The sequence below is a fragment of the Apium graveolens genome, chromosome 7, assembly GCF_009905375.1.
Source record: "Apium graveolens cultivar Ventura chromosome 7, ASM990537v1, whole genome shotgun sequence".
NCBI classification, from domain to species: Eukaryota; Viridiplantae; Streptophyta; class Magnoliopsida; order Apiales; family Apiaceae; genus Apium; species Apium graveolens.
The window spans coordinates 183,400,884-183,472,972 of record NC_133653.1 but is presented as its reverse complement, the minus strand read 5'-3'; the positions used below and the strand labels follow the sequence as shown (position 1 = coordinate 183,472,972).

At 34.9% G+C, this 72,089-nt stretch overlaps 2 protein-coding genes and 1 non-coding gene across 3 annotated transcripts; 2 read left to right on the top strand and 1 right to left on the bottom strand.

The window, feature by feature from the left end:
- Positions 1-39,974: 39,974 nt before the first annotated feature.
- Positions 39,975-40,081, top strand: LOC141676357 (small nucleolar RNA R71). Its single transcript, XR_012556952.1, has one exon. It is a non-coding gene; the product is annotated as a small nucleolar RNA R71 (small nucleolar RNA).
- A 2,872-nt stretch (positions 40,082-42,953) lies between these two features.
- Positions 42,954-44,642, top strand: LOC141670822 (dof zinc finger protein DOF5.7-like). Its single transcript, XM_074476844.1, has one exon. The coding sequence runs from the start codon at positions 43,375-43,377 to the stop codon at positions 44,419-44,421; it is 1,047 nt and encodes a 348-aa protein (XP_074332945.1). The 5' UTR covers positions 42,954-43,374; the 3' UTR covers positions 44,422-44,642.
- Positions 44,643-52,514: 7,872 nt separating this feature from the next.
- LOC141671969 (kinesin-like protein KIN-14R) lies at positions 52,515-58,604 on the bottom strand. The gene is made up of 19 exons (XM_074478438.1): positions 58,213-58,604; positions 57,349-57,644; positions 57,075-57,246; positions 56,911-56,981; positions 56,643-56,826; positions 56,258-56,367; positions 56,074-56,173; positions 55,909-55,995; positions 55,660-55,836; positions 55,287-55,560; positions 55,023-55,184; positions 54,666-54,881; positions 54,537-54,574; positions 54,246-54,409; positions 53,906-54,157; positions 53,754-53,825; positions 53,575-53,649; positions 53,424-53,495; positions 52,515-53,230 (listed from the first exon to the last, which is right to left on the bottom strand). The coding sequence occupies exons 1-19, from the start codon at positions 58,424-58,426 to the stop codon at positions 52,709-52,711; spliced, it is 3,258 nt and encodes a 1,085-aa protein (XP_074334539.1). The 5' UTR covers positions 58,427-58,604; the 3' UTR covers positions 52,515-52,708.
- Positions 58,605-72,089: the final 13,485 nt, after the last annotated feature.

The following is a 72,089-nucleotide window of genomic DNA, read 5'->3' as shown; positions in this document are numbered from 1 at the left end:
CGATTTCCCCACCCTTAAAAATGCCTTTATTTTTTCTAAATCGGGACCACGGCGTGGCCGCGCGCTAGGACAGCGCGGTCGCGCGCTAGGACAACGCGGCCGCGCGCTAGGACAGCGCGACCGCGTGCTACTTCTGCCAAACCGGCACGGCCGCGCGCTGGAACAGCGCGGGCGCACCGTGTTTCTGTGTTTTCAGTGCGGCCGTGCGCTAGGACAGCGCGGGCTCGCCAGACTTCTGTAGTCAGTCCTGAATTTTTTTTCTTTTTTTTTGTTTTTCTCCTTTCTTCTTGCTTCCTCTACCTACTAATGTACAACAAACTTGGGTTGCCTCCCAAGAAGCGCTTATTTTATGTCGCTAGCTCGACGTAGAACCTTGAGCTCAAATGGACAATAGAACGAGACTAACCACCTCGCGGTTTGTCGTGTCACCATAGTAATGCTTCAACCTCTGACAATTTACCTAGAATGCTTGGCCCGGATCATTCTCAAAAATTTCCACCGCTCCATGTGGAAACACAGTTTTGACAATAAACGACCCTGACCATCTTGACTTCAACTTCCCAGGAAAAAGATGGAGACGAGAGTTGAACAAAAGAAATTGTTGCCCCGACACAAATGATTTGAGCACTAGACCCCGATCGTGCCACCTCTTGACTTTCTCCTTGTACATTTTGTTGTTCTCATAAGCTTGAAGTCGAAATTCATCGAGCTCATTCAATTGAAGCATCCTCTTCTTCCAGCCGCATCCAAGTCAAGATTCAATTTTTTCAAAGCCCAATATGCCTTATGCTCGAGCTCCACAGGCAAATGACACCTCTTACCATAAACCAACTGAAATGGCGACATTCCCAATGGAGTCTTAAATGCTGTTCTATATGCCCAAACAACTTCATCAAGCTTCAAAGACCAATCTTTCCTCGATGGACACACAACTTTCTCTAAAATGCGCTTGATCTCTCTGTTAGATACCTCGACTTGACCATTCGTCTGAGGATGATAAGCCGTAGCAATGCGATGATTCACATTGTTGTGTATATGTTGTGTACTTGATAATTTCATGAACAGAACGCCTTAGTAGATTTTACTTAGTGAAATAATGTAGCACTCGACGGATAAGATTTATAGTCCCGACGGATGACTCATTATAGTCCCGACAGATGATGACTTATTATCCATCGAGTGAGTAGCTTATGTAACAATAAGTCTGTAGCACATTTATGCATTCACCATTGTATAGATTCTGTAAGTAGTATTCAAGTCATGTTGACTTTAATTAGATATGCAGAATAGGTTGATTAATTGTACATAGATGATGTCTTGTAATTCTGCATAAATGAAATAAAGTCAAGTGCCAGTTTGTTACCCGACGGATAACCTAAAATGAAGTCGACGGAGGATCAAATAGACAACCCGAAGGATGATCAATAACTCGATGGATGATCATGAACCCGACGGATAAAGAATTTAAATATCAGTTGACAGTGACAACACAGTCACATGCGTCGAGTGGATGCAAATATAATGTGGTAACCTATTCAACTGGGTTTTCGAGAACAAAGAAGCATTACCATTTCCATGCTATTATGAAGATATTCAAAGATGCTGGAATAGAGTAATGAAGTAGCATTGTAATAGATTAGATAGTTTTTGTTTTATTATCTTGTCTTATTACTTTGTAATCTTGGTGATATATAAACCAAGAAGTAGAAACTAAGATACTATCGATCTAAGCAAGAAAGCAGAGAAACATTTTGTAAGCAGGATTCTTAGTATTTCTCTGTAGCCTTAGAAGTTCAATTGTTGTAAGCAGCTGTGAGCATTTCTGCAGGCAGAGTTCTCTCGATATATAATATATATCTCTGGTGGAATTATTCAAATCCACCAGAAAGTTTTTAAAGACTTTTTTTTTAATTACTTGTATTTTGATTCACTTAAGTTTTTATTCCGCATTGTGCTAATCAATACACTTATATTTATATTTGAGTTTGAACATTTTATTTCAGGAAAAAGTTTCAAGAATTCCATTCAACCCCCCTTCTGTAATTCTTGTCATATTGTCAAGGGACTAACAATTGGTATCAGAGCAAGCTCTTAACTTACAAGAGTTTAAAGATCAAAACAATACAGCAAGATGAACAAGAAGGATGTTGGAGTCAAGATCCCTATTCTGGATAAAGATAATTACCATTATTGGAAGGTAAAGATGTATCTTCATTTTCTTTCTCAATATGAGGCCTATGTAACGAGCCATCAGTCCCCAAGCCAAGGCATGAATGGTCTGATCCTGACATTGAACAAGTCAGGAAGGATAAAAAGGCCATGAACATCCTGTTCAATGGAGTTGATGGGGATATGTTTGACAACATTATCAACTGTAAAACTGCCAAGGATGTTTGGGATACAATACAGATAATCTATGATGGCACTGAGCAAGTCAGAGAAAACAAGATGCAGCTCTTGATTCAGCAATATGAGCATTTTCACAATGAAGAAAGTGAGTCTCTCACTGACATTTCTAGTAGGTTTCAAAAACTACTAAATGCTCTAAAGTTGCATGGAAGGGTCTATCAGATAAAAGACTCCAATCTAAAATTCCTTAGATCTCTTCCAAAGGAATGGAAACCAATGACAGTCTCATTAAGAAACTCACAGGATTATAAGGAGTTTACTTTGGAGAGACTGTATGGCATCCTGAAAACCTATGAGCTTGAAATATAGCAGGATGAAAGGATGGAGAGAGGAAAGAAGAAAGGAGGATCCATTGCACTAGTTACTGAGTTGGAAAAGGAGAAGGAAGTGAAGATGGAAGCTGTTGAATCAACTTCAAGGGTCTGTGAGAACAAGGGCAAGGGGCTTGCAGTAGAAAGTGAAGATTCTTTGAGCCAAGATGTCATGGAAGACATTGATGAACACCTAGCATTTCTTTCCAGGAGATTTGCCAAGCTCAAGTTCAAAAAGAACTTTGGAGTAGCCAAGCAAAATAGAAACATGGTGGATAAATCAAAATTCAAATGTTTCAAATGTGGCTGCGCAGGGCATTTTGCTAGTGAGTGTAGGAAGTTAGATTCCAATAAGAAAAAGTTTGAGCTAGTGGATTATAAGCAGAAATACTTTGAGCTTCTCAAACAAAAGGAAAGGGCTTTCATAACATAAGAAAATGACTGGGCAGCAGATGGTCTGGATGAAGATGAAGATGTCAGCTATGTCAATTTAGCCCTAATGGCCAAGTCTGATGAGACAGAAACAAGTTCTTCAAGTAATCAGGTAATTACTATAAACCTTGCACATTTATCTAAAGCTGAGTGTAATGATGCCATAAATGACATGTCTACAGAGCTATATCATTTGCATGTTACACTTAAGTCTCTTACTAAAGAAAATGCTAAAATCAAAGAAAATAATTTGTTTTTGAGTGAGAGAAATAATGTGCTTGAGTCTCAGTTCATTGATTTTGAAAAATTAAGAATTGAGTGTAAAATTGCCAAGGAGGAATTAACTGAGTCCTTGAAGAAAGAGAAAATTTTAAAGAAGCAGCTCGACCGTGAATAAGAGGTGATTAAAGCATGGAAAACATCTAGGGATGTCCATGCTCAAATCACCAAAGTTCAAGGAATTGAGTCTTTCTGTGATGCAGCCTGGAAAAAGAATAAAGAGAAACTAGAACCAAATTTGGTAGATGGAGTGCTTACAGATGTAGACTCGACGGATGATGAGGATCATCCGTCGGATAACAAAAAGTGTTATCCGTCGAATGATGAGAATCCTCATCCGTGGGCTGTAAGCAAGCCTATCAGTAAAGCCAAACTTGTTAAGCTGAATGAGAAGTATGGGTCTTTTCCAAGAACTTTGTTTCAGGAGAATCGAGTCAGGTTAAGAAAGGGAAAAAGGCTAATGTTGGTCACATGACTGTCAAACAGTTAAGTGACAAACTTGAAAAGATTGAGGTAAAAACAGAGACTAAAAAGAAAAGCAATAGGAATGGTAAAGTAGGGATTAACAAACACAATAACTACACACCTGATAAATATGCTCCTAGAAAAATCTGTGTCAAGTGTGGTAGTGTACATCATTTGTCTGTTAATTGCAAATCTGCCATGCCTACTTCCATGTCTGTGCATCCTCAATTTCCTAACATGAATGTCATGCCTCCCATGCCTATTAATGCTATATCTACACAGAACATGAATGCACAGTTTGCTAATATGCCATTTGCACCTAATCTTTATTATGCTGCATATAGTATGCCACAAATGCCATTTAGCTTGCCTTACTGGAATAACATGTTTACATATAGCATGCCATTTCCTGTTAGTCATAATATGCATGATAATTATGTTGGAATGAATGATTTCAAAGGCCCAACTCAAATGACTAAGGATGAATCTGAGATTCCTAAGTCAAATAAGATAAAGCCTAATAAATAGAAAAAGAAAGCTAACAAGGCAGGACCCAAGGAAACTTGGGTACCAAAATCAACTTGATTTGATTTTTATGTGTGCAGGGAAACAGAAAGAATCTTTGGTACTTGGATAGTGGTTGTTCAAGACACATGACTGGTGATTCTACCCTGCTCACAGAGTTTATGGAGAGAGCTGGCCCAAGTATTACATTTACAGATGACAGCAAGGGTTATACTGTGGGATATGGCTTGATTTCAAAGGACAATGTCATCATTGAGGAGGTTGCCTTAGTGGATGGTCTCAAACACAACTTGTTGAGTATCAGCCAGCTTTGTGATAAAGGCCACTCAGTAACCTTCAACTCAGAAGTCTGTGTTGTGACTAATAAAAGAAGCAACAAAGTGGTTCTCACTGGTGTGAGAAATGGAAATGTGTACCTAGCTGATTTCAAGTCATCTAATACAGAATCTGTAACTTGTCTTCTCAGTAAAGTAAGTCAGGATGAAAGTTGGCTATGGCACAAGAAGCTGTCCCATTTAAACTTCAAGACCATGAATGAGCTAGTAAAGAAAGAACTGGTTAGAGGCATTCCTCTAGTGGAGTTTTCTAAGGATGGACTGTGTGATGCCTGCCAAAAAAGGAAGCAGATTAAAGCATCATTCAGGAAGAAACTTGATTCAACAATTGAAGAGCCTTTGCAACTGCTTCACATGGATTTGTTTGGACCAGTCAATGTATTGTCTATCTCAAGGAAAAAATTTTGCCTAGTAATTGTAGATGATTTCTCAAAGTTCTCTTGGACATATTTCCTAAAGTCTAAAGATGGGGCTAGTGAAATCATCATCAATCATATAAGGCAAGTCAATAATCATCCTGATTTCAAGGTTAGAAGAATCAGGAGTGACAATGGAACTGAGTTCAAGAATTCAGTCATGAGAGCATTTTGTGAGGAAAATGGGATTCTGCATGAGTTTTCAGCAGCAAGGACTCCACAACAGAATGGAGTAGTGGAAAGGAAGAACAGGTCACTTATTGAAGCTGCAAGGACAATGCTTGAAGAATCAAAACTGCCAACATATTTCTGGGCTGAAGTTGTAAATACTGCAAGCTACACTCAGAATATTTTTCTGGTTAATCAAGCAAGATGCATGACTCCCTATCAATTGTTCAAGAACAAGAAGCCAGCTCTAAATTTTCTTCATGTCTTTGGCTACAAGTGCTATATTCTGAGAAATCAAACTGATCAAAATGGAAAGTTTGATGCTAAAGCAGATGAAGGAATTTTTGTTGGATATGCTGTTGGTAAAGCATATACAGTCTACAATCTAAGAACCAACATTGTTGTGGAATCAATACATGTTGTGTTTGATGATAAAAAGATTGAAGGACTGAAAGATGGAGATTATCATGTGAGCCTCAAATTCGACAATGTGGAGATGGTTAGTGATGACAGTGATGATGAGAGTGATCAAGAAACAGTATCTAAGGATAATGCAGATAAATTTACTACCAATGAAGCACAAAACTCAACATCTGTAGAGTTGCATAATGCTTCATCCGTCGAAAGGCAATCTGCGTTATCCGTCGGGAGACAACAAGCTTCATCCGTAGATACTCAAAATTCACCATCCGTCGGGTTATCAAAAGGAGCAGGAAGTCAAGATAGATCACCTATAGAAAGTTCCCTTTTCTCAAATCAAAGATCCACAAACTCAGGGGGGTTTCTAACAATCAAAACTTAATCACACATCAAGACAACAATGAGGTTTCTTCATCAAGAGCTAATCTACCTCAACAAAAGAAATGGACAAAAGATCACCCCTTTGAGCTTATCATTGGTGATGTTTCTTCTAGAGTTCAAACAAGAAGAGCAACTCAGGAAGAATGTCTATACAACAGCTTTCTTTCCAAGGAAGAACCAAAGAAGGTAGAAGAAGCTTTGTTGGATCCTGATTGGATTTTAGCTATGCAGGAAGAGCTAAACCAATTTGAAAGGAATAATGTATGGAAGCCGGTGCCCAAGCCTATAGGAAAGAATCCAATTGATACCAAATGGGTATTCAGAAACAAGATGGATGAAAATGGCATAGTAGTCAGGAACAAAGCTAGATTGGTTGCTAAAGGCTATTGTCAGCAAGAAGGAATAGATTTTGATGAAATATTTGCTCCTGTTGCAATACTTGAAGCCATCAGAATCTTCTTAGCCTATGCAGCCCATGCCAACTTTAAGGTCTATCAAATGGATGTCAAAAGTGCCTTTCTGAATGGAGATTTGGAGGAAGAAGTCTATGTCAGTCAACCTCCTGGCTTTAAAGATCCAAATTTTTCAGAACATGTATATTATCTCTTGAAAGCACTTTATGGACTGAAGCAAGCACTTAGAGCTTGGTATGACACTTTATCAAAGTTCCTTTTGGAAAATCACTTCACAAGAGGTACTGTAGATAAAACTTTATTTTTCAGAAATGTTAATGGCTCTAGTATACTTGTTCAAATTTATGTAGATGATATTATTTTTGGCTCTACATATGAGAAACTTTGCAAAAAGTTTGCCAAATTGATGCAAAGTAAGTATTAAATAAGTATGATGGGAGAACTAACTTACTTTCTTGGCTTACAAGTTAAGCAAGTTAGTGATGGAATATTCATTAGTCAAACTAAATATATTTTTGATCTCTTAAAGAAGTTTGATATAATGGATTGCACATCTGCAAAAACTCCCATAGCCACTGCAACTAAGCTTGAATTAAACACTACTGAAAAGTCTGTGGATATTTCAAGTTATAGGGGCATGGTTGGCTCACTTCTGTACTTAACAGCTAGTAGACCAGACATAATGTTTGCTACATGTTTATGTACTAGATTTTAGGCCGATCCTAGAGAATCTCACTTAATAGCTATTAAGAGAATTTTCAGATATCTCAAGGGTACACCAAATATTGGCATTTGGTACCCTAGAGATTCTGGTTTTGATCTAACTGGTTATTCGAATGCAGATTATGCAGATTGTAGAATTGATAGAAAAAGTACAACAGGAACCTGTCAATTTCTAGAAAACAAGCTTGTGTCGTGGTTCAGTAAAAACCAAAATTCAGTTTCTACTTCTACAGCTGAAGCTGAATATATTGTTGTTGGTAGTTGATGTGCACAGATCTTATGGATGAAAAATCAATTGCTAGACTATGGTTTGCAAGTTGAAAGAATTCCTATTTTCTGTGATAACACAAGTGCAATTGTCATCACTGAAAATCCAGTACAAAATTCAAGAACAAAGCACATAGATATCAAGTACCATTTCATAAGGGAACATATAATGAATGGTACTGTGGAACTACATTTTGTTCTAAGTGAGAAGCAGCTTGCAGATATCTTTACCAAGCCCCTGGATGAATCTACCTTTTCAAGGTTGGTAAGTGAGTTAGGTATGCTTAATTACTCTTAAATATATCTGAGTTAATTTGCAAGTTGAAATGAATCCAAAAACTTAATTAATTTTTCAGTCTTGGATGAAATTTTGGCTAAGTCAAAATTTACATCTCGACGGATGATCGTTATCCATCGAGTTTGATCATCCGTCGATATATTATTTGCTAACAAAAATCAATTATGTTTCTGGATTATTTTATGTCTCGACGGATAACAGTTTATCCTCATCCGTCGAATTATCTTAATCTTAGTCGTTAATTCCCTATACATTATCCATCGAGTATACTTACAGTTTATAAGTATAACACGACGGATAATGGGTGGAATTTTTACAGTTTATTTTTTAAACGGCTATTTTAGGCAATTTCTATTGGTTACTTTATTTTACTTTATTATTTTTATCAGTTATTTTTGAGATAGTATAAAAGCTTATTTCATTGCAATTGTTTTTCTTTTATCATTCTCAATTCAACTACTCTAATTTCATCCTCTCTCAAAGCACTTACTCTCTTTCTCTTCAAGCTTTTATTCTCTAACAATGGCACCTGTTGTAAAGATTATGTCTCAAACTGGGTACATTTATGAGAAGAACAATTTCACCGCATTATTGAATAAGGGTATTCAGCAATCTGGATACTATCACAAGATGATGGACTTTGTGAGGAATTGCAAGCTCAACTATACCATGCTAGAATCACCCACAATCTTCTGTGAAGTTGTTGAAGAGATGTGGACCACTGCTACCTACAACTCTACAGATAAGACCACAGATAAGACCATCACTCTAACCATTAAAGGTAAAGAATTCTGTATCAATAGTGATGTGATAAAAGCATGTTTCAAAATTCCAGATAATAATGTGACTTCACCACACACTGACACTGATATAATCAATATGCTTAATTTCATGCACTATGCACTTCCTACTTCTAAACTGAGTGATATTAGAAGAATGGGTCTTAGAAAAGAGTGGAGTTTCTTGTGTGATGTAGTTACAAAAGTTTTCTCAGGAAAGGTCAGTAATTTTGATTTAGTGAATATTTCCATGTTTAACATGCTCTACATGCTAGTTACAGATAAATTCTACAATTTCAGTGACATTGTCTTGTTTGAGTTAGGTTTTAAATTAGGAGAGTTAAATAAAAGAGGTAAGAATGTGTATTATGCTAGATTTCTTATGTTATTAGCTAACCACATCTGTGAAGAAATTGTGCTTGAGAACCTTAACAACAAACTAGATTGTTGGGTTCAAGAGAGAAGACTCATTGCAGATTTGAATAGGGCCAATCATCACAAGGATGTGCCAATGTTCTACTTTCCTGTAATGCAAGCACCTCAGGTAAGTGAGGTAAGTTCACTAATCCCTACAACTATTCCAACCTCCACAATTTCTTTGAGTTCAAGTGCAGCTATGGAAACTGTGTCAATGACCAAACAGTTGCCTACCAAAGCTGCCAAACCTATAATTATTTCAAAATCCAAGTCAAAGAAAGCCCCCTCTGGTATCTCCCAAAAGATGCCAGTTGAAAAATCCACTAAAGCCAAAAAGGGGAGTGTGAAGGAGGGTAAGTTAGGTGAGGGAAGGGGTGAACATAAAAGAAACCCCAAGAATAAGGTTGGAGAGTTGAGTGAATCCCAGCCTAGCCACACTGCAGTTTTCCAACAAACTGCAGTGCTTGAAAAGGACAAAAGCTCATTTCTAGCTGCATCATCCCAAAAGGATGTAGCTATTGAACAAAGCTCTCAACCAAGAGCACAGGCCAAGAGGGTTAGGGACACAAGCTCACCCCAAACTTATACCAGAAAGAAGAAATCAAAAACCTTTGGGGACGCACAGGGTACACACACTGTGCAAACTGGTGCTAAAGACACAGTCACTGCACCTTCACAAATTCAGTTTGATGTGGCTCCAATAAATGTGGAGTCACAGCCAAAATCTCTATTTATAGAAGCACCTCAAACACCAAACTCACCAATAAATTCTCTGGATGTGGATATGATAAACACATCAATTCCTGATTCCCCTTCTTTAACTCTGTTGGGAAGCCAAAATCCAGTGCAAGTAAGCATCATCTTTTAGATGATTTGTTGGCTCACTTGCCAATTCTTTCAGGAACTGTTGTCATCTGTGCCTAAAATATCTTCAATCAGCACAGAGTCAATAATAGTTTCTATTCCCAGCTCATTCATTTCTACTCTCTCGACGGATATTGCTCATCCATCGAGTAGTGATTATATCCCGACGGATAAGCCTAAAAGCAGTTATCCGTCGGATAGCAAAACCACTCACTCGATGGATATCACTCATCCGTCGAGTATCTCTGCACAATTTCAAACTTCAATTATTTCAAGTGCAGAAGATTTGGTGGTTGTACAGTCACTCTTAGGATTGAGAGAGAAGAGTATTTTGAATGAGAGTCTGGGTTGCTCCCAGGAAAAAGGAGAGGATATGGGTGAAAATCTGTAATCCATTTCTTCAGGATTGGCAAAAAAGAGTGAGAGGAGTCCCACCTTAGTAGGTGAAGGTGAAGGTGTGAGGGTGGGGAGCTAGGGTGAGACCCTGATGCAACAAAAGAGAGAACATGAGAGAAATGCAGGTACTGGAGCAATAAGGATGGATGTCATTGCCAGTGAGTCAATGAATGTCCAGGATGCAGACAGGGAAGGACTATCTCAGCATCCTAAAGTTGTTATAGATTCCACTTCCCTTGATGCTGAGGCATTTACTCACCCTGTTCCAGCTTATCAACTTCAGCCGAACAGGGCAATGAAAATGCAGAAAGGATGCTGAATTTGGTGCATACCACACAGTCCCTAATGAGAGCTAAGGATGCCATCACATCTTTGCCTTCTACAGCTGGTGATGTGGACTATGAGACTGGTGGTTCAGCTGATTTCTTTGGAGATGGGAGTGGGGATAGTGAAGATGAAGCAATGGACATAGGGGGGGAAGTAGGCTCAAGTTCAAGGTCAGGTATGCCATCATGGGCATTCTCAAAACACTGTGATGAGCATTACTTCAAGACAACCCTGATCCAGTTAATCAATCAGACAAATACTGCTCTTCAAACCACTACCAATGCCAGCACCAAGAAGCTCCTTCAGGCACATCTAGCCTCCCTGCAACTTCAACAAATCCAGGGCTTCCAGCATGCTAGAGATGTGAATTCTATGAAGAATGATATTGAGGGGATGAAAAAGGCTATTTCAGACATGATAGACTCTTTAACTTCCAGAAGCTACAATGCTTGACATCAAGAGGCAATTAAGGAAAAATTCTGATATGTCAACCAAGATAGATGCCTTGGACACAAGAATGTCAGCCATGGAAGCATCTTTAACTGCCATTCATCTCCATCAAGCTCAACAGACTGATCTACTTCAAAAACTGGTGGTTGCTCAAACCCCCTCTTCTGCTTAACTTGATGATAACAAAAAGGGGGAGAAAGGATCAAGTGGGGGGGAGAGGCTTCAAATTCAAATCACTAAAATAATTGTACCTTCAATTACTATCTCAAATCCGTCAGTTACAGATAGCATAGATCTGATCAATACAGCAGCAGCCAACTTAAGAGCAGCTGATAAGGAAAAGTTGAGTTTAGTCAACTGGGAGAAGATTGATAAGGAAATACAGAAAAAGTTTGAACCTGTCAAGGAAATAGTTAAGTCGGCCATCCATCACTCTCAAGTCAAGCAAATTTGTGTGAATGAGATGAGCATGAATTATCTGGAAAGAGGACAACATTCCTGCATCAAATCTCCAAAGGCTGAAACAATTCTGAAACCAAGGGTAAACTACTCAAAATCATCACTGAAGAACCCTTTGGACACTGTGTATGAGACATCCAAGCCTGATGAGAAGAAGCTTCTGTCAAGGTCAATTGCTTTGTACAAAGATCCAGCTGATTCAGCTTCCAAAAGGAGAATTGCCAAGATTTTCAAAAATAGGAAAGAAATTTGTGTGGTGGCTGGACATCCTCAATTTGCTCAAGCAAAGAGAGAAGAAAAAGCTAGATTAAAGCAGGAGAAGAAGCAAGTTGCTCTGGATGCTAAAAAGACTAAACAAAAGAAAGAGCAGATCGCTATCTTGGCCAAGCTACATGCTGTAAATACATCACAACAAATTCCTTCTCAACCATCTGAAGCTATTGAATCAAAGAAGCAAGTTGAACAACAGAAGAATTCTCCAAGAAAGAAGGAATTGGCTAAAAGAACTAAAAGGAAACTGGATATTGTTGACAAGGAATTGGAAGATCAATTTCCTAAGGAATCCACACCATCTACAACTCAAGCATCAATGCCCTCTGTGGTATTTGAAGATATCAGGGTGGTGGATCCCTACAGGAATATTCATGGTGAACCTATTGTGCCCAAGGATGAGCCAATAGAATGGGAGAACATACCAATTCCTGACTTCAATCTACCAATCCTTAGCAAGCCAAAAAGAACAAAGTCAAGAGCAGTCAAGAAAGTGAAGCTGTCACCTCTCAAATCCAAGTCACAAGTCAAAGCTCAATCTAAAGTTAGTAAGGGAGACTATCAGTACTTGTGTGACATCAAAGAATTTTCTGATCTAAACCTCTATATGGATGAACTAGATGAAGTGAGAGGAATTGATGCATACAGAAACCTACTTGAAAGGTTAGTGTTCAAGTACAAAGGAGGAAAGGAGACTCAGTGGCCTCTTCACAGGATCCTTCAAGAAAGCCAAGCTGTACTGATTAAAGTTTATTCATCCTTCAAAAAGAACTTTGGGTTCAACATTACTACAAGAAGATTGGTATTGAAGAAGATTGAAGAACTAAGGAGTGTTAGAGCTAAAGATGCACTCCCAAAGACTCTAATTATCCCTTACAAGGGGAGAAGAGTGCATCTAAGGCCCTACTGGCTGATGGAGTTCATAGATGACAAAGGTGTGAGAAGATTCTTCAGATTAGAAGACCAATTGACCATCTCTAGCAATGAGACTCTTTTGGAAATGCAAAGAAAGCTAAACCTCTCAGAATCTGATGAACTGGAATTCCATAGGAAGCTCCAAAATCAGATTGAGGAAAACAACAGAAAGCTTGGAAAGAGATCCAGACCTTCAAGAAACTAGACAAATCTGCTCAGGCTAGAGGAGCATCTTGAAAAATGACTGTGAGCAAAACTTTGTATTTTTTTTTGTTTGAAGCATTTTTCAGTAATATCTATTTTCTCTTAAAGTCATATTTTTAGGGTGTTTTGTTATCATCAAGTATCTCTTAATTTATGACTACAATTCCAGTAGACATAAATTGGGGGAGATTGTTGTGTATATGTTGTGTACTTGATAATTTCATGAACAAAACACCTTAGTAGATTTTACTTAGTGAAATAATATAGCACTCGACGGATAAGATTTATAGTCCCGACGGATGACTCATTATAGTCCCGACGGATGATGACTTATTATCCATCGAGTGAGTAGCTTATGTAACAATAAGTCTGTAGCACATTTCTGCATTTACCATTGTATAGATTCTGTAAGTAGTATTCAAGTCATGTAGACTTTAATTAGATATGCAGAATAGGTTGATTAATTAATTGTACATAGATGATGTCTTGTAATTCTCCATAAATGAAATAAAGTCAAGTACCAGTTTGCTACCCGACGAATAACCTACAATGAAGTCGACGGAGGATCAAATAGACAACCCGACGGATGATCAATAACTCGACGGATGATCATGAACCCGACGGATAAAGAATTCAAATATCAGTTGACAGTGACAACACAGTCACATGCATCAAGTGGATGCAAATGGAATGTGGTAGCCTATTCAACTGGGTTTTCGAGAACAAAGAAGCATTACCATTTCCATGCTATTATGAAGATATTCAAAGATGCTGGAATAGAGTAATGAAGTAGCATTGTAATAGATTAGATAGTTTTTGTTTTATTATCTTGTCTTATTACTTTGTAATCTTGGTGATATATAAACCAAGAAGTAGCAACTAAGACACTATCGATCTAAGCAAGAAAGCAGAGAAACATTTTGTAAGCAGGATTCTTAGCATTTCTCTGTAGCCTTAGAAGTTCAATTGTTGTAAGCAGCTGTGAGCATTTCTGCACACAGAGTTCTCTCGATATATAATATATATCTCTGGTGGAATCATTCAAATCCACCAGAAAGTTTTTAAAGACTTTTGTTTTTAATTACTTGTATTTTGATTAACTTAAGTTTTTATTCCGCATTGTGCTAATCAATACACTTATATTTATATTTGAGTTTGAACATTTTATTTCAAGAAAAAGTTTCAAGAATTCCATTCAACCCCCCTTCTGTAATTCTTGTCATATTGTTAAGGGACTAACACACATTATACCTTTGCATCATAGCAGTGAACTTACAGTTGCAAAAATGCGACCCCTCATCACTGATTATGACTCTTGGAGTTCCAAACCTTGTGAATATCTGCTTGTGAAGAAAACTAAGCACCACTTTCACATTATTTGTTGGAAATGCCTTAACGTCAACCCATTTTGACACATAATCAACCGCCAACAAGATATACTGATTGTTACAAGATGGGACAAATGGCCCCATAAAGTCAATTCCCCAAATATCGAAGACCTCAACCTCTAGAAGCACATTAAGAGGCATCTCATCCCTCTTAGACATATTACCCATACGTTGACATCGATCACATTTCAAAATGAACTGGTGAGCATCTTTAAACAAGGTCGGCCAAAAAAACATGCTTAAAGAATACGAGCTGCTGTCTTTTCTCCACCATAGTGTCCTCCATAAGCTGTTGAGTGAAAATCTCACAATTTTCCCCCCGTTTCGCTGTAAGGAATATATCGCCTGATGATTTGGTCAGCTCCTTGTCAAAAAAGAAAAGGCTCATCCCAAATATACCATTTCACCTCATATAGAAACTTCTTCCTTTGAGCATAAGATAAGTCGGGAGGCATGATATTAATCACAAGGTAGTTTACAATGTCTGCAAACTACGGTTCTTCTTCTTGCACTCCAAACAGCTGCTCATCGGGAAAAGACTCGTTTATCAATGTCTTATCCAATGAAGTAGCATTAGGGTTCTTTAAATATGAGAGATAATCAGCGACTTAATTTTCAGTCCCCTTTCTGTCCTTGATCTCTAGTTCAAATTCTTGAAGCAAAAGAACCCATCTAATCAATCTAGGCTTCGAGTCTTTCTTTGAGACGAGATAACGAATTACAGCGTGATCAGTGAAAACTGTCACCTTAGTCCCTAGTAGATAAGATCGAAATTTCTAAAAACCATAGACAATAGCCAAAAGTTCTTTCTCCGTAGTAGTGTAATTCAGTTGAGCACCATTTAAAGTCTTGCTAGCATAGTATGTTAGATATATTTGATAATGTCATGACTAATATGATTTGTGTTTAGTTTTCAAATCTTACTTAAACAAGACAAATCAGTACTTAACTGAAATCAGCACTTATACTGAAGTCAGAACTTAAGTTATCAGTACTTAAGGTTCAGGAGATGTTTATCAGAAGATAATATCAGGACTTAAAGGAAACTTTCAGATAAGGAAGGCGGTTGATTGAAAGGAAAGAAGATCAAGACAAATGTAAGAAGAGATATGCATGAAGAAGGAATTCTGTGAAGAATGGAATACTTGGAAGAAAAGATAACTGATTGATATATTTTAGGGTTTACACTATATGTTTTATCATTATCGAGAATATTATTTATTGTAACCCTAGCAGCTCTCATGATATTTTGCTCATCACTGAGAGAGGACAGTTCTACATTATAACAGAGTTTAATAAAGTTTGTTTTCTGTTACCTGTGTTCTTTGAATTCGATTTGATTATGATATACACTGTATTCAACCCCCTTCTACGGTGTGTGTGACCTAACAAGTGGTATCAGAGCCTATCTGTTAACACACAAACAGTTTAAGATCCAAAAACAATCATGTTTGAAGCAGAAACTCCAACCAAGCCCACCAAAACTGAAGAACCCCCAAAGACTCAAATCCATAGTCGATATAAGGCTATTAGAGTTCCCATACTGAAACCATCTGAATATCCCATATGGAAGGTGAGGATGACTATATTTCTGGAAGCTACAGATCCAGAATATCTTGACAGAATCCATGAAGGACCTCACAAGCCAACAAAACTCGATGTTGTAGTTGCAGGTGAAGCAGCAAAGTCTGTACCAAAGGAGAAGAGTGATTACACTGCTGAAGATATTGCATCAATTGCTAAGGATGCTAAGCACGACACTTGCTGCATAGTTCCATTGATAATGTAATATCAAACAGGGTAATTAACTGCAAGACAGCAAAGGAGATATGGGATGCCTTGGAGACAAGGTGCCAGGGAATTGATTTGATTAAGAAGAACAGGAAGACAATACTCACTCAAGAGTATGAACACATTGACTCAAAGCCTAATGAGTCATTGACTGATTTATATGACAGATTTGTCAAACTCTTGAATGATTTGTCACTAGTTGATAAGGAGCATGATCTTGAAGATTCAAACCTTAAATTCCTGTTAGCTCTTCCTAAAAGTTGGGATTTGAAGGCAACAATTATAAGAGACAACTATAATATTGAAGAAACAACTCTTGCTGGAATTTATGGGATGCTCAAGACTCATGAACTTGAGATGGAAGAAAGAAGCAAGAGGAAAGGAGAAAAGTCAAGAACAGTTGCTCTTAAGGCTGAGGAAGAATCCCCCAAGGCACCTACCACAAGGAAAGGCAAGGGAAAAGCGCTCATCACAAAGTCTGATACTGAGTCATCAAGTTCTGATAGTGATGATAACTCAGAAATTGAAAGCTTGCCTGAGATGGATGCTGATGAAGAGATGATGAAGCTGTGTGCTCTTATGGTGAAAGGAATCACAAGGATTGCATACAGAAAGTTCAGGAAGGGAAAAAAGTTTTCCAGGAAAGGTGCAAGTTCTGATAAGAAGAGTTTCAGAAAATCTGAAGGCAAAGGAGGGAAGTCTGACAGAGGAGATTACACAAATGTCAAATGCTACAACTGTGGTGAGAAAGGCCACATATCTCCTGATTGCAAGAAAGTGAAGAATGACAAAGGCAAGGCTCTTGTCATAAAGAAAAAAAGCTGGACAGACTCTTCAGATTCTGAAAGTGAGGAGAACTATGCCTTGATGGCAAATGCTGATATGGCAAATGTTGATAGCAGTTCTGAAGCTACTGAGTTAAAGGTACCTCAAACTACTTATGCCTTTCATACTTATGATATTAATGAGTTGAGAAGATATCTTAAAACCATGTTTATTAGTTATAGAGATCAAACTTTAACATGTGAAAGATTAACTTCTGAAAATCTTGCTTGTAAAAAGAGGAATGATTATTTAGAAAAGGAGTTAGTCATGTCCCATCAAACTTAGAAAGATAGAGATGATGCTTTCTATGTTAGGGATGAAGTACTTAAAATGAATGAATCTCTAAAAACTGAGTTAGAAAAGGAAAGAGAGACTATCAGGAATTGGACCAACTCTGGCAGAACAACTCAGAATTTGTTAAGTAGTGGAAACTGGAAAGAGGGCTTAGGTTATGGAGATGATAAGAATGATAAAGGAACTGTAGAAATCAAGCCTATATTTGTTAAACAAAAGCTAAAGTTAAAACCTGTTAAGTTTGTAGCTGTAACTGAGAAATCAGAAGTTAAAGAGGAATTAATTTCTGACAAACTAAAACAGGAAAAGACAACTGAAGTTAACGTAGGATTAATGACAAAGAAGCAGCTTAAGCATAAGCTCAAAGATGTTAAGAATGTAAACAAGGTAAAGTCACCTAGGAAAAATAGGAATGGAAAGGAAGGTGTGAATAAAAGCAATGATAATAAGCCTGTTCCTAATGCTCCTAGAAAAATATGTCATAACTGTGGAAGTTCTAACCATCTGGCTTCTTTTTGCAGGAAGAATAAGAACATAAACTCCTTTCCTTCAAAGTCAGGAGTTAAGAGTCAGTCTATTAGATATAGGCCATAAAATCCTTGTTTTCATTGTGGTAGTTTATGGAATTCCATTTATACTTTTAAGGAATATCATAGTTTGTACTATGATTATTATCAAATAAAACCTTCTTTAAAGAAAGTTAGCATTGTTCCTTCTAGTGTAAGTTCTGATACAAAGTCTGATAGTGTAAATGCTGATAAGAAAAATGTTAAAATAAACTCTGATGCTAAATCCGCTACAAATGTTAACAAACTTAATAAGGCCAAAGGATCCAAGCAAGTCTGGGTCCTTAAAACTAATCATTAGTGGTCTTTGTGATTGCAGGGCAACAGGAAAAACATCCTAGTTCTGGACAGTGGATGCTCAGGACATATGACTGGAAATAAAGCCCTGCTATCAGACTTTATGGAGAAAGCTGGCCCAAGTGTTTCTTATGGAGATGGCAACATTGGAAAAACACTGGGATATGGCAACATCAATCTTGGGAATGTCATCATTAAAGAAGTAGCTTTGGTCTCAGGACTTAAACATAATCTGCTGAATCAAATCTGTGACAGAGGTTATCATGTGGATTTCTTTGAAGAACATTGTGAAGTTGTAAGCAAATCTACAGACAAAGTTGTTCTGAAAGGATACAGGCATGGTAACATTTATGAAGCCAAGCTTTCAACAAGTACTGATGGATCTGCAATCTGTCTGTTGAGTAGAGCATCAATTGAAGAAAGCTGAAATTGGCACAAGAAACTCTCTCATTTAAATTTCCACAACATAAATGAATTAGTCAAGAAAGATCTTGTAAGAGGACTGCCAAAATCAGTATTTGCTCCTGATGGCCTTTGTGATTCATGTCAGAAGGCAAAATAAAGAAAATCTTCATTCAAGAGCAAGACCGAATCATCAATTCTTGAGCCTTATCACTTACTACATGTAGATCTATTTGGTCCAGTGAATGTCATGTCTATTGTAAAGAAGAAATATGCTATGGTCATAGTAGATGAGTTCACCAGATACACTTGGGTGTATTTCTTGCACACAAAAAGTGAAACTGCATCTATCTTGATTGATCATGTCAAGCAACTGGATAAATTGGTCAAAAATTCTGTGAAGATCATAAGAAGTGATAATGGCACTGAGTTCAAGAATTTGATCATGGAAGAGTTCTGCAAAGACCATAGAATCAAGCAGGAATTTTCTGCTCCTGGAACTCCACAGCAAAATGGAGTTGTTGAAAGAAAGATTAGAACTCTTATTGAAGCTGCACGAACTATGCTTGATGAAGCAAAGCTACCAACCTATTTTTGGGCTGAAGCGATGCAGACTGCTTGTTTTACTCGGAATGCAACACTCATTAACAAGCATGAAAAGACACCATATGAGATGGTGAAGAAAAAGAAGCCAAATCTGAAGTATTTTCATGTATTTGGATGCAAGTGTTTTGTTCTTAAGACTCGTCCTGAACAGCTATCTAAATTTGATTTAAAAACTGGTGAAGGAATTTTTGTTGGATATCCACTTTCCAAAAAAGCCTTCAGAGTCTACAATTTAAGAACAAGGGTTGTCATAGAATCTATCAATGTCTCCTTTGATGATAAGAAGATTACTGGACTTGAAGATTTCAATAATTATGATTAGCTGAGATTTGAAAATGAAGACTTAAATTCTGATACTGAAAATCCTGACAGTCTAAATCCTGATACTGCAAACTCTGATTGATTAAACTCTGATATTATTGAAACTGTGGTGACTATGCCAAAGGAAGATGCACCTGTGCAGGGGGAGCATACTGAAGATACAACCACATCTCAAGAAGCATCAGAACATTCAACTGGCTCTTCAATTTCTGATTCATCAAATTCTGATAAGCCAAGTTCTGATACAACTGAAAACTCAATTAATGAAGGATCCAACTCAGAGAGCATAGTTTCAGGGGGGAGCATCAGAAAATGTTGATGAAGATAGCATGGATCATGGGGGAGCATCCAGTTCTAGAGAAAACCTTCCATCTGCAAGGAAGTGGACTAAATCACATACACCTGACTTAATTATTGGAAATCCTGATGCAGGTGTCAGACTTAGAACAACTACTTCAAGTGAATGTCTTTATAATTCTTTTCTTTCTCATACTGAACCAAAGAAAGTGGAAGAAGCTCTTCAAGATGCTGATTGGGTGCAAGCAATGCAGGAAAAGTTAAATGAATTTGAAAGAAACAAAGTCTGGACCCTAGTGCCAAGACCAAAGAACAGATCTGTTGTTAGTACAAAGTGGGTGTTCAGAAACAAAACTGATAGTGATGGAATAATTACAAGGAATAAAGCAAGGCTGGTTGCAAAAGGTTATTCTCAACTAGAGGGAATTGATTATGATGAAACATTTGCACCAGTTGCTAGATTGGAAGCCATAAGGATATTTTTAGCTTATGCTGCTCACAAAAAGTTTACTGTCTTTCAAATGGATGTAAAAAGTGATTTTCTCAATGGAGAATTGGAAGAGGAAGTATATGTTGAACAACCTCCAGGCTTTGTAGATTCCAAATTTCCAAATCATGTCTACAGGCTTGATAAAGCACTTTATGGCCTTAAGCAAGCTCCAAGAGCATGGTATGAGACTTTAGCTCAGTTTCTTCTGGAAAGTGGATTTAACAGAGGAACTATTGACAAAACTCTGTTCTACCTCAACCATGGAAAGGACTTACTTTTGGTTCAGATATATGTTGATGATATCATCTTTGGTTCTACAAATGACAGACTTTGTAAGAAGTTTGCCAAACTGATGCAGTCAAGATATCAAATGAGTATGATGGGGGAACTTAGCTATTTTTTGGGCCTTCAAGTCAAGCATAATGAAGAAGGCACTTTTATTTGTCAAAGCAAGTACACCAGAAATTTGCTGAAGAAATTTGGAATGCAAGATTATTCAAGTGCATCCACTCCCATGGCCACTGCAACAAAATTGGATAAGGATACTGGTAAATCAGTAGATATTACTGATTACAGAGGTATGATTGGCTCTCTACTCTATCTAACTACTAGTAGACCTGATATCATGTATGATACCTGTCTTTGTGCAAGATTTCAAGCAGATCCAAGAGAACCTCAATTAACGGCTGTGAAAAGAATTTTCAAGTATCTTAAGGGAACAGTTGATCTGGGATTGTGGTATCCTAGAGAATCAGACTTTAAGCTAATAGGTTACTCAGATGCAGATTTTGTAGGTTGCAAAATTGACAGGAAAAGCACAAGTGGAAGCTGCCAATTTTCTGGGAGGCAGATTGGTTTCTTGGTTCAGTAAGAAACAAAAGTCAATTTCCACATCAACTGCAGAAGCAGAGTACATTGCTGTATGAAGCTGTTGTGTACAGATTCTTTGGATGAAGAATCAGTTACTGGATTATGGGTTAACATATTTTAAAATCCCTATTTACTGTGATAATCAAAGTGCTATTGCTATGACAAGTAATCCAGTTCAACACTCAATGACAAAGTACATCAGCATAAGGTACCACTTCATAAGGGAACATGTGGATGAAGGGACAGTGGAATTGCACTTTGTTCCAACAGATCAACAACTAGAAGATATCTTCACAAAACCACTGTGTGAAGCTACTTTTACAAGATTGGTAAATGAACTTAGAATGGTTTCAGGTTCTTTCTCTAAATCTGCTAAGTTTTTATTCTGATGCATCAGACTTTATGATCAGTATTTACAAATATTATTATCTTTGTGTATTCTGTGCTTAATTGAAAATTGCTTAAGTACTGATTGTTGTGTGATGTGAATTTCTAAACTCTGATAGTGATATGAATGTTTCTGTGATTATTCAATCCAATGAGGATAAATATGCTAGATGCTGACCTAGTAGTCTTTAATATACTAACAAATCTCATGTTTGAACTAATTGTTTATGTGGAAATCTGTTGACACAAGCAAATTCTGATATTGAGCTTAGTTAAGTTTACTTTGTCTATCTTATTACTAAGTCAAAAACTAGAATAATGCTTCTCATCTGCTAAGTTCTGATGTTAGTAAATCTGGTGAATGTACTAAGTGCTGATAAGCCTCACTTATCAAAAAAAAAGGAAAAGAAAAAGAAATAAAAGTCAGGTACTCCTTTGAGATCTAGAGTAAAAACTGTGGAAGGGAAGACCCAAATGCATTGCAGGTATTAAGTAATATGCATCAGAAAAGCAAAAATAAATATTTTTCTTGGTGACTTTTCACACTCTATGATTACTGGAGAAATACTCTGATAATAGCATAAATTTTGATAAGCAGTCGTGACTCACTTACACTGAGAAGCCACTGTAAAATGGAATTTCAAAAGATGCATAAAATAAGCACAAAACAGTTGAGGTGGACTCATGCATGAACTCATTCTAAAGTAGACTTCAGAATCATGACAGATTTTGAGCAAAGTTCTTAGTTATGCCTTATTTCTAAGATGTACTGAAGTGAATCAGACTTTAATCTTTATCTGATATTTAGCTTACTGCACACACATACACTCCATATGAATGATGAAAATTACTGTGGTGATAAATGTTGTTTTAGATGAACGTTTAAGTGTCAGTTACATAAATTCTGAGGACAAGTTATGATGGAAGTTGTGATGATTAAGTTCTGAAGAAAAGAAATTAGAATTTGTGTGAAGAATTACAGATATAGGCATTCACTTTTCGAGTTAAGAAATCATGTTCTGATGACTGTTAAATTCTGATATAAGTCTAAGTTCTGATATTAAACTCTGATTCTTTACTTGACTTATTTGTGGTTAAAATCTGAAATAGTCTTATTTAAAATCAGAATATGTTTGGGTGAGATATTAACAGTCAATATAATTTGGGTTAGTGGTACACGTCTATGCACAGTAATTTTTACTTGTTTCATGTGCGCATTAAATCCTGTTTTACACTTCCAATGGCTGTTTTTATTCTCATCAGTCTAGGGAGACGAGGTAGAATTATTTCTACCTATAACCATTCAATTTTCCTTGCGTCTCTTGGCATTCTATTGGCTATATAAACCAACACCTCATTTCAGCCAACACATCTCTCATTTTCTCTCAAACTCTCCAACTCATTTCTTTTTCACTTATCACAACCATGGTTCATTACAACTTAGTTCTGAACTATGACACCTTCACTATCAATATGAGGTGTACAGAATGGCAGCAGGATTGGCATGTCACTGCCATTCCTGATGAAATTTGGGACTCAGTTCCCCAAGAGGTCCTCACAGACCTCTTGTTCTTCTACATGGACTACCATCGCCATCTTGAGCGACTGGAAGAGGAATGGCCGGAAGCTCTCCGACAGCAGGAGCGTATTATTCGTCTTGCTGTTCTTTTTGTTGAGAGTAGGAAGAAGAAATAATTTTTGCTCCCTGTTTCTCTTCACCGTCAGCTTTATCTGGCTTCTTAGCTTAGGACAAAAGCTGTTGATGTTAGGATTTATAGCTTAGGACAATCTTGTACTCTTAAGAATGTAATTTAAATTTCATGAAATGTATTTGCTCAATATATTAATGAAATTTTATATTTATGCAAGATTTTGTCTCTGAGTCATTTGATATTCTGATAACATTTTAAATCCTGATATTAACCATATTCTGATGACCTTTTTAGCTCTATTACAAATCAAGTTCTGATTCTGATGTGGAAGTTTTTGTTTACTTGGTTTATTAATGGCCATTCTCTCATTGGTCATATTTTTACAGAATATTGGTCACACAGTGATAAAAAAATTTAAGTGGGAACAGTTTTAAATTTTAAAATAAAACTGAACTACCTTGATTAATGGGATTACTTGGTAAGTGGAACGGTTTTTTTCCTAGAAAAACTGCAAGTGATAAGTAATGATTACTGAATACCCGTGCCCATTAAATATCTTTTACTGCTGCATGTCTGACAGGTGTCCCAACGGTTACTTTTTCTACCGTGTATAAGTAAAAGAGATAAAAGATCGTAAAATCTTTTATTTACTTTCATATTTTATCTCACTCTCTTTACTTCTATTATCTCTCATCTACTGACGATTTTTCATACAGACATTTTCTCAAACACCTTACAGGCAATTTTCTTTCTCACGAATTTTCATGGCACCCAAGGACATAATCTTCGATGGAGCAACGGTTGTTCCTAATAACTTTTCTGCTATACTTAGCAAGTCAGAAGCACCCTCTGAACTTCACTTCATTCAGGACTTTCTTGCTAGTTCTGATATTGGGTATGCTCTGACTGAACCCGAAGCAGTTTCTGGTACTCAAGTACTGGAGTTCTGGAGAAGTGGTGTGTCTGATGATGGTGGTGCTCAAGGGTCCCCAAACATTATTTTTTCATCTGGGGAGTGAAGGGTTTTTAGCACATAAACGTAACGAAAACGTAAATTTAAATCTTAAAAAAAACCGAAACCCTCCGCAGGATCCATGCGAAAAATAATATTTAATTCTTAGTTCAGTATGTTTACCTTAAGAAGCTTTACATTAATGGAAAGATGGAGGTCTTTAATAGTGATCCAAGAACAATGAACGGAGATCCCTAGCAGCTGCTCCTCAATTGTGAAGCACTCCACCGGTATCCACCAAGGGATCAAAATAATGGAGGGAGGAAGAGGTTGAGAGAATTAGTTGCCTCCCTCTCTTTTCTACTTTAGAATTAGGGTTTTTTTATTTGGATTGAGGCAAATAGGGTTTATAATAGTATATTTATAGGCAAAATTTTCAGCTGAAAATTTTCCATAAAATATTATTATTATTAACCCTTTAATTGATTATTCTTATTAACCAATTAACTAATAATTAAAACAGCTTTTAATCATTAATCCCTTTTTTAAACACTTAAAAAAATAATTCTCTCACTTGATTTAATTTCCATAATTAAATTCTTAATTAATAATATTAAGAATTAATTAAATCTCATTTAATCAATTATTAAATCTGCTAATTAATTATTTATTTCATAAATAAATAATTACCAGCCATTATTAATTAATTCCTCCACCATTAAATCATTCTCTTTTATGGTGTGACCCTGTAGGTTCAATATTAAGCCGGTAGTAGAAATAAATAATAATAAAACTATTTTATCATTATTTATATAAATTCTCTAATTCATTAAATATGATTAATTAATAAATTAATCATATTTATTCTACATCGTGAGGGATACTTCTCAGCATATCGCGACTATCCGGATAATACGAATTCACTGCTTAGAATACCAAGAACCTATTCAGTGAGTAGTTACCGTACAATCAATTCCTTCTACCCTGCAATGTCACGATTAAATACAAGGCATGGAACTTGTGTCAAGCCTATCTTATTTAATCATTTGCTTTCCCATTCACTATGCTTAGTTCTATTTAATGTAAATTAGAAACTCCTTTCTAATTTCATTCACTCTGGCCAGAGATTCCTGAACTAGCATAAGTGGATTAACATTGAACATTCTCTTCCTTCACTGGAAGGGGTAGATCTTTTATTGATCATACACTATCTTCGTGTACAAATTCTTATACCCAGTAGAGCCCTTATAATTGTCCCTGGAGACTAAGAACTAAACCAAAGCATAGTTCAGTGTACACAAGATGACTACGATGACCTCAAGTCTAAGGATACTTGTACAACTATCACTATGTGAACATCTGCTGACACGTGAGTGAACTCATCAGTTGTTCATCTGTGTGAGTCATGTTCAGTGAACTTATTCTATAATAAGCACCTACATACTAGCTATAGTGTCACCACACAAATGTCTATGAGAACAGACATCCTTCATAATGAAGCAAGCATAGTATGTACCGATCTTTGCGGATTACTAATTACCAGTTAGTAATCCTACGACCAGGAAATATTTAAGTTCAGAGTTATCATCTTTTTAGGTCTCATTATTATGATCTCATCATAATCCATAAAAAGCTTTACTCTAAACTATGGTATATCTTATTTAAACACTTAAATAGATAAAGGCCGCAATAAAACCAAAACAAGTCTTTTATTAATATCAATGAAATCAAAACAGATTATATAAAAGTTATTCCTAAATCATCATACATGATTGGACTTAGGACACATCTCTTTTAATCTCCCACTTGTACTAAAGCCAATCACTCTGGTATCTAATACCCATCTTGTCTTTATGACGATCAAAGTGACTTTGAGAAAGTGGCTTTGTTAAAGGGTCTGCTATGTTGTTATGTGTGTGAACTCTCTTGACGTAACCTCTTTCAATACAATACAAGAAATATTACCGCGCTCCCACTAACCTTTTTGTAGACACATGGTTCATCTATGTTTTTGATAAAACCAAACTCTTTGATTGTCTCATCAAAACGGATGTTCCATCTACGAGAAGCTTGCTTTAAACCATATATGGTTCGCAGCAGCTTACACACTAGGTGTTCATTTCCCTTAAAAAGAAAACCCTCTGGCTGTGTCATATACACTTCCTCTTCAAGTTTCCCATTGAAGAAGGTCGTTTTCACGTCCATTTGCCAGATCTCATAGTCGTAGTAAGCAGCAATCGCAAGCAAAATCCGAATTGATTTTAACAGGGCTACAGGCAAAAAGGTTTCATCAAAGTCAATCCCTTGCTTTTGTCTGAATCCTTTTACCACGAGCCTGGCCTTATAGGTCTCCACCTGCCCATCTGCTCCAATCTTTCTTTTGTATACCCATTTGCACCCAATAGGCTTAACACCTTCAGGCGCCTCAACCAGAGTCCATACTTGGTTGGTATACATAGATTCCATTTCGGATTTCATGGCACTATGCCATTCTCTGAGTCAACACTACTCATAGCCTCATTATAGGTCACAGGGTCGTCATCATCAATGATTGACAACTCATTGTCATTCTCAATGACAAGGCCATAATACCTCTCAGGTTGGCGAGACACTCTCCCTGACCTACGAATGGGCTGTTCCACAGAAGGTTGTTTAGTCTGAACAGGTGTTTCCACTTGATCCGTAGTAGTTTGTGCTTCTTGAACTTCATCAAGTTTAATTTTGCTCCCACTGTTTCCTTCAAGGATAAAATGCTTTTCCAAGAAGGTAGCATGTCTGGAGACAAACACCCGATGATCGGTGTAAAAGTAATACCTTAAAGTCTCTTTAGGATATCCCACAAAATTACATTTTACGGATCGAGATTCCAGCTTATCTGGGTCAACTTTCTTGATATAAGCTGGACATCCCCAAATCTTAACGTGTTTAAGACTCGGTTTCCTTTCTTTCCATATCTCATATGGAGTTTGAGGAAGAGATTTGGAAGGCACCTTATTCAGTAAATATGCTGAGGTTTCCAATGCATAACCCCACAGGAATACTGGAAGATTCGCATAGCTCATCATGGACCGAACCATGTCTAACAAAGTTCGATTTCTCCTTTCAGATACCCCATTCAACTGTGGAGTATATGGAGGAGTCCACTGGGAGACTATACTATTTTTTTTGAGATAAGCTAGAAACTCTCCATTCAAGTATTCACCACCTCGATCTGATCGAAGAGTTATAATACTATGTTTGGTTTGTTTCTCCACTTCATACTTATATTCTTTGAACTTTTCAAAGGCTTCAGACTTGTGTTTCATCAAATACACATATCTGAATCTAGATCGATCATCTATGAAAGCAATGAAGTATGAAAATCCACCCATGGCTTACGTAGAGATTCGTCCATATACATCTGTGTGTACCAATCCTAGCATATCTGCAGCCCTCTCTCCATGTCCACTAAATGGATATTTAGTCATTTTACCCAATAGACAAGACTCGCATGTAGGATATGATTCAAAATCAAAGGGGTCAAGTAACCCTTCCTTATGCAATGTCCGCAGTCTATTTTTACTGATATGACCAAGTCTGCAGTGCCACAAGAAAGTGAGATTTTCATCATCCCTTTTTCTTTTATTAGTATGTTCAATTTGTAGTAAATTATGCTCTACGTCACATACATATAGACCATTATTTAAAATACCACTTCCATAAAGAACGTTATCTCTAAGAATTGAACATTTATTATTCTGAATAACAAACGAAAATCCAGCCAAGTCCAACATGGGAATAGAAATAATATTCCTCACAATCGAGGGAACAAAATAACAATTATTTAAAACAATAGTCTTGCCCGTAGGCATATGTAAATGAAATGATCCTACAGCTTCAGCAGCAACTCTTGCTCTATTTCCCATCCATAGAATCACCTCCTCTTCTTCAAGAGTCCTACTTCTCCTTAGTCCCTGCAATGAATTGCAAATATGAGAACCACAGGCGGTATCTAATACCCAAGTAGAAATTTGATTTAATGACATATTCAATTCAATCATGAACATACCTGAAACAGAAGCGGTAGTCTCACTACCCTTCTTCTTCTTCAATTCTGCAAGGTAAACCTTGCAGTTCCTCTTCCAGTGCCCCACTTTGTTACAGTGAAAGCAAACAGCATTGCTCTTGGGGTCTTCAGCTTTTGGTGGAATCGGCTTTTTCTCACCTACTTTCTTCTTCTTGGAAGGGTTCTTCTTCCTTTTCTTAGGATTGGAACCTTCACCAATTAGAAGAACAGAACTCTTCGTAGGGGGAAATTCGATTCTGCAGTCTTCAACATGTTGTGGAGTTCAGGCAGGCTGACATCCAACTTATTCATAAAGTTCACAACAAACTGCGAGAATGAACTCGGAAGTGATTGCAAGACCAAGTCTTGGCTCAGCTCCCCATCCATGGAAAAACCAAGTTGTCCAAGACGTTTAATCAAATTCATCATCTTAAGTACATGGTCATTCACAGATGATCCCTCAGACATCCTACAACTGAACAGTTCCTTCGATATCTCATATCGAGCTGTCCTCCCTACCACATCATACAACTCTTGTAGATGCACAAGGATAGTGTGAGCATCCATATGCTCATGTTGCTTCTGTAGCTCAATGTTCATGGAAGCTAGCATGATGCATTGAGCAACATTTGCATCATCTATCCACTTACGATACATAACATGTTCATCATTATGTGCATCGCTAGCAGGTTCAGTAGGGTTAGGTGTGTCAAGCACATATTCCAGCTTCCCAACCCTGAGAACAATTCTCAAGTTTCGAAGCCAGTCAGCAAAATTAGGACCAGTCAACTTGTGAGCATCTAGTATACTCCGGAGTGATAGTGCAGAAGACATAACGAATATAGCAAATCTGTAAATGACGAACACATAACAACACTTAGAAAATATTCAATTTCATTTCAAGACACTATATGAATCGGGTCTTTATTCATAAGTGGCTCACACTAGTTTATCTAATTTATACAACCCCTTAGTGAAAATTAAGCATTCATAATGCTAGTGGGAATAGGGATCCTACATTCCATCACACAACCTCGGCTGTAGCACAAAACGTCATGTGATGTTCAATAGGCAGACAACTCTTGTCAATTACATCTTATGTTATTCCCTAATAAAACTTTAGCCTCTTGAATAATTGAGTCACGGCTGTAGCACGACAAACTCAATATTCTAAGTCAAGTCTAACCCAATATTTCGTACAATTGAATCAGTCTCCAACGGCCCACGGTTGTAGCACGTAACGACCTTTAGATTCTAATTCAATGTACACATATCTATGTAATAGACAAGTATTTCTTATTTTGAAATCAAAGCCCTCGGTTGTAGCACGAAACGACAATGATTTAAAAATAAGAACCACTTTCTACCATGTTGGAAGGCTATGACCGACACTAGCCCGTTGTGTCATTGGCCAATTACTACTTGATATTATTTAATTTTAGAGGGATTATATTATGTTATAATCATAATCATATTATAAAGAGATTCTTCCTTTTAAATTAAATATTTCAAATCAATAATCGATAATCAGATGATTCCCAGATCGGGGGGAGCATTGTCAAAAGGCGTCACTTAATACCCCTTTCTTACAAATAGAAATCTGCTTTTGACAGAATCATCCTTTCTCTCAATATTGAAAATTCATATTTAATTACGTGTTTCATAAACACAAGAATCTCATGATTGTATTCATAATATTATTGTTAAGGCAAGAAACGATTCCTATTCTAGATTTTCTAGAGCACGCCTTATATTGATTTAAGTTCACCTAAATCTATCATCGCATGGTAAATATAGGCATATATCTCATATATAAAATTAAATAAACAAGTAAATGTAAAGTGCAATAAAGTAAATATGTTTGGTTATGGCCCCATCCTATGTGATCTTTATCAAGCTCATGATAAAGATCAAGGTCAATCTAATATGGTGATGGAAATAAATACAACTACTTATTACATAAGTCATCTTCTTTGTTTAGACTTCTTGTATGCCTCATCTTCTTCTTTGTATCACCTCCATTGGATAGCCTTCTTGAGTCTTCAATTACATTACATAGATTGCAAGTAAAACTAATCTAATGAACTTACAAGAATAACTCGAGTTACATTCAAGATTTATGATTACAAAGATTGACGACATGCAAGCCGTATTTAAAACCAAAACCAAAACCATTACACTAAGGTCGAAAGGCCATAACCATCCACCATGCTCATACAACACATAAAAGCATGTTAAAACACATAATCTGATCTTAACATATCATATTATCCATGATCTAATCATAAAAAAAATATGACAAAAATCAGAAAAATCAGAATCAAATCAGAAAAATAAGAATCACTGTTTACGGGCAGTAAACGACGTCAAATGCCTTACAGACGAGTCGTTGATAGCTCTAGCTATCTTTTTTGTTCAGACGCTCGTTTACCTATGGAATAGGGTATTCGTTTGCGTAAATCGGACACCAGGCCCAGATTTCAGCAAATCTGCAGCAGCCAATTCAGAATCTGTATCTAATATGATTCTCATAATTAGAACAAACATAAATCATGTATATATCAGTATATATACAGATTACATAATCATCTTATGATTATACAACTCACATGAATATCATATATTCAAAACCATACATATATAAGCATATTATATCAACATCAAATCATGGCGAATCACGTACATGCTCATATATCGAAAACAGTTAAACACATAAACGAATTATAAACTTTTCCCAAGTAGCTCTGATGCCATTGAAGGGTTTTTAGCACATAAACGCAACGAAAACGTAAATTTAAATCTTAAAAAAAAATCGAAACTCTCCGTAGGATCCATGCGAAAAATAACATTTAATTCGTAGTTCAGTATGTTTACCTTAAGAAGTTTTACGTTAATGGAAAGATGGAGGTCTTTAATAGCGATCCAAGAACGATGAACGGAGATCCCTAGCAGCTGCTCCTCAATTGTGAAGCACTCCACCGGTATCCACCAAGGGATCAAAATAATGGAGGGAGGAAGAGGTTGAGAGAATTAGTTGCCTCCCTCTCTTTTCTACTTTAGAATTAGGGTTTTTTTATTTGGGTTGAGGCAAATAGGGTTTATAATAGTATATTTATAGGCAAAATTTTCAGCTGAAAATTTTCCATAAAATATTATTATTATTAATCCTTTAATTGATTATTCTTATTAACCAATTAACTAATAATTAAAATACCTTTTAATCATTAATCCCTTTTCTAAACACTTTAAAAAAATAATTCTCTCACTTGATTTAATTTCCAAAATTAAATTCTTAATTAATAATATTAAGAATTAATTAAATCTCATTTAATCAATTATTAAATTTGCTAATTAATTATTTATTTCATAAATAAATAATTACCAGCCATTATTAATTAATTTCTACACCATTAAATCATTCTCTTTTATGGTGTGACCCTGTAGGTTCAATATTAAGCCGGTAGTAGAAATAAATAATAATAAAACTATTTTATCATTATTTATATAAATTCTCTAATTCATTAAATATGATTAATTAATAAATTAATCATATTTATTCTACATCGTGAGGGATACTTCTCAGCATATCGCGACTATCCGGATAATACGAATTCACTGCTTAGAATACCAAGAACCTATTCAGTGAGTAGTTACCGTACAATCAATTCCTTCTACCCTGCAATGTCACGATAAAATACAAGGCATGGAACTTGTGTCAAGCCTATCTTATTTAATCATTTGCTTTCCCATTCACTATGCTTAGTTCTTTTTAATGTAAATTAGAAACTCATTTCTAATTTCATTCACTCTGGCCAGAGATTCCTGAACTAGCATAAGTGGATCAACATTGAACATTCTCTTCCTTCACTGGAAAGGGTAGATCCTTTATTGATCATACACTATCTTCGTGTACAAATTCCTATACCCAGTAGAGCCCTTATAATTGTCCCTGGAGAGTAAGAACTAAACCAAAGCATAGTTCAGTGTACACAAGATGACTGTGATGACCTCAAGTCTAAGAATACTTGTACAACTATCACTATGTGAACAACTGCTGACACGTGAGTGAACTCCATCAGTTGTTCAGCTGTGCGAGTCATGTTCAGTGAACTTATTCTATAATAAGCACCTACATACTAGCTATAGTGTCACCACACAAATGTCTATGAGAACAGACATCCTTCATAATGAAGCAAGCATAGTATGTACCGATCTTTGCGGATTACTAATTACCAGTTAGTAATCCTACGACCAGGAAATATTTAAGTTTAGAGTTATCATCTTTTTAGGTCTCATTATTATGATCTCATCATAATCCATAAAAAGCTTTACTCTAAACTATGATATATCTTATTTAAACACTTAAATAGATAAAGCCCATAATAAAACCAAAAAAAGTCTTTTATTAATATCAATGAAATCAAAACAGATTACATAAAAGTTATTCCTAAATCATCATACATGATTGGACTTAGGACACATCTCTTTCAGGGAGGATGAGTATGTTGTGATGTTGTCTACGGTTCGACAAGCATTGCAGCTACCTGAGAACTGTGTTTATTCAACTGTTGACGAACCAGTTCTTCAAAATATGATGGCCAGTCTGGGATATGAAAGAGCATTGGCAAAGCTGGGCCAGTTGAAGAGATCTTTCATAAGGAGGGAATGGAGTTTCTTCTTTGATTGCATAACTAAAGCTTTTGCAAACAAATGTTCCAATTTTGATGCAATTCCCATATTCATCCAACAAATCGGGTATGCTCTTATAAATCAAACTGATTTTGATTATGCACGTGCTATTTTAGGTTTTATTGGGGACAGAATGAATGAAGATAGATCTACTGTTAATTTTGCTAGATTCTGTCAGCTTATTTATAGTTTCTGTTGTGATAATAAGCCCCAAGGTTATGGTGAATTAATTTCATCATTCAGAATAGCTAAAAGAGCTTTTACTGACTTATTATCTACTGATAATAAGAAGGATGTGTTAAGACCCCTCTTAATTCCTTTATCTGTCAAACAAGCCTTAATAACCTATGATCCTGTTAAGTACACTGCATTATATCCTGATGTTCAACCATCTGAACCTCATCCATCAGCACCTACCACCTCTACTCAACCACCACAACCTTCTCAACATCAACCATCAGAACCTACAATGCAGCCTTCATCTTCCAAACCTAAGAGGACTAAGAAAGTACCTCAGACACAACAGAAGAGAAGGAGATTCATTCTGTGAGATGAATCAGATGCTGAGGAATAGGTTCCTAACTCAGAACCTGTTAAAGAAGCTGAGAAGGTCTCTTCTCAGAAGGATGATGATATTGGGAGTTCTGGGCCTCTAAAAAGACTTAGAAAGCATAATACCGATGATACAGCTCCTAAAGTCACCTTTAAAGCTAAAAGATTCAAAATATTGGCAAAAAGACCTGAAGATTCTGGTAAAGGAATGGAAGCAGCAGCTAAGGAAGGGGATCGGGAATCTCTGATCTCACAAGACCATGTTGAAGCTCACAATTCTCCTAGTGTTGATTCAGACCCTCATGCCACTCATCACTCACCACTACATGAGCCAGAATCTACTCACATTCCTACACCTCCAGTATCTCCAGTAAATGTTGATACCCAGGGGCCAAGTGATGAAATTGACATTTATAACTTGGAAGTGCCTCAAGTTTTGCATCTAGAAGCTCCAACAACACAAGTCACTCCACCAGCAGCACCAATTCCTGATGCTGATTTTAATCCAGGATTGCCTACAACACCTTCTCTGTATCTGGATACCGAAGATCAGATTTTAGGTGAGCATCATAATATGGATGTTGATCAGAACTTAGTTGGAGATCAGTCCTTAGAGGATGATGTTGAAGCATCCATAGCTTCTCATACTGTTCTTGTATCAGAAGATGCTGAAGCTGTTGACTCTGTAAGTTCTGATGCTGCTAATGATGAAGTTACTGGTGAAGCTGCTACTACAAATGTAGATGCTGATGCAGCTGGTCCATCAGGACATGCACCTCAACAAACTATTCATAAAGCTGAGATAGTCAAGAAGTTTGTTACAGGGGAAGCACCAGTACCTTGGAGTGAAACTCCTAGAGGACAGGAGTGGACTAAGGAGTGGAACACAGTTACCTTTGTTCCTTCTGAAAAGATTCTTGCTGAGCATCTTGCAAAAGCTGATGAAATGCTGATCAATGATGATTTCAAGACACAGCTGAGAGTTATTGCATTGAGTACAAGGCACCTTCAAGGTCAACACTCAATAACTCATGACAAGGTGAATAAAATTCAAGAAAACTTGATCCATCAAGATATGAATCTGAAACTTGAAAAGAAAAGGTTTTTCCAACCTACCTTTGACAGAATTGCCTACATTGAGAAAACCCAAGAGAAGCAACAGTCTCAGATTGATGAAATTTTGAAGAATCAAGCTTCTCATCAAAATCAACTCAATGAGATCCAATCCTCGGTGGAATTGTTTGTCTCTCTTCTTTTACCTGCTGATGCCAAAAAAGGGGAGAAAGTAATTAAGTCTAAATGCAAACCACCAGTTAAGACACTGAAGAAAAAGGATGATGGTAATGACCCGGGAAACTCTGGAATGGGTGGAGGTCATGGTCAAGGTAAATATCATTCATCAATTAAAGCTGGAACTACAAGTCATAGGACAAGTTCTGATACTGGGAGAAGAATAACTTCTGATACTGGTAAAAGGATAAGTTCTGATGAATTTTTAGAACTTGATGAAGAAATTTCAAAACAGTTAATTCTGAAGGAAAATCCAGGAATGGACTTTGAGAGTTTAATGGAAGAAGAGCTAGACTTAAGTTAGAAAAGGTCAACTTCAAATCTGAAGCTTCTGTTGTTAAAAAGAAACTTCCTACGACTAAAGGCATTGTGATAAAAGAAAGGACAAATCATATGGTAACCAAGGCCAAATCACAATTGCAGATAGATCCAAGGTCTAAGGGCAAAGAAAAAGTTGGTGAACCTGTAAAGGTTTATGTGCCTCCTATGGATGAAGAAATTTCTGTTGAAGATGCTGATCTTACTCTGACTTCAAGGAAGATTTCTAAAACAACCTCTGACATGGCTCAGGTTGTTCAGAGTCAAGATATAGTTAGTTCTGATATAACAATGAAGCAAGCAACCTCTGACATAGCTCAAGTTGACTTGATATCAGAAGATAAGTCAAAGGAAACCTCTAAAATTGCTCTCATCTTAAATCCTCAAAGTTACTCCTACCAGGATTCACTAAAGCCAAACAGACTCAATCTTTGAAGACTGCAGCAAGTGGTTTTGAAGCAAGAGTGGTTACTGGAAAGGAAGCAAGAGATAAATCTGGATTGGGTAGTGCTGATGAAAGAAGAGTGCAAAACACAACCAATGATCCAACTTCCTTAAGTGAACCAGGTGTTGGAGCAACTCCTGAAAGATTGAATCAACTAGAATCTGTACAGATGGTCTACCATACCTTCTTGAAAGAACACATCTTGTTATATTTCATGACAGATGGAAGGGTTTACTATATAAGGGAAAATGCTATACCACTGAAGTATTTTGAGGAACTAGACCATGTTTTATTCTTACTTCAAGTGAATGATAGAATAACAGAAAGTTCTGCAAGTTATTTGAAGACTCAAATTCAAAGACAGAAAAGGCTTTATTCTGTAAAGTCTGACAGCACATATTGTCCCAAGTACAGAGATCACAAGGGTGATATTGTTGATATGAAGCCTAATACTGCAAAGATCAGAACATATCTTGGTATTAAGGGACTTGAATTCAATCTAGAGTCTGACAAAGCCTATGTCATAACACTAGATCAGGAGTTGAGAAAAGCAAAAATTAATGATCTCAGATATGCTATCTTCCAAACTGGTGAAGATACTGCAGAACTCAAAGATGCTAAAAGGAGGATGATTGATGAACTCAGATATGCTGAGAGATGTTTGTTAAAGAACTGACATCGAAGAGATCGGAAAGTGAAGCCAAGTCAAGATCTACAACTGCTCAAATTCTGATGTGTATACAGACTGAAGTTGTTATCAGAAGTTAAAGTTGGTAAAGCTTTAAGGACTGTAAGTTGTAGTTATCTAGTCAAATTCTCATGTATTTGTACTTAATGTTTTTGACATCATCAAATATTTGTTAAACTTGTATATTATGCTAATTTACAAGTTGGGGGAGATTGTTAGATATATTTGATAATGTCATGACTAATATGATTTGTGTTTAGTTTTCAGATCTTACTTAAACAGGACAAATCAGTATTTAACTGAAATCAGCACTTATACTGAAGTCAGAAGTTAAGTTATCAGTACTTAAGGTTCAGGAGATGTTTATCAGAAGATAATATCAGGACTTAAAGGAAACTTTCAGATAAGGAAGGCGGTTGATTGAAAGGAAAGAAGATCAAGACAAACGTAAGAAGAGATATGCATAAAGAAGTAATTCTGTGAAGAATGGAATACTTGGAAGAAAAGATAACTAATTGATATATTTTAGGAAGCAGAATTATATTCCATATCAATTAGCGATTATCTTGTAACTGTGTAGTATATAAACACAGACATAGGGTTTACACTATATGTGTTATCATTATCGAGAATATTATTTATTGTAACCCTAGCAGCTCTCGTGATATTTGTTCATCACTGAGAGAGGACAGTTCTACATTGTAACAGAGTTTAATAAAGTTTGTTTTTTGTTACTTGTGTTCTTTGAATTTGATTTGATTGTGCTATACACTGTATTCAACCCCCTTCTACAGTGTGTGTGACCTAACATAGTAGACCACATGAAATATGTTGTTCTTTCTCTGCCCAAGAACTGCTCCAACTGCATAGTCACTTGCATCAAACATCATCTCAAAAGGTTCATTTCAATCAGGTGCAGTTATGACAGGTGCCGTGATTAAACTCTTCTTCAATATTTCAAAAGCTACAAGGCACTCATCATTAAACTTGAAAGGGACATCTTTCTTTTGAAAACTGCACAATGGCTTCGAAATATTAGAGAAGTCCTTGATGAAACGCCTATAGAAACCCGCATGACCAAGAAAACTATGAATTCCCTTAACAGATTAGGTGGAGGAAGATTCTCAATGACCCTCACCTTGGCTTTGTCCACCTCAAGACCCTTACTAGAAATTTTATGCCCGAGAATAATGCCCTGATGCACCATAAAGTGACATTTTTCCCAATTAAGAACCAGATTGGTCTCAACACACCTCTTGAGAACGTGTCCAAGATTTTGCAAGCATTCATCAAAAGAATCGCCGAATACAGAGAAGTCGTCCATGAACACCTCCACATTCTAGCCAATCAGATCCGAAAAGATGGCCATCATCCATCTCTGAAATGTGGCTGGCGCACCACACAGACCAAAAAAAACTCGTTTGAAGGCGAAAGTACCAAATGGACAAGTGAATGTAGTCTTCTCCTGATCTTCTGGAGCGATACAAATCTGATTGTAACCCGAATAGCCGTCAAGAAGATAGTAGTACTCATGACCAGCCAATCTGTTAAGCATCTGGTCAATGAAGGGCAAAGGAAAATGATCCTTTCTAGTGGCCTTGTTCAGCTTTCTATAGTCCATGCAAACTCTCCACCCCGTGACTCTTCTTGTAGGAATAAGCTCATTCTTCTCATTTGCTACCACAGTAATTCCACTTTTCTTTGGCACACATTGAACTGGGCTTACCCATAAACTGTCAGAAATAGAATATATGATCCATGCATCTAGCCACTTAAGAATTTCCTTCTTCACTACTTCCTTCATGATTGGATTAAGTCGTCTTTGCTGCTCGACCGTAGGCTTGCTACCTTCCTCTAGCAGAATTTTATGCATGCAATAAGAAGGGTTGATTCCCTTGATATCTGCTATAGTCCAGCCAATTGCTGATTTGAACTCTCTCAGAATCCTCAAGAGCTTTTCCTCGCCACTACTTGAAAGGTCAGATGCAATAATTACAGGCAAAGTAGATGCATCACCTAAAAATACATACCTTAAATGCTCAGGTAAAGGCTTAAGCTCAAGAGTGGGAGCTTCCTCAATAGATGGCTTGAGGCGTTTAGGAGCTTTGTTCAATTCCTCCATTCCAAGATATTCAAAAGTCATATCAATCTTCCTCTTCCAGGGAGAAGCATTCAAATATTGTAATTGTTCTTCACCTTCGTCATCTTCACTATCTGAATTCCCCAACAAGGCTTTTTCTAAGGCATCAGACCTTAGCAATTGACCAAGTTCTGAAATAATCACAGAATCGACCAACTTCACTTTTAAGCACTCCTCATTTTCCGTAGGAAATTTCATAGCATTGAACACATTAAAAGTTATATCTTAATCCAGCACTCGCATTGTGAGCTCACCCTTCTGCACATTTATCAAGGTTCGGCCATTCGCCAAGAAAGGTCTTCCCAATATTATGAGAATCTTCTTATCCTCCTCGAAATCAAGAATTACGAAATCAGCAGGGAAGATAAGTTTATCAACCTTGACCAAGACATTTTCCATAATACCTCGCGGATATGTAATAAAACGGTCGGCCAACTGCAAGGTCATATAAGTCGGTTTTGGATCAGGTAAGTCCAACTGCTTGAAGATTGACAAAGGCATCAAATTGATGCTAGCTTCGAAGTCACATAAGCATCTGTCAAAAGACACTTTTCCGATAGTACACGGAATAGTGAAGTTTCCTGGATCTTTAAGCTTCGGAGGTAACTTCTGTTGCAGCACAGCATTGCATTCCTCCGTGAGAGCGACAGTCTCTAAATCATCTAGCTTCACCTTCCGAGAGAGAATACCTTTCATAAACTTTGCATAACTAGGCATCTGCTCAAGAGCCTCAGCGAAAGGTATGTTGATATGAAGTTTCTTGAACACCTCCAAAAACTTCTCAAATTGCTTGTCCAGCTTTTTCTTCTACAGCCGCTTAGAAAACGGTGGTGGAGGATAGATTTGTTTTTCCCTTGTATTACCCTCAGAAGGAGTGTGCTCAACAGTAGTCTTCCTTGGTTCCACTTCTACTTCCTGTTGCTCTACTTCTTTCTCAGCCTCAGCTTCTTCAGTCAATACTTGAGTTTGTTCGGGATTCGCAACCTTTCCAGACCTCAAGGTGATTGCCTTTACCTGCTCCTTAGCTTCCCTTTTTCCTGGCACTTCAATGTCACTAGGTAGTGTACCAGGCTGACGATTTAGCAAGGCATTGGCAATTTGCTCAATTTGATTTTCCAAGATCTTGATAGAAATAGCTTGAATCTTGTACATAAGCTTCAACTCCTCTCATTCAGATTTTTCATTAGCTTGTTGCAGCTGGAGTTGTTGCCTTGGTACATATTGCGGTTGCTGAAAACTAGGGGGGTTGTACTGCTTAGCTGGATACTGCTGATAAGGCTGTTGAACCGCATTTTGAGCGTTGCTCCAACTGAAATTAGGATGATTACGGTTGTTAGGATGATAAGTGGTTGGCCCAGGTTGCTGCGAACACTGAAAGTTGCTCACAAACTGAGCTGATTCACTAGAAATTGCGCACTGATCAGTCTCATGGGCACCAGCACAAAGCTCACAGACACTGGCGATTTGATTAACCCTATGATTAGCCAAAGTGTCCACCTTCATTATCAAAGCCTTAAGTTGGGCAGCTATAGCAGTTGCTCCATCCAACTCCAGAATTCCTGCTACCTTTCCCTGAGTCAGTCTCTGGGAAGGATTCTGGTACTCATTAGCAGTCATCAGTTCAATAAGTTCATAAGCTTCATCGTAGCTTTTAGCCCACAAGGCTCCTCATGATGCTGCATCGACATGGGTGTAGAAGTAGCACACAGTCCATTGTAGAAACAGTTAATAATCATCCAATCAGGCATGCCATGGCGTGGGAACTTTCTTAGCATCTCTTTATATCGATCTCAAGCCTCACACAGAGATTCTCCAGTTTGCTGAGCAAACTGAGTAAGAGCATTCCTGATTGCAGCAGTCTTCGCCATAAGGAAGAATATAGTGAGAAACTTTTGAGCAAGATCTTTCCAAGTGGCGATAGACCCCGCTGGTAGAGAATGTAACCAACATTTAGCTTTGTCCCTCAGAGAGAATGGGAAGAGTCGCAACTTGATAACATCTTCAGTCACATCATTGAACTTGAAAGTGGCGCAGACCTCGATGAAATCCCTGATGTGCATGTTGGGGTCTTCAGTAGGAGAACCCCCAAACTGAACTGAGTTCTGTATCATGTGAATCATGCTTGACTTGATCTCAAAAGTGCTAGCCCTGATGGTTGGCCTGATGATGCTTGATTGAATGTCATTGATCTTAGGCTGAGAATAGTCCATCAAAGCCTTAGGATTTTTTGCTTGATCACCCATCTCTACTAAAACTGGTTCTTCGATTTTCTCTTCTTCTTCTACCTTCTTTTCTTCTTCAAAAACTTTCTTTCGAACCACCACAACTTCTTCCTCGGCTTTATTCAGAGTTCTCTTACGAGTACGCGAACGCGTATGCATACACCCTCGCTAGAGTACCTTAAATAAGACAAAGAAATAAATAAGTAACAATGTCCGAGTCAATGAACTATAACGACCACTGATGGAAAGCATATAAACTATAAATTAACACTGCATTCCCCGGCAGCGGCGCCAAAAACTTGTTAGTCGCTAAATATGCGCTAATAATACACACAAGTATACCAGCGCGGGCGCGCCGTACTTCTGGAAAAGCTTCAGATTTTCTTCTTTTTTCTTACTGCTTCGAGCCGGCTTTCCACGAGCTTTATTTCAACACCACCTTGACACCAAATTAGCACCAAAACAATGCTAATTCACCTGATTACCTAGATAATGCCTGAAATGCAAAAACACTCGAAAATATGTTAAAACACTTAACAACTTGAGTACAAACGCATCAATTCAAAATTTATTAGAGCACTATAAAGTGTCATAAATGCCACTCAACAAATCTCATATTAGATCTCATCTAATTATATTTCTCCAAAGGGAGAATTAATTTAAACCAATTCCGATGAATTCATCTGATTCACACCAGTTCCGACAAGTTACAGTTTATGTCCACCATCTCCGGCAAATTCATTTCAGGAAACTTAGAAGTGAAATAAGACTAGTATTAATCAATATACTTATATAAAAGAGAAGACGAGAGCGTTTAAGTGGCTCCTCTCAAATCGTCTTATTCTATTTTTCTAATTTTCTCATTTTTTTTGAGTTAATAAATATCAAAAACTACAATTACCTTACATTCTCCTAAATATATTATCATCATTAGTAATATTTTTCAAAAATTTCTACAACATCTTCCATTAAGGTATTTGAAATCAAATTACCATATATTCTCTAAAATTTCTACTTTTTATTTTAAATCAGCTTACTTTCTCTTTAACTCAACTTACCATTTTTAATTTTTTTTTTAATTTTTAACGTATAAAATATTACAAAGACAAGTATCTATTAATATTTATCATCATTCATAATGTTCTTCTAAAGTTTCCACGAGATCTTACATTGACATTTTTGAAATCAACTTAGCATCGTAATATTCTTCTAAAACTTGTACTTCCTTTTTAAATCAACTTATCATCTTCATATTCTCCTAAATTTCTTTTTTAATATCATTTTTCCTGTTTCTCCTAAAATCAACTTACTATATTATATTTTTCTAAATTTTGTTTTTTTTAATTTTAACCTATAAAATATTACAAAGACGACTATCTATAAATATGTTTTCTCAATATTTTTTAAAATCATTATATTATGTTATACTTATGTAAAGGAGAAGATTAGTGCGGTGATGTGACGCCTATTTTATTGCTTCAATCTATTTTGTAATTTTCTCAAATTTTTATATTATTAGATAGAAAAAATATTACATTGATTATTGACTAATAAATAATATAATTTTAGGATACTATTATTGTAAATAAGGAAAGAGCGATTTATTAGAGTAGACATATTTAACGAGAGAACGGCTATTTAAACTTCTTGATTTACCATATTTATTTATTATTCATAATTTCAGAATGACCAAGATCACAGATAAGAAATACAAACAAACACGAAATATTATTTTAGAAGGTTGTTGCGAATCGCGGTTTAGTAAACTAATTTATTTATATATATGAATTATTTTAAGTTTATTCTTTGTTTTTTCATATTTATTTATCATTTGGGTGAGTTAATTTTAATAATGTTTGATTTTTCAATATGTTAATAAAGAATAGAAATTGTTGTATAATCAAATCTATATCACATATTTATCTAATTTTAAGATTAGTAAACAAAAATCATTATTGTGTCCTTTATTGTTTTACGAAGTTACATTATGAAAAAGATGGTAACAAGTTAATGTTGTTGTTTTTTAAAAATCCGGTGTTTATTAAATTTTACCGGATTTGGTCGAATTTAACATACTTAGTATTTTTAGTATTTTTAGGCGGGTTTTTTGATTTTTTTGCCAAAAAGTGAAATTTCGTCAAAAATTTTGGGATGAGCTTTTGCAATGAATTCCGGTCGAATTTAGGCACCCCTTATTTTTGAATAGTCTTTGTTCAATGAATAACTGGTTGGTCGAAAATAAATATTTTAGACCAACTTTGGTCGAATTTAGCTAAGTTTGATCAAAAAATTTGTTCAAATTTAGCCGAATTTCTTGTAGTTGTGCACACTACGAAACAGGAAAATTTTAAAAATGGTTAGCTTACACATTTGATAATTAAGCCCCTTGGTTTAGCTGTTGGTTTGAGTTATTACATCATCTATTTTTCCTTTTTGCTACAGTGGTATTTATCCCTTTCTTTACCTATCAACATGAGTATTAAAACCTAGCCTGGGTCATCTGTTTCTCATTCCTTCTTTCTCATACCAGTAATTATCAGATCTGTTCTGAATCCCCTACTAGCTAACTAGCTTTATATATTCTGTTATCAGATCCAACCTGGTCTTTCTTTTTTAAATATATGTTTCTTTTATGGAACATATATTCTTGTATTTCCAGTTTGAAATCTAGTTCAGTAGTCATGATGAAGGTCACAGGTGCACCATATCAACATCCAATTTCTTCAACTATATATCAACCTCATGCATGAAACCATTGATTAATCCCTCACTTGTCCCTTTATTATATATTTCCCTCTCTTGTAGGAAACTCACACCACCACCCCATATAGATTTCATTTTCTTTCTAAAGTTTTAGGGTTTTCTTTCACATCTAAACAACTAATTAATCTCTCCACATAAATTTTTTTTATTTTTATTGAAAGATGATGTCTCCGGATGATTTAATTCCGAATCCACCAGCAGATGACAACAACAGCAACAACAAGAAGACGATATGTAGGCCAGCTACGGAATTAGCACCAAGATGTCCCAGATGTGATTCACCAAACACAAAGTTTTGTTACTACAACAACTACAGCCTTAGTCAGCCAAGGTATTTCTGCAAGACTTGTAGAAGATATTGGACTAAAGGTGGAGCTTTACGCAACATCCCAATTGGCGGTGGCTGCAGGAAAAACAAGAAGATGATGATGAACACCAAGCCTTCTTCAAGATTTTCTAATGAGTCGATGGACTTAGCTGGTTCAAGCTCGTATCTCGATCATATTGGTGGATTTAAGTTCTCTAATATTAGTCTCTCATCTGGAATGAATTTACATACTCTTGATACTAATCTGCCAAGAACGTTTTCTCCTATTCAGCACTATCAACAGTTAAGTACTAATCCTAATTCATTTGGGAATATTTCGAGAACACTATCGAGTGCTTCTTGTTTTGGTCTAGATAATCAATCTGGTAGCTCTTCTGGAGGTGCTTTTATGGGGTTTAATTTTCCTTTGTCTTCTTCCGAACTTAAACAAGATCATGTAAATGCACAAGTACTAGAAGATCATAATCTCGAAATTAAGACTAATGATGTTGTTGCATCTTCTATTGAGTCATTGAGTTCAATCAATCAAGATTTGCACTGGAAGCTACAACAACAAAGATTGGGTATGATGATGTTTGGTGAGGAAAATAATATTGCAAATCACAGGGAAGTCACTAATACTGGTTTATTTCTACCAGCTCCACCGATGAATATTATTCCTCAAAAACCACAGCCCATTTTGTTTGAAAACCTGGAGATTTCCCCAAGAGTGAAAGATGATCATGATGTTCATCAAGCGGTTGGCAGCAGTGGAAGCGGTTCAGCAACTGAGTGGTTACTCGATCAGAACTCAAATCGCTCACTAGTGAATACCACTCATTCAAACAGCAGCAACACCGGGATTAATCAAGCATGGGGTAACTTCTATCAATACACATAATTGTGATAGCTGCTGCTCATGATGTTTGATTCAAAGGCGTGTGTGTGGTACACAAATCGATGTTTAATTGTTAGCTAGTGATCTATAGATAAACAACATAAACTTATGCTACTAATGTATGTGTTTCAATTTATGTTTGTAATATGTAATCTTACATCTCTCTAAAAAGAAATGGAAGTGATCATGAGTCGAATTATGAAATTAAAGGTTACTTGTGTGTAGTTTAGCAGGTTATGTAGATCCATTAGTTCTTGTTAATCTGTAATGCAATTTATTATTTAGTATGTATACCATGCAGTGAATTCTTCTCTAGAACAATGTGGAATATAGTTCTTGCTTATCTATGACATGATAGAATTATTTGAGTGCGTTTAGATCATGAAATTTAACCCGTTAATGGGAATTAAAAAATCAAATTCTCATTCTCATTCTCATTAATCGCGTACTCCGTACTATGGAAGCAGGGTGATGGAATTAAACTAGATCTTATTGGGATCTGGGAAAGAATATGAAATGAGTAGTCAATTTAGTGAGAGCTTCCACTAGTGTCTACTTCTGGTAACGTTTCAGCTGATCAGTCTTAGACTTCGTCTCAACACATGAAACTGTTATATATGGCAGCAGCTTTTATCGTACCTGCGCAGATGAATTAAAGACTGTATACATTTGTATATGAGAGAGATATAGTTTGTGAAAGGCTTTTATTAATTTGTATAGACAAAGGAGTAATATCAGATGCCATTTTCACTGTTTAGCTTTTAAGGTGGTACAGTGAGCCTTTTATGTGGATGTAATGTATGCCAGTGAAAACATCCTAATGTGTTCTACTCATTCATTGTAATGAGATAAAAATGGACGGGAGAATGTATCAGTTCATCATAATAGTGTAATTGCAACTAGATTTTCGTCCTAGTTGGAGTCATTAATGTTCGTATATATACTTCTTTTGTTGTTAACCATCAATACAACAATCAAAGTTAAACTGTTAAATATCCTTACTTTCCTTAAATTGAACAAAAAGGCACCACCCCCGTCAACACAAACTCAAGGTTGTAAGTTCGATTATAAGTAAATACACATATTTAAGTAGGGGTCAGTGGAATGTGATTTTAGTCTTGTTTAGAATTAGTCGTCGAGGCTCAAGGCACTTTGAAACATCTTTCAAATTTTCAAAAAAAAAAAAAAAGGTTAGAAAAAGTGTATTCAATCCGCAGCACCTTCCTTTATTTTGAATTTAAATCTTTGAAATTATTTTGCAAACACCTACATCAATTTTCGAACTTTCAAATTCGAACAGGAAAGTCGAAATGCGAATTCAGTGTGCGACAAGGTTAAAAATTGATGCAAGTACATAAGAACTATAGGTCGGTCCATGTATACAGGGAAAGGCCGGTAAGAAAAAATAAGGACATGGAGTATTAGTACAGTATAAGAGAATTGAATACGTTAGCTAGTGTGTTAGTACGTACATAAATTTGTTACGATCTTTTGATGATGCACCAAAGGGTCCCCTTTGGTTTTAGTAACAAATTTTGGTAGGAGCCCCGACCCCTAATCTATTTTTCCGTTGTAAGGCAATCATTCTACTTTGTTCGCTTCTTCCACAAAAAAATACTCTTGTTCTTTGTTTTCTTTTGCATGTAAACATTAATGAATCAGCACCAGTTGTAATACAACAACAAATTATTAATAATTTGATAACAGATAAACATGTAGATGGGTGTGAAGGAGAGGAGAAGAGCATGACGAAAGTTGCGTGATTAACGTGACTGCAGACAGAGAGAGGGCAAGGCAAACACATATATAGTAGGAGTTGAACAGAAGTTTCGTTTGATATGGTTGATGCATGATTACATCCACCATATACACATATATATATATATATATATATATATATAAACAGTTACCTGCAAGAACTCCATGAATGTGAGCTACTGGATCATGAGTGTCATGACATGCATGGCAACTCTCTATGCCACTACAATATATTCATCATTATCATTCACATTTCTATTTCTTCAGCACCTGTATATATATTTTGGATTTAGCTTCTCCAACCAAGAGACACTCTTGCTATAATCTTACATGATACGGTACGGTAAACATATAGCTCCACAATATGTAAAAATTTATTACACATATATTTATTCACTCTTTAAATTTTTTACTAACAACCCTCATGTGAACAACATGCAGGTGAAGCATGTATTTCACTTTTTTTCCTTAAAGTGAATAAGCATGGGTCACTAAATGACAAAAATAAATGTAGAGTAATTGACAGTTTATAATCCATTTTATTTTTATAATTTGGGTCTACATTATTTTCTCTGTCAATATGCACCCCATCAAATTAATATTGCTTTTATTTGCACTCAACTGACGACTTTCCATCCAAGATGACCGTTAACTTTAACGGAAGCGGGGGCATTTCGTTAAATTACTAATTAAAACAGATTAAAATAAGAGTAATTGGCACTTTGTAACTCATTTCTTTGGACGTTTTTTCAATTCAGGTCTATATTATGTTTCCTTGCTAGTTGCATTTTAACTTTGAATTTCGCTTTATTTTACACCCCGTACCATTTTTAACTTTTATATTAGGGGTAAAATCGGAAATTTATGGTCTACAAGAATAAATCGTCGGATCCTTCGATTTCTCAATCCAAACCTACAAATAAATACATGAATCGATTGCAAATAACAAGCAAAAACTATATGTAATATCAAATTTTATGAAAAATGTCCGGAAATCAGACCCCCAATTCAAAATAAGAATCATAGAATCGAGTTTAATTTTTATTTTAGCAGATATGGATCGGCATATTAAATATTTGATCCAGGATTCGATCCAATAAAAAAATCCAATTATAAATGGAGTGAATATTTAATAGGTCGATCCATATTCGCTAAAATAAAAAATTAAACTTGATTCTGGGATTCTTATTTCGAACTGGTGGTTTATTTTTTGGGCATTTTTCATGAAATTTGATAATACATATAGCTTTTGTATTATGGACCGGACCGAACGGACCGAATTATCATTTTTTTCTTGGGCCGAACCGGACCGAAATTGTATTATGGACCAGACCAAACGAACCGAATTTTGTTAAAAAAATAAAATTGTATTAAAAATTTCAAAACAGAAAAATATGAAATCTAAAATATAATTAAAATAAGGTGATATGTAGAGTTCAAGAGTGTATAAATATAATTAAAAATTAAAAAATATGATTATAATTTTTAAGATATATGTAAAATATATAATATAAAATTATAATATGTATGATTTGGTCTATTCGGTCTATTTGGTCCGGACCGAAATATTTATTTTAAGAACCGAACCGAACAGAATTTTATTTCGGTCTATTTGGTCTGGACCGAATAGAACGAATTTCTTAAAAATTAAGGCCAAACTGAATTAGTACGGTTCGGTTCGATTTTTCATTTTCGGTTCGGTTTTGCTCAGCCCTATTTGTCATTGATTCATGTATTTATTTGTTGGTTTGGACAGGAAAATCTAACGACCTGGCGATTTGTTCTTGGAGACCTGAAATTTTCGATTTTACCCCTGATATAAAAGTTAAAAACGGTCCAGGGGGTGCAAAACAAAGTGAAATTCAAAGTTAAATGTGCAACTTATAAGGAAACATAATATCGACCTGAATTGAAAAAACGCCCAAAGAAATGGGTTGTCAATTGCTCTTATTTTCTTTTGTTCTAATTAGTAATTTACTAAAATGCCCCCACTTCTGTTAAAGTCAACGGTCATCTTGGATGGAAAGTCGTTAATGGGGTGCAAATAGAAACGAAATTAATTTTATGAAGTGTAAGTTGACAGAGAAAATAATGTAGACCCAAATCGCAAAAATGAAAATAAAAGTGAATTACCCAATTACTCATAAATGTATATATATTACACATCTGTATTATTTGTAAAAATTTCAAAAAGTGAATACATATTCTCTAAATACATACTCAGTAAATATTTGGGTGATGTTTAAAAATACCCATTTTTGGAGTTTAATGGCTGAAAATACCCGTTTTCAGAATATATGGCTGAAAATACCCATTTTCAGAATATATGGCTGAAAATACCGTTTTGGATACGTATTTTGTAATTGGGTAAGTGTAATACGCATTTGAGAATCGGGTATTTAAGAAAATTACTAAAGATACGCATCTGTAGTTTGGGTATTACCATTGAGATACGCATTTGCCAAATGCGTATCTTAAAAAAATAAAAATAATAAATTGGATACTCATCTGACAAATGTGTATCTAGTACAAAACACGATACTCAAATGACAAATGCGTATCCAAAACGGTATTTTCAGCCATACACTTCCGGAACGGGTATTTTCAACCATTTGCCCCAAAAAATTGTTATTTTTAACATTCTTTCTAAATATTTTGGGCGCCCTGTATCACCTTTAAGTATTTTGACATTTTGATCTTAAAAATGAATATTTTAGTACAACATCAATTTACGAAATATTATTTTACATAGTCAATTAATCATTTAAAAGAAAAACTATATATTGATCTAAATGAATTACTTTTAACCATTTCTATCACAAAAAAGTTTCAGGTGAAAACACACAAAAGAAACCCGAGTAGCTACAATACCGTACCGTGTGTTTTGTAATTTTGTCTTACTAACAATTATAAAATAAAAAATGGTCTTACAACCCAACGCGGAATAGCAATACAAGAAAACAAAAGATTGAGAGATCAGGGGATATAACATTTTGAGCCAAAACGAGAATATTGCATGACAACAATACAGATAATCAACACGTGGATTGGCTTTTGGCCCGTTGCGGTGTGTTGTAAACTATGCTCATACCCAAAATTTTGTAAACTGTTTTTTTAATTTTTTACCGAGTTTTCTCACCATTAATTGCATGCAATTCAATAGGAATTTTAACAAATGTTCTTAAATATACTATTAAATAATAAATTCTAGTGATTTAAGATGTTTTACAGAACTTTAACAACATTCTCTTTATTTACATCCTAGTGTACGATCATTATATTATTAATTAAAATTAACTTCTAGCTACCTATTTGAAACGGTAAGGGAGTGAAAATAAATTTTTTTAAAGATAAGAAGTCACTATTACTTACTTACAAGAAAATGCTTATTGGTCCTAAATTGGATAAAAGAAAGTTACCAAATTACCCTTGAATTCCTCCTGTATTTACATTTTCATACTAATATCACTGTTCATAATATCTCGTACATGGGAAGGATTTTAAGTTTCTAAGAATTCATTAAAATATTAACGGAGTTGTTATTTATATAATGTATATGTGAGCTCGTGGACTTGGGGACTTGACGAGAGAAAAAGGCCGGGTGTTATATTTGGATTACAATTGTTGACCGAGAAATTTGATATCAACAAAATTTGACGATAGTGGTTCTTTGTCTGAAAAGTGAGTGTAGTGTGGTGATTGTGATGAATTGGGGTCTGAGATTGCTTAGTATTGGTGGTGACTCCTTATGTCTCTCGCTTCCGACCCCTTATAATTTATCTACGTATCCCTATTTATAGGGAATAAAGCCCACGTAGTTCTTGGGGAACAAGAAATCTAATGGGTTTAGACTTCTTATTATCAGTGTAACGCCCCCAAATCCGGGGTCAAATGGATTTAGTCGTCACGATGAAATCTCAATCCAAATTAACATACTTAATCAATAAACAATAGTCAGCGGAAGATATTTATCATTTATGACCCAAACTAATCCAAGATTTTTTAAGGTTACAGTTCTAGAAACAAAATATTCAAATTCCACAAATAAATTTTTCACTTTCTTTTAAAATTCTTTTCAATAAATTCCAACTCAAAACTAAACTCACTAGTATAACTTCGAAGAAATGAAGTATACTAGGCCCAAATAAAATACACAACTATAATATAATATAATATAAACAACTTTACACAAAAAGAATTTACACTAGTTCGTAAACCCTAGACCAACTACCTTTCAAAAACTTCTTATTTGCTTCTTAAATTATGTTTTTATATATTAATTTTATATACTTATAATTGTAATAATTTTTTTAATTTTATAATACTTACTTTAAAATATTTACAAAAATATAAAAAAATAAAAATATCGTCATTACATATTTTTGATTTAAATAAATGTTATATTTTCAATTGTATTGAATATAATTAGCTTAAATTTATTTTAATTGTATATTTAAAATTAAAATAAAATAATATTATGTATATAGCTAATGAATATAGTTAACATCACTAGAGCATGAACCTTTACAGGTTCAACAAAATTTTAGCTAATTATATTTTAGCTAACAAGTTTACCTAATACCTTGGAGATGCTCTAATGGTTGGAGATGCTCCATCACTATATCTTCCGATATATCTTCCAAGTTAGATTTAATTTATGTTTAAAACTAAATCTACATATTAATACATACACATCAATACATATATATTTGTTTAATATTTAATACATAAATATCAAAATTATTATTTTATATATAAAATTTTTAATTTATATAATATTAAGTATGAAAATATTGTTCTCTTATTAACAAAATTTATTAATTATTTTTAACAAACAATATACATATATAATACAATATATATTAGTAACTTTTTATTAAATATATTTTTGTAATATTTATATGTTATTATATTTTCAGTTGTATATATTTTTTCATGTATTGAATTATGTATTAAATAAATTTATTGTATTATTTAAAGTTTTTATATATATACCTATAAATATGAAAATTAGGAATAAAATAATATTTTTTAAATATAACTAATGATTATAGCTAATACGAGTGCATGGCCTACAGCTTCAATAAAATTTTTAGATAATCTTAATTTGACTAACCATTTTAGCTATAAGGGTTGAGATGCAGGAGTAACTCTAATGGTAATAGCTAAAATAATTAGTTAAATGATGATTATCTATAACTTTGTTGAATTCATAAGAAATTGTGCCCACAAATATTAGCAACTATATTCATTAATATTATTTTTTATTATTTAAAGATGTTAAAATAAATTAGTTTATATTTAATTAAATATAAGTGAAAATAAAAATATATTTATTAAAATAGTAATTTTAGGAGTTTTTTCAAAAATTTCAGCAGTTTTCAGAGAAGTTATAATGTGGTTGTTTTTTATTTCAAATCGTATTTTTGCAATAAATTGCAAAAAAGACTTGGAAAAATCGTATTTTTTATATTTTCTCTAATTTAAATATATCTATATATGGCAAAACACAATTAATAAACATTACTATATGTCTATTATAAAATATATAATTGTATTAAATTATGTTTCTATAAATTTGTATTACATTATTAAAAATAAGTATTACAAATATTAAATATAAAATAAGAGCTTTAAAATATATATTTTAAATAATTTAAATATATGTGTGTATCAATGTGTACTCATTGATACTCATGTTTAAGTTTAAATTAGGCTGAAAGGTTAAACTAGTCAGAAAGCTGACAACAAATATAAAAGACAATATAAAAAATTTGTAAAAATATCGCTAAAGGTTGGAGGGATATTTTAGCTAATATATATGATACCTACCAACCAAACTTTTTCTTTTTAGTTAACAGATGAATCCTATTGGAGATGCTCTTTCATCTCAAATTGGAGATGTTTAATTATTATTTAGATGGTTAGGAATGAAATACATTAAAATTTAAAATGTTTAATTATTTTTCACTTAAAATCTTATTAAGTTTCATTCCATTTCATATCAAGTACAACGATAAAAAATAAACTTTTTATAGGTTGAGTTATTCAACACTTGAACACAATATTAGTACTTTTATTTTGTGGTCAAAATAAGGATTGCATTCTGTTTACATAGACTGAAATAATGTGATACTTGGCACTTTTCAGAAGAAAATTCTGTATTTGTTACTAGTATTTTTAAAAATGTCGGAATCGAGACAGCTAGAAACGCTTGCCTACATCGGGGCATATACCCAATTCTACGTTTTATGGCCATGGCTCAGGCCATGACAACACCAGAGCAGTTCTGGCCTCTGGATGTGCATGTTAGACAGACTTGCACCAGAATCCACAAATTGTTTACAAATTAGATGATAGATGTACTCATCATTCTAAAAAATTTATCGAATTTATCACATCTACTCAGTTTGAAACGATTGAAAATAATTTTTTGCAATTTATAAACATTGCACAAACTAATATAAAACGTATTGCTACGCTCTGCAAACCAGGAATGATTTAAGCTTTAACACAAACGGCAAACAACATACTATCTTGTCCAGACCCTCTTCTTCGACTCTGTCGCCTTGGTTCCTTGAATCTGCTGATCTCTGGCAGTTACTCTGGTACGAGTGATTGGACGTTGAACTCCTGATGCTGGCTTAGTTACTCTTGGAGTCCTGGATATCAGCCTGGGCGGATCAGATTGTCTCCCCTTGGTATCGCCACTGCGAAGATTCGATGCAACATTTTCAGTTTCACTGTTTCTAGACAAGCGTCTCCTTCTAGTCTCAACAAGGGAGTCCCTTCCTTTTGGCAACGCAGAACCCTGGCTCATTGGGCGTTTCATCGAATTGGAACTCTTCAAGACGCAGTGTTCAGTATCAATCATCAATTCATCTCTTTCAAACTTATTGCCTTCCAGAAGAGGCATGTTGGATCTTATGGCATTGGTAGAATCAACCAGTGTGCAAGCCATTTCTTGCTCGTGTGCTTGCAGCTTTAGTTGTTGCTCTTGTTGCGACTGCAATCGCTCCTCCTGTTCCCGCAATTTCTCCTCAAGCTCACCAATCTGGTCAGCATGGATAACCATGTTTCAGTGTCTATTAACAATCAGTGTAATAAGGACATACAGTTGGAACACAAATTCAACTAATTATTGAACAAGTCTTACTCAAACACCGGATAGAGGACACTGTTCTTAGCTAAAAACCTGTCATAATGAATATATTTGTGCATGCTCAACACACTGAGAAAATGATCACCTTTTGACGAAGCAGTAAGGATTCTGTGCTTTGTTCCTGCTCTCTCAACAGATTTCTTTCTAGCTGCTCAATCTGCAACAGAAGAAAATGAGTTAATTTATCAAGGTCTTGTCTATAATCAGGAAGAGAGTAAATTTGAAGAAGTTACCACCTTTTGTTCAAGGGCGACAGTATTAGATAAAGACTCTTTCCCTCTATCTTTCAATTTTTTCTCAAGGTCTTTGACCTGCTTTTCAAAGAACATGGGAAATCATATTTAGAAAAGTTAACATAGGAAACCATACATGAGATGACAGAATCAAGCAGCATATACAATTAAAGTTAACACGCCTTCTCTTGGTAAGTAGAACACTTTCTGTGCTCTTGCTCTAGCTCTCTTAACCTGCTCTCTAGTTCTTTGACCTTTCAGCAACAAGAAAAACTTGTCAGATATAATTTACTAAATTAATATTAAACTAGAAGGGAAATTAATTAAATGCAACCTTCAGCCTAAGGCCTGAGCAAACATCTTCCTCCTGCTTCAGTCTTTCTGAAAGACTTGAAACTTGTTTCTCCGACTGACAGTGTAGAGCTGTCCTCATCTCTAACTGCCCTTCTAGTTCTTTAATCTTTTCAAGTTGGGTTCGATATAATTGATCTTTTCCTCTGGCCTTGCTTTCATAATTTTGTAAGCTATCTTCCAATTTCCTTAGTGATTCATCTTTCAGTCTAGACTCTTGCTTTGCTTTGTCAAGCTTCAGGATATATGAATGAGGATATATTCATTAAACACGTATCAGTCATTACATATGACACATAATGACACTCAGAGAGTGTACATACCATCAGTTTGATTTTCTGAAGCTCGGCTGTATCAATTTGCTTTCTTACAGGACCCAGCTCAACACCCCGGACTCGGGTTGCAAAATTAAGTGAGCTCAGTGTTTCACTTGAATCTTGATCTGAAGGACTAATTTGCACAAACATTAAAGTCTTGGAATCCCCACCTGCAACATTTAGCATATATGTTACCATGACTGAATATAAGTTTGAACCTAAATGATTCATCAACTACAAAACCTTATACAACAAAAGTATGATTCATCAACTACAAAACCTCATCAACATATGTACCTAATGAATCTTGGAGCAAATGAGTCAGCTTGGAATTTCTGAACAATTCGAAACATGAGATATTAGAATCTAATTACATTGCAGATGCATATAGGCTGGGAAAAAGAACTGTAAGTTTGCATTTAAAACCTGTAAGGAATGTGATTGCTCTTATTTGCTAAAGCAGAAATTACATCTCCAAGAGCTGAAAGTGATCTATTAATGTTTTGAGCTTCCTTAAGTCTATCACCTTGCGCGTCAGTCTTTGCAAGTCTTTCACTGCCGGCCAAATCCACAAGCCATAGCTTGCTTTTGGTGCACTCACCGTTTATCAGATTCTTGGACTTTACCATTATGCAAAGCATGCTGAATGACGATGTCAGACAACAAAAAGAACATTACAAGAAGAATAAAAATGTCCTGCTATTCTAGTTGGTGATAGGAAGTGGGCGATGGAAAATCACGAAACTAAAAATGCAACTATAGAAGACAGAAGTGCTTGTTTACCAGTGAGAGCGGCTGCTATGCTCATTAACATTATTGGATCCAACTGCTCGGGCACTGCTTCCAGCTTGCAGCACATTCCACACTTCCTTTATATTCTCAACTTTGGCTTCCACAATACCAGGAATGTGATGGGAACCTTCAGGAGCTTGCTTTATTTCCAGTCTGTCAAGGTAAGTAAACATTTCATAACTAATTACTCTACTGCAAAATTCATCTGCGGTTTTTTGCAAGTGTGAAAGTCAAAGAAAGATAATATAAACTTACTTCTTAGAAGATGGTGTTGTAGCGAGCAAGTCCCTTATCTGTTCATTGTAGACTTCGAGCACGCTAACCGAAATGTCAAATCTAAATGTTTCCTTCCTTTCCTTTGCAATATTAAATAATTCTTCAAGTGTCCTATAATTGACTCCCCTATTATCCGCAGTACCCTCCATTGTGAATGTCTTTCCTGTTCCTGTTTGCCCATAAGCAAATATACAAACATTGTAGCCATCTAACACAGATATGACCATAGGGAAAGCATCCGCAAACACGTCGACTGTTAAGAAGAAAAGATATATGGCTTTAGCACATGTTTCAAAATAGAGAGGAGGTTCTTTGGACCCAAAACAAGACAAAAAGGCAATAGATGGTGCACCTTGATCAGCTTTCGGTGTGTAAACCCTGTCAAACTTGAACGTCTTTTTGGAATTTCCAACGGCAAGGATTCCCAGTTCTCCATCCTTAGATGCAATGAAGTCTACAACAGTTGAACAACCCACTGATGTCTCTGCCTTGCTTAAAGGGCGACAGCGGCAAAACACCCTAATATTTCCTGATGAGTGACCATAATTAGTATTCAGGAGTTACTATACAAATAAATAAACTGTAAGTTAATCTAGCAAACCTTTTGCCTCCTGAACTTCATTATGAAGCTTTCTTCGCTTCGCTTGTTCTTCACTGTACTTTACTTTCAAATCCTCACACTGAGCAACTGCAAAGTGACTACACATGTTAACACATGTATTACAATTTATATGTCAAATCTACGACTAAATTTGATCCAGCATACCCAATTCTTGAACTGCAAAAGACATCTTATTCAACTCAGGAATTGAATCGGCACATTCATGAGCTTCCCGGGAGAGCTTGGAGTGTTCCTGTTTCATTGTCTACATAACAGCATTTTAAACATAAGATTCTCTAAATGGCATAGAACCGAAGATTTATTTTGTACGCAAAAACAAATTCCATACCTTAATCTTCTGGTCTAAATCACTTATAGTTACAACCCAGAATTTCTTGTCACGCTCATACTTGCTCGAGACATCCTTCAGTTTTTCTGCTTGCTTCTCTACAGTCTGATCTGAGTACCACCAAAAAATAGTCTCAGAGAAGCAGCTATGATATGTTCATGAGTCACACATACAACAGATTCAGTGAGGAAAACAACAGCTCCAAGAGACCAAGAGTCACCAATAATATATAAGATGCTAAAGAAACTTAACTAGAACTATATTATTAATATTAAACACATCTTACCTAGAGAAGATGTCTGGAACAACTTATTGTCACCAATAATATATAAGATGCTCAAGAAATTAAACTACAACTATATATTTCATATTGAACACATCTTACCTAGAGAATATGTCTGGAACAACTTATTGTCAAGCTCCATCCTAACCTTCTCTAGTTGATCGTTTGCAGAAGCCAAAGACATCCAAGCCTGATAACATTCATCTGCTTTAAGCTGGCACTGCGAGCTGAGGTCTTGTATCTTTTTTTCATACTTTGCCGTTGATTTCATTCCCAAAACTTTGAGCTGCAAACACCAATTCATTTGATGATAATTGATCTCCTTGGCCTTAAAAGGAAAAAGAAGTTTAACACTTATAACATGTAATACCTGGGCTGTAGGGACTTCTATAGAAGTGGCACAATTTGTGCATATAAGGTGTTCACTGGTCACCTCATTAGCTGAAACCAACCCAAAAAGGTAATTATTTTAACCTATCATTATTTTTTATTGTATTACATCATCAGTAGAAAAAAATTAAAAGATAGAAATACCTTCAAGTTTGGGTGCTCTCCTAATGCAGATCCCACTTACAATTGGGCTCCCATTGACTCCTTCAAACCTTATGAAAATAACCCCGTCATCCTTAACACATACTCTGGAATCAACTAACTGCAATGGCTTATTGGCTCCAACAACAGAGAATATATCAAAGTCCGCCAAAACCTGTCATACGGTTAATAGTGGAAACTTATTAGTTTAAACTTTAAAGATATACCGTGATATAAATGGTGATGCTAATCAGTAAAAGGGGGATGATATACTCACCTTCTCATCCTGAATGAATACATTAAATACCCTCATTCCTTTAGGCCCCCAAGTGTTTATGATCTCCACAAAGTGAAGGTCAACAAAATATTCGCCAGGCTCAATACTAGTAAACCTATAGCAGAAGTCTCCTAATCGGGCTGACTGGTATACGAACGGATAATCCCCAGCCTCGACAATACTCTCTTCGGTTTTAAATACATCTCCTCCATCAAAAAAGTTATCAGCCGAAAGTTTATCTGCATTAGCTTCCACAGAAACTTCACCTCCAGCATTTACGAACATGACAACTTCCTCTGATTCATATTAAAAGACAACAATCTAAGTTACCTCTCAGCTAAATATTACTGTAGTATAAACAATACATAGAACATGACAACTTCCTCTAATTCATACATTCATATATAACACCATAACTATCAAATTTAACTCTCAGCATTCCAATATCACCGTACACATAAGCAATTGAACATATCATTAAACCATCCATGATATCCCCCGCCAACTAAATTTCATTATCTTTAAAAGAGCTTAGTGATCCTAAATAACAAATCATTCATACGAAAATTAGCTGCAGAAACGAGAAAAAGAACAAAAATAGTCAAAAACTCACAACTAATCAGCTTCAACACTTCCTATATGTCGAAAACTAAATAATACATATAAACAGATAAACAAGAAAACCTTTTTAACATACAAATAAAACAAACATTTTCTATCGAAAATTATAATCATAAAAAACTACATAAAATCACTAACATTGCTACAAGACTAATACAACGCACGAGCTCAAATTTCATATACTTATAAATAATATCGATTATCGAATACGGAAGATTCTAATTAAGATCCAAGAAAACAAACCAGTGGAATTGGACTTAATGAAGCCACTATGAATCAATCTCGACCGCCAATCGCAAACCATATACTCAGTAGACGACTCCTCGTCTTCATCCATGGGACAAATTTGAAGATCTTGGTCACAGATCTGGTCAAAATCAGAAACCCTAGAAACAAAAGTGTCCGAAATTAGGGTTTCAGAGACTGGGTCTATTGAGTTATTTTCGATTTCTTCCATTAAAATGTGTTAAAATTGATTAAATTTGAAGTTATGTGTGTTTAGATATAGAAGATTGTGGGTATAATATGAGAAAGCGTTGAGATGAAAGAGGGGTAATGAGAGAAGAGGAGAGTGTGGTGTCTGTTAATTTGGGGATGGATTTTGAATTTCAAAGGCGTTTGGGGAAATGTGACCGTTATTGCTTTACGGATTTCCTAATGTTAAAAGTTCTTGTACATGCTTCTTTTTTATATTTATATCGGAAAATATTAAATCCAAAGCATTTTTTTTTAAATTCAGAGCAAGTAAAAACATTAAAATGCCTTTCCTCAATGCACATTAAAGATTCTAGTAAAAATTAATGTGAAGAGATAATTTAGACTTTTCACACTTTTTTCTCTAAATTTTAAAAATTGTTTTGTATTTAACATTTTCCTTTATATCTTGCGTGAGAGCAAGTCTGATTCCATATGCAAAATAACTAATCTCTCCATTGCACTATATTCTTTACATATCTTTTAATCACACTTGGCAAGTACTTTAAGACTACTATAAAGTATAGTTTTATAATTTATTTTTAGAATCTTCTTTTTCTGTATAAAAATTTAAATATTATATTTTTATCTTAAAAAATATTTAAAATGATTTAGAAAACCATACTTTACGGGAGTTTTAAAATGTGTGTTGATCCCCCGTTCCTCAATATAAAGAATTTATTGAGACGGAGAGAGTATGTTTGTTATTAAAATAGAATTTCAACTTTATTCAAAAAATTGTAATTTAACTAATTTTTGTCTCTACTTCTAAATCGTATTCAAATTCAACACTATACTTGCAATTTGCTTTGTTCTAAAAATGACTGATCTTGTCGATTAATAATTTGATTAATCGTTTTAATATGATCCATCGATTGAATTTTATAATTCGATTAATCACTACATTTTTTTCTTAAATTAATATATTTGTTTTAATAAATTAATTATTCTTGTATTTTATTAAACACATCCGATTATAACTTCGATTAATCAATTCGATTAATCACCGATTATTCGATTAATTAATGAAAGGTTGCGCTACCGAACAATATAACAATAATTGTGGTTACTTGATGATGTGGAATAGATTCATAAATGCATAGTTTGTTTCAAACTTAGAACTAATGATATATATTTGCACCCAAGAGGGGAGTTTTTTGCATACTTAATGATAACAACAAGCTCCTTTGAAATTGAAATTTTAGCATTTGGTTTAAAATTATAAAAAATGGCATCACTTATAATATTGTATTGGAATTGCTCTAAGAAAAGAAATTTGAATTCAAATTTTTAAAAAAACAGGTGAATATATATTACATACATATTTTTCTATTTTATCTTTCTCAATCAAGTCACACTAGGATATTCATATAATGACATATACTTCAGTTTAGTTTTAATTTTAGTTCTTTTAAATTTAATTTGAATTATTGTTAAAATTGTTGTACTATTGAAAAAATATCGGTAAAATAAGAGTTGTTTCAAAAATTATATATTTATTTGTAATTTTATTTGTACATATTTTGGGAATGACATTAAAATATTAATGATCTGGTAATTATAATTTATTAAGAATCTCTGTTTCATGTTAGATTTAGAAGTTGAGGATTTAACCACATCTTATTTGTTGGGTGTTAGATTTAGAAATTGGGGCTTAATCAATAATCTTTTGATATTTGTTAACCTAGTATTTGTAAATCTTCATCGATAAACATTCATGATTGATTTTTTATTAGTTTCATTAATTTTATACAAATAACTAAAGAGAAAAAAGCTCACATATCTAAATCAAATAAAGAAAAAGAATCGAACTCTTTTATCAATTCAAACCTATCCCTTCATAATTTTTATCTAATTTCATGAAACGCAGCACAGGTATATAATTTTTTATTGATCTTTTACTTGTATATGCATGAACAGTTTAGATCCATGAAAAAGGTTATTAATTAATGTGTTTTGTTATTTTTTTCGTGTCAATTTGTCATGGTACTCACAATGCTTGATTTTATAAATTTAATTGTAATAGTTGTCGAGGTTTATGCCTGTATTTGATATTTTCTAGATTTTACAATTGAGTGAATTTTTGTAATTAGTGATATTATTATTCTATGTGATATGATTATCGTTTTATTGGTTAACTTTCTTATTCAACTGCATTCAATTTTTTATTGTTATTTTTTGTAGTTATATATGTCTTCGTTATTAAATTATTCGTGATTGCATGGCATGTTTGGTACATATATCATCATTTTTATTTTTTCATATTACATATTATATTATCGAAGTGTACATTGTGCTCCACATTGATTGGCCAATAGGAACTTATCAAAGCTTAATGTAGGGCATGTTTGGCTCGTCATTTATAAGTCAGCTTATGACGTATAAGTCCGGAATAATTTATTGTGATTGTTTGTCGACCCAACTTATAATTTGAATTTATAACTTATAAGTTGATAAGTTGAATGTTAGTAATGACGTATCTTTCTTAACTTATTTTAATTTTTTATTATGTGTAATTTTAAAATATATGTTTTAAAATCTTTTTCTAATTTAAATTTCAGGAATTAAGATAAATTTATTTAAAATTTGTTTATTTTAGTTAATTTAAGAATATTTTTTATAAGTAAAATTATACAAACACTTATATAACTTATAAGTATATATCCACTTATCATTCATAAGTCACTTATTCATTTTAAGTTACAAATTACTTATTTTAAAATTTTCCAAACGGGCACTTAATCTTGGGTTGTGAAGTGTGATGAAATATCCATGTGGTTATCTACTAGTTTAATTTTATAATGTTGGTTTAACTTTTGTATTGCAAATATTTGGTACACTAAATTACGTAAAATACATACAAAAATTACTTTGTTTGAAAGTAAATACAAATATAATCACAGTGCCCGCAATGGTTGACTTAATTGGTTAAAAAGGGGATAACTGTCATCTTGGTCACATGTTCGAATCACCACCGAAGGAGAATTTATGATTATGTCTCATGAGTCAGAGCCTGTCGTTTAATTGCGGTTTACCTTGGTTCACGTGGTTTGCAGGCTATTGTGTGAGCCCGTAGGGTTTACACAGTGCACAACCGAATGGTAGCGGCTGCGGGCTACCTACGAAAAAAAATAAAAAAAAATATAATCACGGTGATAACTAAGTTTTTGATAGATGTTTCATGTTTATATCTAATTGTAAGTGAAACATGTATTCTCATTACATAAATATTTTTCTTCAAGTAATAAGGATTTGCTATATAAATGTTCGGAGTCAACTTTCGTGTAGTTCAATTATATGATAAGTCTTTTGAATAAAGATAATTTCCTTTTTTTGAATATTATATTATGATACAATTTATTTATAAAAACTTTACTTCTGAAAAAATAGCTTCCGGAAATATAAGGTTAAGAAGAGATCACGATAAAAAGTTTTTACAAGCCTATTTCTGATACAAGTCCTCACAATAGTCACATTTTATTATCTGAATAATTATAATAAATGTTCTCAGATTTACGTATAACTGATATAATATATTTTTACATATTTTAGATTATTTTATTCTTATATTTATTATGTTTTACATTAATTTGGATATTTATTTAATAGAATTTAATGCTTTATTATATGAAATAAAGAATTTACGATTTGGAAGGAATTGTAACAAAAACTTCTATTTTAAAGTGAAAATATGAGAACATTCGTAGTATTGATCTACACGGTTTGTAAATATTGTTTGAGACTTATTTTGAGATCTATAAGTCTGATACTGATGATCATACATTCCACACGGAACTTGTGAAATTTTTCATAATTTTGATATCGTCCCGTAAGCAAAGTCTAGCTAAAAGAGGCCGTAAACTGAGGAGAAAAAGCAGTTGCGAATTTTACATGAAAAACTATTATATTATAAATAACAAATTGTATATTTATTAGAACATTAAAAAAAATTGACAATTATATATAACATTAGATTTTATTATTAGAGTTAGTTTTTCTATTATTCGGTAGAGATAAAAAAGACAAACATACGTACTTTTGCTTGTAGCTAGGGTTTTGTTTATCTTTCACAGCTTAAATTTGGATACTGTGTTTTTCATTAATATAATTTAGAGGTATTTCTTTATATTCTTTTGTTTATTTATGTTTGATATGGTTTCTTAATTGTTTTCTTATTTTTATTACTATCATGAGCGAGTCGTCGTTTTCTAGGGCGCAAGAGAAAATTATGTTTGCACCATAATAATGGTTTGATTTTTACATTAGTTTGATTGGTTTAAGTGATTCTGATTGATGTTTTATAATGCTTAACTTATATAATTGGTCAATATCGTAGATAAATGGTATAATTCTGAACATCAGACTACGGAACATCAGACTTGTTCTCTGCATCTATCAATATATCATCCACATACAGGACCAGATAAATCAAAGAACCATTTGTTGTCTTACTATAATAAATACAACAATCATACGGACTCCTGGTGTAGCCAATACCTATCATATAGTTGTTGAATTTCTTGTACCACTAGAGACTGCTTTAGTCCATACAAGGTCTTCAACAACTTACAAACAGAGTCTTCTTTACCAAGAACCTGAAAGCCATCTAGTTGAGTTATGTATATCTACTCTTCCTGCTCTCCGTGTAGAAAATCTGTCTTCACATCGAGTTGTTCAAGCTCCAGATTCTGATGTGCAACTATTGCTAGTAGCACCTTGATGGAAGTGTGTCTGACCACTGGCGAAAAAATCTCATTGTAGTCTACTCCCTTTTTTGAGGTGAACCCTCGAACTACTAACCGAGATTTATATTTGATACCCTCAAAAGATATTTCTCATCTTTTCTTCTTGTAGACCCATTTACAAGTGACAATCTTTCTCTCTCGAGGCCGCTTGATTAATTCCCAGGTCTTATTCTTCTGAAGTGACTCAATTTCGTCTCATATTACAACAACCATTTTGTAGACTGTGTACATGTAACTGATCCTTTGTAAGTGGATGGCTCATCAGATCTAGGATCCACCTCTTCAGCAACATGTAGTGCATATGTCACTTGTTGTGCAAGAAATGCATGTGTACATGTAACTTGGTAATTTTATACACATGTGTATACGACGGCCATAAGTGCCGAGTCGGGTAAACTTTGGTTTTGAAATGAATACATGTGTGAGGTCCACGATTAATCAGATAACATGAATTACTAACCGCTTCTACTTAGAATTTTTTAGTTAGTCCAGCATTAGGGAGCATGCACCTAGCTCGCTCCAGAAGTGTCTGATTCATACGTTCTGCTACACCATTATGTTATGGTGTATCCCTGACTGTATGATGCCTATAAATCCTCTCACTCTTGCAGAATTCATTAAAAACATACGAGAAAAACTCCAGGCCATTATCAGTTTGCGGCTTCCTAATTTTCTTCCCTATTTGATTCTCCACTAGCACCTTTCACTGCTTGAAAATCTTAAAAAACTTCACTTTTATGCTTTATGATGAACACCCAATTCATTCTTGAGAAATCATCAATCATTGATACAAAAAATCTATCACCCATAAAGAATCCACCTGGGAAGGACCCCAACTATAATATCCGGAATTTTCACGAATATTATTATATGCACAAAGTGTGAATTATTTGAATTTGTGCAATATATGTGAATTATTAAATGAGTAATCATATAAAATATTCTAGTTTGATGAAATATAAATGACTGATAATACGGTATATGGTTATGAGACGAGTCGATACATTAATAACGTGAGTCGTAATTATTGTTTTATTCGGGAAATGGCTACAATGGTAGCAAAAGAAAAATGGTAATGATTGAAACATGATGATTTGAAAATATGTGATATATTAACTAATATGTGGTTACGTGAAAATTTGGATATAATAGAAGTCAGATTGTTATTTAGATCCCTATTCGATTTATAAAGAGAAAAGATTCTAATAATTGGAATTAAATAGGAAAATTAGTAAGTTATGATATTTGTTCGATTGGAGTATATGATTACATGTTGTATGACTCATATGTTGATTTTTATGATCGACGTATTTTTAAATATTTTTAAATGATATATTTCAGAAAAATGGAGATTATTTAGCCTTTAAACATTTTTATAAATTCATTAGAGCATTTTTAAATCATGCAATTTATTTTATTATTTCTAGAATAACCTTATATACTTTTTAAAAATGATATTTAAATTTTATTTTAGGATTGAGTAGTTTAAAATGATTTAGGAATATTAATTTTATTTTTGAGTATTATCTTGAAAAATTCATATACAATAAATTGTACGATAAACAATTATTCTAAAAATATGGTGAGAAAGCTAATTTCGTTTTCTATATTTTAAAAATAAGTTTCATGATGATGATGTTAGTTTTTTAAATTTTCACTAATTATTTATATGTTGCCATTATACATTAGTTTAAGTAAAAATATAAAGAAATTTATTTATTATGGGACTTTAATATGCATGCTTTTGTATATGCTGATAATTGGAGATCCATTGACAAAGATATTATTGAAGGATATGTTTACGTTATAACCAATTTCTATACAAGAGAGGTAAAGGGAACAATGAAGCCTACCACCTCGAAATATCTTATGAATTTTTCTAATTCTACGTCAGTTCAGAAGTTAGTAGGCGATGACTTTATGATACCGATACACAAATTTGAATTTATTGACCTTGGTGAACTGTTTCGTATTGCATCCGGATATGAAAATGCTGAAAACCCAGAATTTGCTACATGTCATAATACTAAGATTTCTTGCATAGTATATTTATCTTTTTTTTGTGTGTTGTTCTTATTTTTGTGCTAAATTCTTTAAATTTATGCAGATATCATTGGTGTAGTGGGGGATTTTGAGCCTGCGATACTGATAAATATCATGTTTGGAAAGAGAGATATCGTGAAATTTCGAATTATTGATGGAAGGTTAGTTATCACTCTAAATATTAAATCGCATTCAAATATTGCTTTTAAATTGAAGATGATTCTACTTATACATATACTCCATCTTAGGTACTCCCAAAAGGTTAGTGTCTAGGGACAACTTGATGTGGAGACTAATAAGAATTATGAGAAGGCTAAAATGGATGACATTGTCATTGCAACCGTCACAAGCGCCAAGCTTAAAATATATAAGAGTAACCTTTTCAAAATCATTGCTCTAATATAATTTATCTAGGTGAATCATTTTGTCAAGGACTATTTAACTTTTAATCAGAAAATTCTACAGGTTCAGTCCAAATTAGTACACTTCCTTCGTCAAAGATCTACCTCAATTTAGAAAATAATTATGTGAATGAAATGAAGATCAGGTATATATTTATGACTATCTAACCGATTACATTACATTGAAACATTTACCAATTTTTATCAAATATTCTTTACTAATAAGTTAACATGTTCTCAATGATCTAGGGCTGCAGGAAGAAGGTTACAAACCAGCTCACAACACACAAGGTTCTTCGATTCCAAGTTCACTAGTGCATGTTATTGAAACTATAACAGTGCAACAGCTCAGCCAGAAGACTAATTCTGATGACTTGGAGGTGATAAAATTTTGTTTTCAGTTTTACTTTACTTTTTTTCTAAGTTAGAATCTATAATTACTAAAGTAAGTGAGATGCTGAGAATTATGCAGAAAACCTTTATGTGCTCCGTCAAAATATCCCTTGTAGAAGAATCTGAAAACTGGTGGTATTTGAGCTGCATAAAATATGAGGAAGATGCGTACAAGTATGAAGGAAGGTACAAATGTTCGAAATGTAATTATATTATGTCGGTGCATGTGAAGAGGTATGATACAATAAATAATTATGCATAGGTTATTTATTTTAATGCTGAGTTTAATATTTGTTCTCCGCGTCTAACCATTCAGATACAAGATTGTTGTTCTTGATTCCAACGAGGCTTTTAACTTTGTACTAATGGACAAGACTGTGAAGCGTATGGTTGGCCAAACTGCAACCAAAATGATACTGGACAATCCTAAGGTAAATATAATAACTGTTTAAGTAATCTAACAGTCCTAACACCTTTTTCCAGTTTCAATGTAGTTTACCAATGCTTAAAATAAAATTATTGTGTAGACTGAAGATGACTATCCCAAGAAAATCGGAGACATTGCTGGAAAGGAAGTTACATTTATCATTCAGATAACTAACGCCAATGTGAAGTTGGAAAGCCAAATCTATAAGGTCATTGGCTGTTTTGATAAAGATTATTCAATCTCTTCTCCTTCTGATGCTACAATGGCTGTCTTTGCTGTATCAAGTTCTTCCGAGGTAAACAGAAGACAAAAAAATGTTGTTAATTAACTGTTTAAGGTATTCATTGTCCTAAATTATTTCTTCTTCTAATCATAATATGGTTGATCTATCAAATCATTCTAAAACTCCCAGCTCCTTTCACTCCACTTCGACGAAAATAAAAATGGTATGATGCCTGTTTTTTATAAGGTTTTATTCTTCATAGTTGATAATTGAATTTTCTAAAAGATGCTACAATTTTTTGAAACAGAAAAAGTGAAAGATGATGATGAATTCTTTGTCAGATTTGTCAACATTGCAGCATTTGTTTCGATTAGAAGGAACTATCTTCAGTTCGTAATAAGTTTTATTTGCTTTCCCAATAAGAAGATTACTTTGATTTGCTTTTCAAACTTATTTCTTTTTAATATTGTCATAATTTCGTAATTTTGCGGATTCTTTGAGTAATGAAAGTTTTTCTTTAAGATTTCAAGATTTAATAATCCATTTATTTGGTATTTGTTTTATACTGCATATTTGACGTAATACAGTAAGATCAACAATAATTGTCTTTGCCAATAAATAAATCGCTCTAAGTTATAAGATCCCAGACCTCTTCATTTCATAAGAGGATCAACCACCTATTGATTAACTAATGCATAGTGGAAGTATATATGTTTCTCTTTTGAATATTATTAGTTGTAATGGAATAATTCCAAAATGTGGTCAATAATCCACACAATCTATTAAACTTGCTTTTATTGCTCCATTTTATCTGAATACTTATACTTATATAGTTTTTGTCTAATTAGTCATATTTTTCTAATCTCCGTATATCACAGATAAAGAAGTGTATAAAAGCTAATAATCTGTTATATATTCAACTCTATACATTGTGATCCTCTAAGACCAATACGAAACACACATTATAGTAGATTATACATATAGCTTATTGTTAGTCCCAAAGTATCGTAGAAGGGGGGTTGAATACGATACCTACAATCTTTTTGATTCGTTTACAAGTTCTTCGTTAAAAGTACGGAATCAAATAAGACACAAAATAATTCGAGGAAGATATTGTTTTATTAATATAATCCTTGAGGTTGCTACAATCTAATCAATAAATTGATTAGCTATAATAAATTCAGTAGCATAACAATATGTTTACAAGCTTAATAAATGAGGGGCCTTAATGGAGCTCTCGTAAACTGAATTGTGTTCCTGAAGAAGATGATTGATTATGAATTACATTCATTAAGCTTCTGTTGTAGACTTCCAAATTCAATGGATAGGTGGCATATTTGTGTCCACACATTCCATTTAACTTTGCTGCAATTAAAATCAATGAATACAACTCTTCTATAGCGACCAATGCCTCTGTAGAGCTCTATAGCGACTACATATGCTCTATGGTGACCAGTGAACTTCTATGGCGATCATATGACTTCTATGGCGACCAAGAGAACCTCTATGGAGACCATATGAATTCTATAGCGACCAATAGATCCTCTATGGCGACTAAGTAATTCACTTGAAATTCTGTGAATCAGCTAAGGCTCTATGATGACCAGGTAGTGACAGAGGTTTCTTTTATGGCGACTACAGTCTATAGCGACCACTGGTGGTTCCTTAGAGATATTCTCTATGGCGACCAGTTCTGTGGCGACCATAGACTTAGTACACTTCTGTGGCGACCAAGTAGAAGACTGTTATGACTTAGAGTGTTCTTGCTTTTGCCAAATTATTCTTCATTGTATCAACATTTTCTTCTGTAACTGAATCAAAATTCCTTCTTGAATACTGATGTTTGGTGCATTGGACTGGTTCACAAATAACTAGCATTAAGAGAATCCCAATTCAATTTGACTTGAGGTTCTGAGCTGATGTAGATCAATGTTTATCCATTGCTTCTTTTACTGAACCCTTGATCTATAACACTTGAAATCAATTCATTAAACTGATGCTTAAAGTCCTTGTTGTCTTATTATTCATGGATGCTTGAACATGACAATGAACTTCTTCTCATGATTTGTTAGAGGACTTAGAGAGTCAATCACATCATTTGGTTCTTTGTGTTTATCCTGTCTTCATCTGTAGGGTTCCTGTGCTTCACAGTTTAATATTGTTTATCTGTTTCTGTTTTCATGTTGAGTTATAAATCCTCGATTACATGTTACATTACATTATGCTTTATAATCTCCCCTATTTGATTGTTAGAGTTCGACAAGCAAATCCCTAAGGATAACTCAACTGATAATAAGAAAAAGTACAATCTCAAAACAGATAAAGATATTAAATACATTCTGGATTACATATTCAATTCTAGATTTCTTAAGATACAAATTACAAAGAAGTGTTCCTCTAGACTGAACATATATTCTATGACTTCTTTATCTTTGTTCTCTTATGCTTCCTGCTTCCTTCTCCTTCTTGAGGCTGTTCAGATTTTCTCTTAGAGACTTTCTTCTTAGGATCTGAAGGTTTTGGAGGAGACTCTTTCACCTCATTCAATCTAGCTTACACATAATCACGAGCTTCTATCTCAAGTGCATTGACTGGTGGTGGATTATTCAGTTCATAAGCATTATCTCAAGATATTTGACTTTGGTGCATTTAGGAACAAGATCAAACAGTAGTGAAGATTTTCCGGACATTACGAAGGCTGTTATCCTTTTTGGATGTCCTTTTACTCTTTTAGTGTCATTGATTGATTCTTCTTCCATCACTTCATCAAGTATCTTAATGATAGGAATCAAAACAACCTTGTCTTCTTTACATATGGATAGTTTGACATCCATCAAGGCTTGTTGTATTGAGTCTGATTCACTTGTCCTGAAGTCTTTGATTCTGATCTTGCTTTTGTTGATTCTAAAGACTAACTCCCCTTCACTGTCAGTGCTGATTATGGGTTCATTGTCTTTCAGAAGATTAATCTCTGCTTCCCCATTGATGAATACCATCTCATGATACACTCTCGTAACCTTCTTCATATCCTTCTCTATGTTTCTGATCATCTTATCATTGAGCCTATAAGCATATAGAACTTTAGCAGTTTTGTAATATGCTTCTGATCTTTTAACACCTAGGGTTCCAGTTTAGCTCTTTTGCTCCGGAGTTGACTTTCCAGGAAAGTAAGTTGTAGATAACGAATGGTTCTTATTTGTTGGTCAGACATGGTGATATTTTACATCCTACCACCTGCAAATACTTTGATCACGAATGGATACATTAATGCTTGAGGGGATACATCCATCATCATTCTCCAAAGTTTGTCTCTAAAGTATTCATTTTCATTCGATTTCAACCATGGGATTTTTGAGGCTAAGACAAAAAGTTCAACAATGTTCAACTTTTTCAGCACACTGGTAGACACCTTCATCTGTAGACCATCTATGTGATTGATAGTGATCTTCCATCCATTCTTCAGAATATTCACAATAGTTCCAGTAATTATTTTGCTGAACTGATCATAGAACCCATGGATGTTATCATGTTCCTTTCTGTAATGCTCCACAGTTCTCAACAGATTAGAATTTCCAGGGTCTGAGTAATGATATGTTTCTGGCTTGTCCATTTTCTTCTTTATTTCTTCCCACTTGCTTCCTTTCCTGTTAACTCGAAGATATGTTTCTCTCTCTTCTCTGTTCCTCCTTCTTTGAATAGCTCTTTGAATTATTGATCTTTCCATTTCTTCTTGAATCTCTATATAAGAGCGATTTATTTTCTCTGGAAGTCCATAGAACAAACAGTCATCTGAGAAAGCATCTTCATCTTTAAACTCTTCATCCTCTGAGATGATCTTTCTTTCTTCCGCAGCCACTTCTTTGAATCTTGGCTCACACCCCATCAGAACATCACTTTCATCTATTTCACCTTCTTCTAGATCCTCTTCGGAGAATAAGGGTCTTGGAGCATATATCTGAGACAACAGATTTCTCTGAGTTGTAATGATTTGGCTCAGATGTCCTGATTGCTCCCCCTGAGATGTTGCAGTTTCCTTAGAGAATCTTTCCTTGAGGAGCACCCTTTCATCAATTCTCTCTTCTAGTTCTTCCTTCATCTCATCTCCAAATTCATCATAAGTACCAGTAGTCTGAAAGGCATCTTGAAGTAGATTAACAACAGTGTCTACTTTTTCTGGTTCTACTACCCTTTTCTCCCCCTCACTTGGGTTATCCTTCAGAGCTGGTGTTGATTGAGCATGTAAGGTTGAGATAGGGATCTCAAGAGAAACAGGCAGTTGTTTATTGACTGAGGTCATTGGCCCAGTACTGGAAAGAGCTGCTTCAGATGAGACCGGGATCGGCGCTTGCTTGCTAACTGAGAGCTTTGGCTCAGTGTTGGTAATTGCTTTTCCTTTTCCTGTATGAGAGAGAGACCGCTCAACGAATTCCCGTAAACTAGCGAATGTTTCTTGTTGATGTTCAAGTTGATCGGAAAGACTGGCAATCTGATGATCTATGAGAGATAGTTCTGTCTGAAAAAGTTGATCTTTAAGAGCTAGTTGTTCTTTGAGATAGCTGTCTTTGAAAGCTAGTTGCTCTTTAAGATAGGATTTGGTGACATAGTTTGAGAGATCTATAGGTGTAGTTTGGATGGTAGGTGTCTCACAGGCTTCTCGCATTGTATCGCTCAGCACTCTATCACTCGGTTTAGGGTCATGTGTGTCACTCATTCTCACATGTTCACTCCGCTCAAAGCTTTGAGTTCCAAGTGTACCTGCAGAAGACACTTGATCCATCCTTAAGGAGGTCAGCAGTGGTGCAATGGGAGTTCGCAATTCCTGATCCTTGTCTAAGACAAGTTTCCTGTCATCAGGAGATGACTCATCCAGAATTAGAATCTCTGGGAGGAGCACTTGGGCCGTCATATTTGGCATCTGATCCCCAGCTTCCCCTTGTATCTGTGAAGATACATTCCCCTTAGGCTCACTAGTTAAATCTAGTTCATCGCCAATGGGTTGCCGATCCGCGCCTACGTCGGATCCACTATCCGCAAATGCATCCAGGTTTATTAGTCCTGGGGAGGTAAGTATTGTGCTAGGTTTGGCAGCAATTACAACACTCTCTCCTAACACCTGTGAAGGCAGTTGATCCATTGAAGGACCTTGAACAGGATATTCTAACCGTAAAATGGTTGAATGCCCTGCTTCCGTCAATACTTCCTCACCAAATAGAACTCTTCTAATCGACTTATTTAATGCTTCAAGAGCTTGGATATTGGATAGTGTGTTTGACTCGTTACAGGATGTTGTGGCTAATGGGCGAATTTCAATAGATCTACCTTGTTGAGAAGATAGATCTAGTAACTGTTTAGTTGCCTTTTTAGCCAGAGAATCCTTTTGAGAAGATACCTGGAGGTTTACAATTGTCTCAGGA

Bases quoted from the DNA above. Each gene is read 5' to 3' on its own strand.
- LOC141670822 (XM_074476844.1), top strand. From the start codon at position 43,375: ATGATGTCTCCGGATGATTTAATTCCGAATCCACCAGCAGATGACAAC.
- LOC141671969 (XM_074478438.1), bottom strand. From the start codon at position 58,426: ATGGAAGAAATCGAAAATAACTCAATAGACCCAGTCTCTGAAACCCTA. The intron at 56,982-57,074 runs GTATTTCTATCT...GGTTGGTTTCAG, and splicing joins GAGAGCACCCAAACTTGAAG to CTAATGAGGTGACCAGTGAA. The intron at 53,231-53,423 runs GTGATCATTTTC...CATGCTGACCAG, and splicing joins CCTTACTGCTTCGTCAAAAG to ATTGGTGAGCTTGAGGAGAA.